The following is a 72,089-nucleotide window of genomic DNA, read 5'->3' as shown; positions in this document are numbered from 1 at the left end:
AATGTTCATTGCAGCACAGTTTACAATAGCAAAGACCTGGAACCAACCCAAATGCCCATTGATGATAGACTGGACAGGGAAAATGTGGCACATATACACCATGGAATATTATGCAGCCATCAAAAACGATGAGTTCGCATCCTTTGTAGGGACATGGATGAACCTGGAAACCATCATTCTCAGCAAACTGACACAAGAACACAAAATCAAACACCACATGTTCTCACTCATAGGCGGGTGTTGAACAATGAGAACACATGGACACAGGGAGGGGAGCACTATACACTGGGGTCTGTTGGGGGGAAATAGCGGAGGGACAGTTGTGGGTGGGAGTTGGGGAGAGATAGCATGGGGAGAAATGCCAGATATAGGTGAAGGGGAGGAAGACAGCAAATCACACTGCCACGTATGCACCTATGTGCCAGTCTTGCATGTTCTTCACATGTACCCCAAAACCGCAATAAAAAATAAAAAAAGAAAATATAGGCAGCTGGGAACATATATTGAGCACAAACCATGTGCCAGGAGCTGTTCCAATCACTCCACATTGATTAATGTACATAATATTCACAACCAGCCTTTGAAGTTGGGGCTATCATTATCCCTATTTTGTAGATGGGGAGATGGAAGCAAAAAAGGAGTAGAACCTCACATAGGTCAGAGTCAGGGCTGAGATGTGCACACAGATTCCACGACTGAGAGCCCAGAGTCTAAACCAGTCTGCTCTATTGCATTGTTTTTTTGAGACATCTTGCTCTGTCGCCCAGGCTGGAGTGCAGTGGCATGATCTCAGCTCACTGCAACCTCCACCTCCTCAGCAATTCTCCGGCCTCAGCCTCTCAAGTAGCTGAGATTACAGGCACCTGCCACCTCGCCTGGCTAATTTATGTATTTGTAGTAGAGACAGGGTTTCACCATGTTGGCCAGGCTGGTCTCAAACTCCTAACCTCAAGTGATTGGCCCGCCTCGACCTCCTTCGAAGTGCTAGGATTACAGGCATCAGCTACACTGTGCCCAGCCTCATTTATTACTTTTTAAATGCATGTTCAGGATGAGCACCAGCAGGCAAGAAAGAAGGGAAGACTTCTGCAGCACACCTTTTCTTGTCTGTGGTAGGTTGAATAGTATATCTGAAAATTTACATCCACACAGAACCTCAGAATGGAAATAAACTCTATTTGGAAATAGGGCCTTGGAATATGTAATTGGTTGAGATGAGGTCATACTTGACCAATCTCACATGTGTCTTTATAAGAAGGAAATTTGAACACAGACACACGGGGAGAAAGGCATGTGAAGACAAGGGCAGAGATTGGAGTGAGGCATCTACAAGCCCAGGAATGCCATGGACAGTAGCAAACCACCAGGCAATGGAGAACGGCAGGGAGCAGATTCTCCTTCAGAGCCCCCAGAAAGAATCAACCTTGCTGACATCTTGGTTTGGGTCTCTGGCCTCTAGCTCTGTAAGAAAATTAATTTCTGGGTTGAGTGTGGTGTCTCATGCCTGTAATCCTAGCGCTTTGGGAGGCCGAGGCTGGCGGATCACGTGGTTGGGAGATAGAGACTATCCTGGTCAACATGGTGAAACCCCCTATCTACTAAAAATACCAACATTAGCTGGGTGTGGTGGTACACACCTGTAATCCCAGCTACTCAGGAGCCTGAGGCAGGATAATCACTTGAACCCGGGAGGCAGAGATTGTAGTGAGCTGAGGTAGCGCCACTGCACTCCAGCCTGGTGACAGAGTGAAACTCCATCTCAAAAAAAAAAGAAATTTCTGTTGTTTCGAGCCACCCAGTCTGCGATGTTTGTAATGGCAGCCCTGGGAAATCAATACACCTTCTCTCTCTCTGTTTTCTGCTTTCCAGTGAAGGGAAGTATTGCACAGATGACTCAAAAACATAAGAATCTGAGTCTTTGGGGGTTTTAGCTTTGCATGAGCTCATTTCCTTTTTCTCTGATTAAACCTCATAGAAAACCAGCCCACCCAGATTAAGAAAGAGTGAGAGGGTCCCGTGGGCCATTATCTCTTGGTAAAGTGAAACCAATCCCAGAAGGCAGACAGCTTCAAAAGCCCATCTTCATTAATCAACCAATAAGGCCGTGAAGTGGAAATGTGCACTTTCTTTTGCCTCTTTTTTTGTGGGCAGAAGAAGGGAGAGCTAAAAAAAAGGCCATCCCAGCCTAGAAATTGGTCTGTGAAGAAGAGAGAACTGTAATTTCAAACGTCTGCTCTGATGCTTTGGGGTGGAGTCCTGGATCAAATGGCCAGTCAGCAAAGTATTTCACTGACAGCACAGTTACGTGCTGAAGTTTCGGTTTAGGAAGAGGCTGGAGGTTGCTGAATTTTTTGGCGTGACTCAGAAGAAATTTTGCTTAGATGTTGCCAAGGAGCAGGGAAAGAGGAGCACAGTGTGAGGGGAGAGGCCCAGACACAGTTCAGAAAGGCTACCCTGAGATGCCCCTTGTTGGTGGGCTTGGCCATGGGTCTTTTAAGAAGAGGCATGGCTGATATTCCGTTTAAAGTTGGCTATGTGATACTATGATGTAACTCCCCACCCTGGTTGCATTAAATCTTCAGAAAAAGTTTTCTGAATATACACCCCTGTATTAATCATCCTATGGGGAGAGGAAGTGTCCTCAGAGACACAGTGGGAGGAACCAGCAACTGTTAGCCTTTTTTACCATCTGCCGCCCTTCCTCTCTTCCCACTTTTTGTGAGCTTGGAATCTAAGTCTATTTTGAATAAATCCTAAAGGGTGCTGAAATCAGCAAGCTATGGGATTTGAAACACCACTACCAGGCTGCTCAGACCTACGTCTTCCTTGTACTGAGGGCCAACTACAGGAAAGGCATCCTGGGCGGCTCATGCCTGTAATGCCAGCACTTTGGGAGGCTGAGGTGGGAGAATTGCTTGAGCTCAGGAGTTCGAGGCCAGCCTGGGTAGCATAGTGAGACACCATCTCTACTATAAATCAAAACATTAGCTGAGTATGGTGTCACTTACTTGTGGTTCCAGCTACTCTGGATGCTGAGGTGAGAAGATCACTTGAAGCAGGGAGGTTGAGTCTGCAGGGAGCCATGATTGTGCCACTGCACTCTAGCCTGGGCGATGGAGCAAGACTTTGTCTCAAAAAAAGGTAAAATAAAATAAAAAAGGAAAAGCATCCTATGAGGTGTACCAGGGACACAAAAGCTTACAGGATCTAACCCTGTTGCTGTGGACTGAATGCTTATGTTCCACCAAAACTCATATCTTGAAGCCTCACGCACAATGTGATAGTAGTTGAAGTCGGGGCTTTTGTGGGAGGTCAGTAGGTCACGAGGGTGGAACCCTCATTAGTGGGATTTATGTCCTTATAAAAAGAGGAAGAAACATGGGAGTTTGCTCTCTGCCCTGTGAGGATACAAAATGAAGACAGATTTCTGCAAACTAAGAAGTGGGCTTTTGCCATACAGGGAATCTGACAGTGCCTTGATCTTGGACTCTTCAGCTTCCAGAGCTGTGAGAGATAATATTTGCTGTTTAAGCCACCCAGACTTAAGTAACAGATAGTCATTTGTTACGGTAACCTGAACTGACCAAGACACCTGGCCTCAAAGAGGTTCCAAAACTGAAAGACAAAGGCAAGAGTAACTGCAATCAGGACTGCCCTGACAAATAGCAGCTTCACAGCTTCAGAGGAAGAAAAAGAGCACTTGTGGCCAGCGTGATCAAGCACCTGAAGTGAAATATATAAGGTAATCTTCCAACAGACGGAGTAGAGGTATACGGCATGTCTCTCTCCTGAGTATACCCACACTTCCTTTTCTTGAGTGTTACTTTTCCCTTTTCAATAAATCTCCATAAACACAAAGAATTGAGGTGTAAGCGTGTGTGTGTGCATGTATGCATGTGTGTGCACATGTGCATGCATGCACACACACACGGACATCCTGTCTTCCAGGCAGACCACAGAAGGCACGATTTACACAGGATATAATGTGAATGGTACAATCTGGAATTGCACTGCAGGTGGTTCTGCTTCCAGACCTAGTTCATGGTACGACCCAACAGGTGAGGATGAAGTGCTCCGGGGGTACCCAGCCTGACAGTTGTACTCCTCTCAGTAAGGCAGTGAAGGATGAGGTGGCAGATCGTTTCGCTAGCAATGGGTCAAATGCAAGAAGATGAAATGTTATAGACATAAATTAAAGGCCCCATACTTGGTCCAAAGAGCCAACTGAACAAACTCTACAAGTAGGAGACGTGGTTGAGTAGCAGTATACATCAATATTTGTCCATGAGAAGCTCATACTGAATCAAGGGAAGTGATGGGGGCAGGCAGAGCTGGGGCTTAAAAAATGTAGTGTATTAAAAGCCAGTGTGGGCTGGGTGTGGTGGCTCACGCCTGTAATCCCAGCACTTTGGGAGGCTGAGGAGGGTGGATCACTTGAGGCCCGGAGTTCAAGACAAGCCTGACCAACATGGTTCAAACCTGTCTCTACTAAAAATACAAAAATTAGCCAGGCATGGTGGTGGGTGCCTGTAATCGCAGCTACTTGGGAGGCTGAGGTGGGAGAATCACTTGAACCCAGGAGGTGGAGGCTGCAGTGAGCTGAGATCATGCTACTGCATGCCAGCCAGGGCAACAGCAAAACTGTCTCAAAAAACAAAGCAAAACAAAACAATAGGCAGTGGGATCTCAGGCTGCATTAATAGAAAAAATACGTATAAAATAGGGAGAGCAATTCCAAAATTACCAAAGAGAGAACAAATTAATTAGGTATGCAAATCCACTACTCTTGGAAAAGGTTTCCAAAAACTGGGTTTAGCACTCTTTCTGGAAACACATACACAGTCTTGCATTGAGTTTAAACAGTGGGTTTCAAGGATATATAACATGGATAGGAAATTGAAAATGAAATAGAAGATATAGTAGGCAGGGTACACTGGCAAAGAAGGTATTTGATGGAGGATAAAATATTGAAAAACTCATTAGAATTTAAAAAATGTTTTTACAGTGAATATATAAAACTTTTGTAATTAAAGTTAGATTAACTTAAGACAAGGGAAGTGACAGGTTCTATGTCACACTGGTCAAACCATACTGGAAAAAGGAATTTGGTTGGCACAATACAGAAAAACTGGACATTTTCAGGAGAATGGCTGATATTTGGGAAGGCCTCAAAACTGTATGATGAAGGCTGGAGAAAGGATTGGGCATGTTTCAACCTGGAGAAAAGGCTTTTCAATGATTGGAACGCCACTAGTTTTGGAAGAGAAAGTCCGCTTACTCTAGATGGCCTAAGAAACATAGAGAAAATATCAGAGTTAAATTATAAAGAACGACTTAAAGAATAAACTGCCTGGCTAGGTGTGTGGCTCATGCCTGTAGTCCCAGCACTTTGAGACTGAGGCAGGAGGATCACTTGAGCCTGGGAGGTTGAGGTTGCAGTGAGCCACGATCACATTACGACACTCCAGTATGTGTGAGGGAGAAAGACCCTGTCTCAAAACAAAAACAAAAAACCAAAAAGCAAACCAAAAGAAAATTCACTTTTTAATAGTCTCTTGGAAAATAGTGCCCTCATTTATTTAAGTGAAACATTGAACCTTGATCATTGGAAAGATGGTTAGTTTACGTAAACTTGAAAGTGACTTTGCATCCTAACGTACTATGGCAGACCCCACAGCCATAGTCCCTTCTTGTTTAGGCAGCATGTTCGGGGAGGAAGGGCCTATCCCCAACTCAGGGGTGGGTGCAGTGAGGGCAGGATACACCCTGAATGGTCTTAGTCAAGTACATGATTTTAATTCTCTTCACCACTGATTGGTTCAGTGGTAGGCAGGTGGCTAGTTATGGCCAATAAGACATGTGGAGAATTCAGCTGGGTTAATTTCTAAGCCTTCTCAGAAATTAGCTTTGCTCCTTGATAAAAGGAGGGAGAGCAAGGAGGCCTCCTTCTTTTGTTGGCTTTAATAGATTATGTAAAAATATGCCACTTAGAAGTCCAGCAGCCATCTTACCACTGTGCAGACCAAAGCCTGTCTCTGTGATGAGCCCCTCATCAAACCTGGATCACCAATCTCTGATTAGACTTTTCATTTTGTGAGATAATTAAAGATCTTTATTTCTGAAGCCACTGTTATCTAGGCATGTTAGTCGTCCCTGCAGCCAGGTGTTTGCTAACTCACTCAAACTTTATGAGTCTGAGAAAATCACTAACTTTGGGTTGGAATATTTAATATAACACATGCCTTCCTGAAAAGATGCATGTAAATAAAATTGCTGTAGGTTGAATATTATTCCAAATGCATGAATGAAATTATTATCCAGAGAACATCTTGAGTATTGGGTTCCATTGTAGGCCCTGCATGTAAAGAGGAAACTGAAAGTTTCCCAGAGGAAAACACTAGGATGATGGGAAATCTGGAACTCGTGTGGAAAGGGACTGAGGGAGGCTACCCTGAGAAGAGAAACCTAGTATTAGGTGGTGGGTGGGGGAATAGATATTTGATAACTTTCCATATAGAACAAAGCTTTAATGTATTTGCTATATAGCTCCAAAGGCAGAACTACGTCCAGTAGTAGGAAGTACAGGGAAGCAAATTCCAGTTTGTTGCAAGAAAGAACTTTCTAAGAACTGGCGCTTCCAACAGTAACTGGGAGGCCTTAGGAGATGCTAAGGTTCAGGAGAGTAGTCAATCAGTAGCAGGCCAGCCACGTTGTTCAAGAGAATGCCAGCCTTCAGTGGCATTGCATTAGTCGATTCTGGAAAGTGCTTGGAAACAGAGTGTTCTTCATTAGCACTATTCTGCAAATAAAGAAACTGAGGCTTAGCGAGGAAGATGACGTGTCCAGGGTCTCACAGCTGGCTGGAAGCTGAGATGGGTCTGGGAAGTGAGTGGGTGTGGAGGCGGAATGGCTGCATATAAACCTTTGAGGATGCAGGACTGGATCTTGGAGCACACTGGGAACTTTGGAATGTGAACTTTGCAGGACTCTGCACTTTATTTCAGACACCACAATAGCCAGACTGAGCTCTCCAGACTTGTGATGGAAATTCAGAAAGCTGCCCCCTACAGGCTTCAATCCGTCATAAAGAATGAGGCTTAAGCATTAAGAAACAGGGATGATGCCAAATCACACCACTGATACAGATCCATCCGAAGGGACTCTGGCCTATACATAGCACCAGGCAGGTGATCCAGCCCCCCGCCACATCAGCCCTGCTGAAGTCTTGTGGGCCCAGAAGTAGAAAAAGATCCTTCTGGTGCAGCTAATAGGACACACTTCATCCTCACTTGAACCAAACCTGGCTGCAGAAAGGGGCTTAATGAGGTTCCAGGTAGCCACACTGGGGCAGGTTGTAGTCTCTAAGAAATAGACCCCAAGACACTCTGGACATGGCACACAGGTTCACTGGGGAGTGCTTTGAGAACAACTCCTGCTGGGGAGTGAGTGGGGCTGAATTGGGCAAAAGGAGAAGCTGAGCTGTGGTTGCAGCAGAGGCCGCAGGTGGTCCTACAGGGAGCTCTAGAGCTGGAATGTCTCCACAGAGGTGTCTCAACTGAGGCAAGGGGGATGGGGCTTTGTACTCCTCATCAAACAGTCTTTGAATACAAGCTGCCCTCAGAAGAGGGCGTAGGCTTGAGCAAGATTATGCCCTTCAGCAGAAGGCAATTCCTGGAGTGAGACTCAGCTCTGAGCTGTCAGTAACCAACACTCCCTGGAGTTGGGGGAATGAGAGAGTAAAGTCCTGAAGGGGCCAGCCTGGCAGCACAACATGGAAGTGCCAAAGAGAATCACTCCCCTCTGCCGGCTGAATGGTATGGCCGTGTGCCATGCAAACCCCTTCTGTTTCCTCTGGGGAGCCCTCCCAGCACATGATGAGGACTCTGTGGCTAAATTAATGCTCCAAAGTGCAAATTCTATGTGGGGCAGGGACCCGGGAGGGCATCTGTAGGACAAGCTTCTTTCCCCTACAACTCTACAAGCAGAGGAGGGGATGTAAACGCTGGGTGCCTGCTTCCCACCCCGGGGTCCCAAAGGAGCACCAGGCAGGCTGGTGTCTGGGAGTGGGGACGCTGTCAGAAGGAAACACCCGCGTGTTAACAAAGCTGGTCAAGGTTGGAGTCATGGATTTTGGAAAGTTGGCGATTCCTGGCCAAAAGAAGTGCGTCAGACACAATGACCCGACACGCCCAGGATCAACATCCTCTGGGAAAGAAGAGAACCAAATCAGGCCTTTTTTTTGTTTCCTTGACTAGGTGGGATGCCTCATGGCAGGATGTGGCCACGTCAGCCGTCAGGGAGCCTCTCTCAGCCTGACACTGTATATAGCACGGAGCTGTGAACGGAAGGCCTGTGTTGTCTCTGCACTGAACTGCCAGGCACACCCCCTCTTATCTGTAAGCTTATGTGAGCCAAGGTCACCCCATGCTCTCTGCTTCTTTATGACACCTCACACAACTCAGAAGGCCTATTTCCAATCCGCCAGCAGACTCTTCCTCCCTCCTTCACAGGGTGGCTATTCTTAGTTGTAAGGAAACAGATTTTATTTTCTCTAAGCAGAGTGATGGGAAGTTAAGCACAAGATCCCCTAACTCTTTTTTTTTTTTTTTTTTTGAGATGGAGTCTCGCCCTGTCACTCAGGCTGGAATGCAATGGCGCAATCTCAGCTCACTGCAACCTCCACTTCTGGGGTTCGAGTGATTCTCCTGCCTCAGCCTCCCAAGTAGCTGGAATTACAGGCGCACACTACCATGTCTGGCTAATTTTTTGTGTCTTTAGTAGAGACGAGGTTTCACCATGTTGGCCAGGCTAGTCTCGAACTCTTGACCTCGTGATCCACCCACCTTAGCCTCCCAAAGTGCTGGGATTACAGGCGTGAGCCACAGTGCCCGGCCAAGATCCCCTAACTCTTGTCTGAGCTGCCTGAACTGAGGGCCGAGGGAAGGCTTCTCTTATGGAGTCTTTGGAGGGGTGGGGGATGGTGGCCTCAGGAGCTTCCGCTGAGGTTCCAAACAGAGGCTGCGCTTCCTCAGCTCTGCACATTTCCCCAGGCCGTGGGGATTAGGGCAGAGACAGAGACTGAGTCCCTGGCCTGGGCTGCATAAACTCACTTTCATGGTGTTCACCTGTGCCTCCCACACACCTCCATGAGGTGAGGACCAGGAGAATTTCCACTTGACAGATGAGGACAGTGAGGCACAGAGAACTCAAGCTCACATAGCTTAATGGGGGAGGGGAGAGCTTAAGCTTCAGCAGTGGGGTGGAGCTGGGGTTGGCACACGGTCATCCCAAACCTGTGCTTAGAGCTGCTGCCTAGCACTGTGGGTCAGGACCACTCATCAGTGACCTGGTGGAGCAATGGCTGTAGTTTCCAGGCTATTGGCCAAACTAGCAGCACAGAGACATGAAGGGCAGTGAGAAGGAACGGTGCTGGGCATCCCGGGACTCATTCCTTGGAGGGAATGAAACCAGTTTATGAAATAAGCACGGCTTGACTGGATATGAGAAAAACCAGCTTGATTCATTCTTGCCCTCCTCAGAAAACTTGAATAGTGCATTTCCTACCTCTAGAGGGAATCTCAGGCAACACTCATTACTTTTCCAGGAAAGTTTAGATACTTGAAGATGAAATCCAACATGCTATCTAAACTCTACATAGTACCTGGTTTAGGGCACCCTCTCCCCAGTGTATTAGTGTCTAATGGCTGCCATCACCAATTACCACAAATGTGCTGGCTTAAAACCGCAGAAATGTATTCTCTCACAGTTCTGGAGGGGAGAAGTCTGAAATCCTTTTTCCAAAAAGGTCATGTAGATAGGTTCTGGAGGACAGGGTGTGAACACGTGTTTTGGGCAGGCGCCATTGAACTCATTACACCCAGCTGGGGCCCACTTTCGTTTGGGAAGCCTGCAGAGTGTGTGGGCGTGTGGGTGGACGGTTCCTCATTCTTTGCCTTGCTCTGGGCCCCTACATGCACTGGCCCAGGAGCAGGGCAGAGAGGAAGGCAGGGGCAGGCTGAGCTGAATCTGACTGCTGCCTTTGCATTCCAAGGCTGGTGCCTTTGTATATGGCAGGTGTTAGAAGTTGATTTTTACTACATGGGGCATGTTTATGTGTTATTAACTCCCACTGCCCTCCGCCCTCTAATTTCACAGCTGGGCTATGGGAAAGACACATGCACCCTTGGCCCATACAATTCTGGAAGTGCTGCTGTTCCCATTGCAACCACCTCCCACCACTGTCCGCCCTGGCAAGAACACCACCCCCAGCAACCTCTAGATTATTCAGTTAGGAATCAGATTTCAGTCCCAGGGTTCCTTAAACACCAAGAGACAGCTATCTAGGCTCTGTGAGAAGTTGTCTGGGAGCTCCCTCCTACCTGGCTCAAAGTATGTGGGAAGAACTCCTCTGCTACTCCATGGAGGAGGAAAATGAGCAGCAGATCAAAGGTTCTCAGCAGAACTGCCCTCCCTACATGCTCTTCGGCCTCCAAGGGATGCTTCGCCTTCTGACTGATAGCGTGGAAATGGCTGTTGGATGTCAAGATGAGGGTGGATGTGAATTTGGCCTCATATCCACTCAGCATGTCCTGCATAGAGGATCCAACAGCTCCCTTTAAGATCCGGGCAGATTTGGCACCTAGTTTATTGTCCTCAGACTTTGGGACCACTGCCCTGAACTCCAAGACATCAGAAAAGGTCTATTTTCACACTATGTTTAGTAAGTTAATGGGACTATTTCCTATTCTCCCAAATTGGATTTATACATAAAAGACAAAGAAAATGAGAAATCACTTAGATACAACAAAGTGGCACATGCATTTCTGCCTTGGTAACTTCTATAAGATAGTTACTGATGAATATGAGAAAACAGCAATACTAGAACAAATTTATTCAGCAAACATCTATTGTCTGCTTACAGGTGCAGAGGCTGGGAGGCTGGCAGTCTGGATTTCAGGAAAAGGAGACAAAGATGAAAGTCATGTTGTACCTGCATCCAAGCCTTATCTGTTGCTGTTTCCATCATTTCTGATAATCCACTCTTAGCAGCAAAACTTTTGTGAGGCCAGGGAGTGGTCCCTTATTAAGGCCTGATTAGCATGGCTTGGTGTCCCAGGTTAGCCAGCCTCTACCAAGGCTCCGAGGAAAGGCAGATTTCATGTTACTTCCAGTCCAGCCCCTCTCGCTCTGCCTTGGTTGAGTTTCATGTCTTCCTCATCTTCAGCAGAGATGATTAAAATAACCACCTCACAGCTCCTACTGGTTGCCATCTGTGATGGTTAATACTGTCAACTTGATTGGATTGAAGGATACAGAGTATTGGTCCCGGGTGTATCTGTGAGGGTGCTGCCAATGATTAACATTTGAGCCAGTGGGCTGGGAAGGGCAGACCCACCCTTAATCTGGTGGGTACAATCTAATCAGCTGCCAGTGTGGCTAGAATATAAGCAGGCAGAAAAATGTGAAAAGAGAGACTGGCCTAGCCTCCCAGCCTACTTCTTTCTCCTGTGAGGGATGCTTCCTGCCCTCGAACGTCGAACTTCAAGTTCTTCGGTTTTGGAAATCAGACTGGCTCTCCTTGCTCCTAGGCCTGCAGACAGCCTATTGTAGGACCTTGTGATCATGTGAATTAATACTTAATAAATTCCCCTTTGTGTATATATCTATTCCGTTAGTTCTGTCCCTCTAGAGAACCCTGACTAATACACCATCTCACACCCCAGCAACCTCCGTTTTGCAGCCAGATCCTTGGTCTATATCTTCCAGGGTCCTGACAGGGAGCAGAATTCCGTTCAGTTGGTTAGTGGAAGAGACTTTAAGGAAGGAAGGAATTGTTTACAGAAGTAGAGTCAGGGTCAAGGCTCTAACAAGGACTGTGGGCACCGAGACTAGCATGGGAGGAAAACATCTTCTAGGCCAAAAGAAAAAAAAGTGACGAGGGGAGGCCCTGAAGCTGTAGAGACAGTGGCCCAGCAGGAATGGTGTTTGGCATCTACAGTGAACACTTCTGAGTCCCTGTCACATCCCCTCAGCCTCCTACTGACTTCAGCTGCAATTGCCGTCTCACCCTGACAGCTTTCTGCTGAAGGAAAGGCAAGTGTCCTTCTGATTTATTTCCAAGGCCTTCTCTAAAGCCGCACCTGCTTGGCTTGCTTGAAAGTGCAGCTGGAAAACCTGGAAGCCGCAAAGCCTCTGCAGCACCCAGCAAACAGTGGGTGGGGCACAGAAGCCTGCAAATCAACCTGCAGCCTCCCGTCCTTTCCACAGAAATCCCAGGGGTGTTCTGTGCATTTCTCAGAGGTCCCCCAGAGGCAAATTCCAGTAGGTTCCTCATATTTGATTTCCTTGCCTCCTGTCTGACCCTCCCTACTCCTCCATTCTTGGAATCACCTTCCAAATAAATCTCTGGAGCCCAAGTCCCTGCCTTGTGCTCTGCTTGCTGGGGAGCCCATCTGCTTGCTGGGGAGAGTCACAACGATGACCAGAGTAGAGCCCTAAAGCAGGTAAAGTGGGGTTGAGGATAGGGTGGAGGAGGGTGGGGAAGAAATATCCGTGGACCTCTCTTTCTCTCAATCTGAAAACTTCTACTTGTGTATCTAATGGGTTCAATGAACAAAAAGCCAGCAGTGAGTCTGGGAGTGCAGTCTTTGGGGGTCAGCTTCCCAGACAGAGTGGAGCAGAGAAAGAAAAGGGATCTGGCAAGACAGTCGGAGAGCAATCAGCAAATTTTCTGAAACACAGACCTTGCCATGCCACATTTAAAATAATCGCAATAATATTGATTATGATGTTATCAATAATGGATGGTATTTCTTAAGACCTTGTGTGCTATTATAGATTTTTCTGAGGGTGAGAGATGATTTTTCCTTTATTTAGCTTATTAGTGTAATTTGAAATCAACCTGAACAACTGCTTCTGTTTCAGCATTCTTGAATTTTGTAGTATTTTCAGCATCCTCCTGAAGACTGACAACCACCAGGCAATTAGTTTTTGATCTTTTTGCTTGAATTGCTGTTGTTTTCTTTTTATTATTATTATACTTTAAGTTCTGGGATACATGTGCAGAAACGTGCAGGTTTGTTACACAGGTATACACGTGCCATGGTGGTTTGCTGCATCCATCACCCTGTCATCTACATTAGGTATTTCTCCTAATGCTATCCCTCCCCTAGTCTCCCACTCCACTGCTATCCCTCCCCTAGCCGCCCATCCCCCGCAAGGCCCCGGCGTGTGAGGTTCCCCTCCTTGTGTTCACGTGTTCTCATTGTTCAACACCCACTTATGAGTGAGAACATGTGGTGTTTGGTTTTCTGTTCTTGTGTCAGTTGCTATTATAGATTTTACATAGATGATCTCATTCAACCTACACAACTCCTCTATGAGATAGATATCTAATTCTCACTTCACAATGAGAAAATTGATGCTTGGTGAGGTTAGTCAACCCGTCTAAGGCCATGTCACTAGTATGAACACACCAGGGTAGTTGGATTTGACTCCATGACCTTTTCAGTTAAGTTTAAATTCCTTAGCGTAGAACTTGGGGCTTTACCTTTAGCCTTATACTTTATCTTCTCCCAGACCAATCCACAGCCACACCAAATGACCTGCTATTTCCTACCTAAAATCCTGTACCCCTTGTTCACCTGTCTCAGTGGGCCTTCATGTCCCACCTCCTTCAAGTGCCAGCTCCTGCAGGATGCCTCCCACTGCAGCACTCCCCAGCCTCTGATTCCTCGGTGTGTATGAGCCTTCTCTGTGCTCCCACAGCTCCGGGTAGCTAAGCCAGGCAGCCCTCACAAGACTGAGTGAAGATTTCATCTTCTGATTTGTCCCTCCCACCATTGTGGGCTCCTTGAAACAATTGCATCTGGGTCTACCCTTCCTATCCACAGTGCCAGCACACTGCCTGGCACAGCACAATTTTTCAGCAAACGTTGGTCAGGGAGGCAAAGAAGAGGGCCAGGTCTGGAACATGGAGCATTGCTAGCATACAGCTGATCAGGAGTCCAAGCTGTGGGTGGTTGGAAGCAGTCTCAGGGAAAGCCTCGGTGACCAGAAGCATGGAAGTCCCATATCACCTCCACAGACTGTCAGATCTTGACTCACACACAGTGTTTATACGCTGGGATCATGTCTTGAAGGATGGTGAGGTTGTAGTGGAAACACAGGGCCTGGGTTCTGTTTCCTGGTCTGTATCGCGATGTTAAGTACTAAAGCCTGCCTTGGGGGTTGATGTGGAGGCCAATGGAGACAGGTAGGTAAAGGCTCTCTGGGAATCCCAAAGCACTTGGTAGCTTTTAAGCAGTAAATACTGCAGGGGGTGTCCAGGGTGTAGACGGGGAGGCCCCTCTGGGAGCTGCACTCACTTCCTCACTCCACAGATCTCTCTCTCTCACACAGTCCTTCAAGACCTGTACTTGAATTCAAAGAAATTCTCTTCAAGATGCCATTCGCCATTCAGTTTTACCATTCCATACTTACTATTTTTTATTTTAAATTAAAGGCAAAGAGGGCGCAAAGTTACAGTTAGATGGGAGAAAGTGAGTTCCGATGTTCTATCACACAGTAACATGACTATAGTTAACTATATTGTATTGTATATTTCAAAACTGCTAGAAGAGAGGATTTTTGAATGTTCCCACCACCAAGAACTGTTTGAGATGATGGATATGCTAAATACCTTCACTTGATCTTGGTACAATATATATATATATCAAAACATCACATCATACTCCATCAATAGGCACAATTAGTACATGTCAAAATGTGTCAGTAAATATAAAATAAAACTTAAAAAGTATGATTTTTAAAAATGCTCAGATTTTCCACACAATTTTTTTTATTTTTTAAAGTAAATAAAAAATAAAATTAAAGATGAAGAAAAATCCATTTTCTTACAAAAAGTCTGCAAAGTGTTTTATGCTCCTTGTCATTCTTGAGATACCCTAGGGTGTGCAAAATCAGATTTACAGACTTTGCTGACTGCAATGGGGCGTGTTTATAAAACGTTGCACTGACTTTCTTTGGGTGCTCATTCGGAAGAAACACAGAACAGTTCCTCATGGTACTTTTGGAAAGCAAACTTCTTTCTCAGGTTGCCAAAAACTCAGTGTGGTATGTTATTGCTTCTGCCTCTCCTTGCATTACTGTCTATCTGAGACAAATGGATAGATTTGCCTAATGCCTCAGGAATTATCTAGTTCATTTTCTCTTTCTTCATTTGACCTTGCAGATCAGATACCCAGAGAAGGTGAGAAAGTCGCCCAAGGTCCCATAACCGGCAAATAACATGCTGAGGCCAAAAGTGTTCTGATTCTTCATCTAGTAACTTCTGCCATTCCTAACTTAACTTATTCCATTTTGCTGTCACCCACGAGGCCTCCTATGATCAATGATTCCTATTATGTATGCCCCCTAAATGCATATGTTGAAGTCCTAACCCCCAGGACCTCAGAAAGTGACTGTATTTGGAGGCTGGGTCTTTATAGAAGTAATTAAGTTAAAATGAGGTTGATAGAATGGATATGCCTGGTGTCTTTATAAGAAGAAGTTGGCGCTTTGGGAGGCCGAGGTGGGTGGAGTTTGAGACCAGCCTGGTCAACATGGCAAAACACTATTTCTACTAAAAATGCAAAAATTAGCCAGGCATGGTGGCAGGTGCCTGTAATCCCAGCTACTCAGGAGGCTGAGGCAGGAGACTCACTTGAACCTGGGAGGCAGAGGTTGCGGTGAGCTGAGATCACGCCAGCCTGGCAACAGAGCAAGACTCTATCTCAAAAAAAAAAAAAAAGGAAGTTGGGACACAGCACAGACATGCTCCCAAGGAAGGCCATCTGAAGACACAGGCAAAAGATGGCCATGTGTGAGCCCAGGAGAGGCCTCAGAAAAACCCAGCCCTGCTGACTCTTTGCTCTTAGGCTTCCAGAATTGTGAAACAATGAATTTCTATAACTTCAGCCAACCAGTCTGTGATACTTTGTTATGGCAGCCCTAGCAAAATTATATAATTCCTTATAAAAATTCTTACAAAGTTGAGGGAAAAACAAAAACAAAGACAAATGACTCTTCGGCTCTTCAGTCATATTCCTTAGGAGACACTGAGCTCACAAATAAATAAAAATGGTATGTTTCTTTGATTTCGTAGCAAATTTTTTCCATGTGTGAAATAGGTATGTTAGAATGTAGAAAGGGAACGGAAATTTGGTACAGTGGATTTTTTAAAAATTGCAGTGGGAAAATGAACAACGAATCATTTTTCCTCATTCCTAAGTTTAGATATATTTTGATTAATGTAGACATCTGACTTATCTCCCTGGTGAGAATACATTTTACTAATTACCATCTAGGAAACTGCCTTGTTATTTCATACAAAGACTCACTCCCTGCTTCCCGAAAATGTGAGCTTCAGCCATGCTAATAATGTTTCTATATCTTCTCTAACTGTCCTAACCCTGACTGCTGTGGAAAGAAACCTAAAGGGTTTTTGCCACAAGAACCAGAACAAAAATGTATGCAGTTGTTAACACAAAAAATAAGATGAAATTCATTGGGAAATCTCTTCTCTCAGGAACTGGAAGTTTCTGGGTGAGCACCCAAGCCCAGCAGAGCCTAGAACCAGGACTCTTTTATTTTCAGAGAGAGCACAAGGCAGAATTTCCATGTTTGTAATGCATTCTTCTCTTCATTACATCAATCACAGTTTATTCTAACAGGTGAGAGTGACCTAGAGACTGCTAAAGCAGGGAGGGCAACTTAAGATTGATGACAAGTAACGGCAGAGCCCTGTTTACATAAAGCATTGGAAGAAGATGGCCGTGAGCGGTAAGCACGAAGAGTTCACAAAATCCTGAAAATACCCTTGAGACCAAAGGAAAAAAATGAGACCCACCCACAGATAATCACTACTTCTCTTTTCCCATCTTCTCTCCTTTCCTTCTTCTCTTCTTCCTCTCTTGGCTTTTAGGATGAGGGCTGATGATCCAGAAGAAGACACTTAACATTTGAATTAGAGAAACTAGGTCTTGAGTATTGGACTCACAGGGTTCTGGCTGACAGGGCAATGGTTTTTGGTGTCCACTGGCCAATGGTAATGGGCGCCAGGGAAAATGCTATAAAGGAAGGGAGGGAGCCGGGATTTGGGAAGGTTTGGAGCTCACTGTCAATTAGAACTGATTTCTCACCTCCAGGGCTCCACCTGCACCTGCAGCTGTGATGGGTACAGAGGAGCCCTTCTTCCTCCAATGTCCTCGGGGCTGCTTGGGGCCTCAGCTGGAGCAGGAACTTGGCAGTTTTTGAGTGCTGTTTTTGCCTTCTGGAGCTACTGGTTTCTTAGAAGAAGAGCCTTGGTGGTGGTGAAAAAGTCAGTGAGGTAGACAGACATGTGGACATGGAGCTCATGACTAGACTGGAAGACACACAGCATTGCTGCTCCTTTCCCTCAACTTCCCCTCTTCTGGTTTTTTGTTGTTGTGTTTTGTTTTCTGTTCTGGCCTCTTTAGAATTAGCCCATGAGTCAAGCCAGAAGTCTGAATTTAGTCTCAGCTCTGTGACTTCCTGACTGAGGGATGTGGGGAATCATTTCATCTCTCTGAGCCCTAATGTCATAACCCACAGAAGGAGATAGCTGTATCTTGACTGCTATCTAAGGGCTCTCTAGGGAAAAACTGAATTAACATATTTGAATGAGATGATGTATTTTTAAATGATTTGCAAACTGAAAAGTACTTTAAATGTTGAGGTTTTAGATTTGAATTCTCCTTAAATCAAACCAATGTCATTTCCAGCCTGTGCCAGCTTTTAGGGTGTTGCTTTTAGATCCAGAGCCAACGGACTCCCCAAGAAGGGAGCCAAGGTGTCTTAGTCTACATGGCAACTGCCCCACGCCTAAGATGTCGTCACTTGGGAATCACAGATTTGGGAGTAAGATAGTGCTTCTTAAAATGGTATTGGGGGAGACTTTTCTTGAGGATGGGGGATGATTACAGTAGTCCCTGCTTATCTGCAGCAGATACATTTCGAGACCCCCAGTGAATGCCTGAAACCTCAGATAGTACCGAACCCTATGTACGCTATGCTGTTCTTATATATACATATCTATGATAAAGTTTATGAACTAGGCACAGAAAGAGATGAATAACAATCATATTGAAATAGAGCAATTATAACAATATATATGAATGCAGTCTCTCTCTAAATGTCTTATTGCACAGTGCTTACTTATTTTTTGATGGAGGTTGACTGCCAGTAACTGAAAGGGAAACCAAGGGTTAGAGGGGAATCACTGTATCAGGAAAAAGTCTTCAACGGTGCACATACATTTACTTAGCTGTTCTATGAAGTTAAACAGATTTTCTTTTCTCTGGGACTTCTCAGAGTCACTAGCAGGCTAACCTGGGCCATCCATAGAGGTTTTCAGTGTTTCTCAGAATTATTTGACCAGGGCATTAAAACCTTTTGTAATTAGAAGCACATTTTAGAGTTCCTACTGGGGTAAAACACAAGCTTTATCAACAGCGCTTTGGATGTGTTGTTTTTATTAGTTTATTAGATAATTTCTAAAGTAATGGCAAGGTAAGCATGCTGACGCATGGTATGAGCATAGATAGATAACACTGGATTGACAAATAGTTTGGGTGATGGGATGAGAATTGTGGAGGAAAGAAAGGTAATGGGCTTTGGTTTATTAACACAGTTTTATTTAATCTTTTCAACAACTTCCTGAAGAAAATGCTATGACCACCATGTTTTTGATAGGGAACCAGAGGCTGAGGTCACATTTGTTGCTAGTGGTTACAGAGTTTGTCAGTGGTGGAGCTGGGATCTGAATTCAGGTCAGCCTGTTCCAAAGTCCAATTTCCTTCCAGAGAAAGATTCAGTGACTCCAAGAAGGGGGAAGTGGGAAGGTGAAGAAGACAAGATTTGCTTACCTTACAATTATGTGGGAATGATTGTGGCGAGGCAGCTGTGTGGTCACTGAAAAACACAGTCACGTTCAGAAAATATGGGTGTCCGTGCTCCTCTTGGGAAAAAAAAAAACTTCCTACTCAGGTGTGCACATTTTAAACCCACAGAAAGCTGAAAGGAATCTAGGAGGAGTTGGGCTCCATAAAAATCACTACCTCTGTGGTTAAAGATTTATTAAGTGACCACAGTGTGCTGGGCATATAAATAAACCTGACCCTTGCCCTTAGGGAACCCAGAGTAAATACACAAGATTTATAGTCAGAGTGTTTGATGTCAGACTAAATGTTTTAGGAGCATACACATTCCAGGATCCTACTCAGCAGGGTTAAAAAACATTGGCTTTGGAGGAAGTTCAGAATGGAGGAAGTCGTCCAAGCTTTGCAGCCTCGCCTACCTGGGCTTCTCTACTGTTGCTAGCTTTGAAAGTTAAGGCAAGTTACTTAACTACTCTAATTCTCAGCTTCCTCTTCCATCAGATGGAGGTGATAATACTTGCCTCACAGGATTAATGTGAAGTGCAAATTGCTATGTGCAAAATGCCAGGCACATAGTTGGTGATAAACAAATGATAACTATGGCTACTAAAATGTCCAAGGATAGGCCAGGCATGGTAGCTCATGCCTGCAATCCCAGCACTTTGGGAGGGCAAGGCAGCCAGATTACTTGTGGTCAGGAGTTCAAGACCAGCCTGGCTAATGTGGTGAAACCCCATCTCTACAAATGATACAAAAACTAGCCGGGCATTGTGGTGCACACCTGTAGTCCCAGCTACTTGGGAGACTGGGGTAGGAGAATCTCTTGAACCCGAGAGGTGGAGGTTGCAGTGAGCTGAGATCATACCACTGCCCTCCAGCCTGGGCAACACAGCAAGACTCCATCTCAAAACAAATAAACAAACAAACAACCAAAAATACCCTCTAAGGACAACATCCAGGCTCTGTTCCCTGGTATGTAAGGCTGTCCATGGTTTAGCATCTACTTGCCTTTCCAGCCTTTGTCCTGCTCCCTCTGCTAACTGACCGATGTGCCATGGGCATTCATTTCCGGATGTCTGTCAAAGTCTTCCCCTTCCTCGAAGGTTTCAAGGTTTAGAGCAGTGGTTCTCAAAGTAGGTCTATTGATCCCTGGGGGACCCCGAGACTCTTTCACGGTATCATGAGGTCAGAATTATTTTCCTAATAATACTAAGATGCTGTCTGCCTTTTTCACTGTGTTAATATTTGCACTGATGGTGCAAATGCAATGGTGGGTAAAAGTCAAACAACCACCACCACTCACTCATAGAAAAAACAAAGCCACTGTCACATACGAATGCTGTTAATTAAATAAAAAATCAGTAACTGTATTAAATCTTGACCTTTAGGCATACATCTTTTTAAATATCGTGTGTGATGAAATGGGAGACATGCATAGAGCACTTTGGTTGCATACTGATCTTCACTGGTTGTCTAGAGGAACAGCATTTGTGCCATTGAACTGTGAGCTGAACTGCTTTCTTTGTTCATAGAGCAGCATTTTTATCTGAAAGAACAACTGATGGACAAACAATAGTTATACAGATTTGTGTACTTGGCTAATACTTTTTTCAAAAATGAACTAAGTCTGTTACTTCAGGAAAAACAGCTGTCAGTATTTGTTGCCAAAAATAAAATCGGGGCTTTCCAGCAAAAATTAGAATTTCGGGAAACTTGTATCCACTACTGTGAGCTTGACAGCTTCCAAATAATTGAAGTCTTTTTGGATGAACTCCGTGGTAATATTAACAAATGTGATTTTTAAAATATTGATTAATAAAATGTGCCAACATTTTGAAGACCAAAATTTTCTAAATGACCAGTGCATCATTTTACAAAATTCTGTATGGGTAAAAGAGCCACTCAAAGTCCAAGTAGAGCAATGGGTTTTATTATAACAGAGGATAAACGTTCATTGATGTGGTTTCAGGTTTCACATTGCCACTTATCTTTAAGAATTACTAATTAAGCTTTGATGTTGCCGTGGTTCGGGTGTTTGTGTTTCCTGAAATTCATGTTTTGAAACCAAATCACCAGTGCGAGGATATTAGGAGGTGAGGGCCTTTGGGAGGTGACTGGATCATGGAAGAAGAGTCCTCATAAATGGGACTGACCCCTTGTAGAGGAGGTCCCAGAGACAGGCCTTGTCTCCTTCTGCCATATGAGGACACAGAGAAGGCACCATCTGTGAGCCAGGAAGCAGGCCTTCACCTGACTCCAAATATATCAGTGCCTTGATCTTGGCTTTCCCAGCCTCCAGACTGTAAAAAATACATTTTGATCGTTGATAAGCTACTGAGTTTATGATGTTTCGTTATAGCAGCCTGGATTGACCAAAACAGGTGTCTTGTCAGAGAAAAAGATTGGCCGGATTTGGTGGCTCGTGCCTGTAATCCTAGTACTTTGGGAGGATAAGGTGGGAGGATTGTTTGAGCCCAGGAGTTCAAGACTAGTCTAGGCAAGATGGAAAGACCTCTATAAATTAATTAAAACAAAAAAGAAAAGAAGAGAAAAATACCCACAATTATCTGAAAAAGGCTTGCTACATCTCCTTTTGCTAGGTATATATCTGTATGAGGCTAGACTTTATTCATATGCTTCAATTTGAGCAAATAATATGTTACAATAGCTTGAGTACAGAAGCAGATATGAGAATCAAGCTGTCTTTTATTAAACCAGTCATTAAAGAGATTTGCAAAATGTAAAACAATACCATTCTACTTACTAATTTTTCTTTTGTTTTAGAAAATATAGTTACATTTATTAAAAATATATGTTAGCATGTAATTAGGTTTATTATTTTTAAATGATTTGATAAATAGCTAAAAGCTCTGTTTTAGATTCTTACTTTTTTGTTTTTTTGAGATTCAGTTTCGCTCTATCACCTAGGCTGGAGTGCAATGGCATTATCTGGGCTCACTGCAACCTCTCTCTCCAGGTTGAAGCAGTTCTCCTGCCTCAGCCTCTTGAGTAGATGGGATTACAGGTGAGTGCCATCACACCCAAATAATTTTTGTATTTTTAGTAGATATGGGGTTTTGCCATGTTGGTCAGGCTGGGTCTTGAATGCCTGACCTTGTGATCCGCCCGCCTTGGCCTCCCAAAGTGCTGGGTGTTTTAGTTTCTAATTGGGTAAACATCTATATACAAGCCCACATAAACAAAAGTTCTTCGGAATCTTCAATAATTCCTGAGTATGAAAAAATTCTGAGACCAAAAAGTGAGAACCACTTGCTTACAGTAAGTCTTATCATCTTCAAGATAACTGTCTGACTATCCAGTTGAGGTGAGCAACCTTTTCTTAAATTTAGCTTTCTTAAATTCCTGTAGCTTTTTAAGTATAGACCACTAATCTGTCACTTGGCATTATTTTATCTTGTCATTCTCTGCTTTAAAGTGCATTTTAAAAAATCCATAATATGACCTGCAAGCTTCTCAAAGGCCAGAGTCCTGTCATTGCATTTTAGAAAGTGTGGGAGAAAAGTCTACAATATATGCCTGTTGTTAATAGAATATAGTGGAGCTTTCTCTTTTACTAGCATTATTGTCTTGACATTCTATTGCAAATATGGGCAGAACTTCACTAACTTACAAATACTGGTGGGGCAGTAGACTGAATTAGGGAAAAATCAGAACTCCACATATATTTATATATTTTAAATTTATTTTTGTATGTTTTCTTCTTTGTTTGTTTCTTGAGACGGGAGGCTCACTCTGTCATCCAGGCTGGAGTGCAGTGGCGCAATCATGACTCCTTGCGGGCCTCAACCTTTCCAGGCCCAGGTGATCCTCCCACCTCAGTTTTTGTATTTTTAGTAGAGATAGGGTTTCGCCATGTTGCCCAGGCTGGTCTTGAACTCCTGGGCTCAAGCAATCCACCCACCTTGGTCTCTCAAAGTGCTAGGATTACAGGCATGAGCCACTGTACCTGGCAGTTTTTATATATTTTCTATTAGTGTATTTGTATTTTGATATTCTTTTCCTTAAAGCAAAAAAAAATACCAAAATACAAATATACTAATAGAAAATACATAAAAATTGACTAATGCATAATTGTTACATTAAAAATGGCAAATTATCAGGAATAAAATAAAATAAATTTGCAAAGTTTAAAGATCTAGTTATTTTTTAGCCTTTAAAAAGTTAAAAATTACTTGTAATCTCACAATGTGGAGATAACAGCTGTCAAAACTGTGGTCCATTGCTTTTATAAACAGATATCATTCATTTAAAGCAGAAGTTTTACCTAAAATTTGGATCCTACTACTTTGTATAAAGTTTTGTATCCTCCTCAAGACATTACGTGCTTTTTAAAAACATTATTTTTTCTCTTTAAAACATTATTTTCCCCCAGGCACAGTGACTTGTGCCTATAATCCCTGCTACCTGGGAGGCTGAAGTGAGAGGATCACTTGAGACCAGCAGTAAGCTGTGATCCCACCACTGCACTCCAGCCTGGGCAACAACACAGCAAGATCCCATTTCTAAATTAATTAATAAAAAATAAAATATTATTTTTATCAGTTTTGCTGTGTTTCAATTATGCATATTTATGCTGTTTCCGATTTATGATTTTTGTTAATGATACTGTGATGAACATTATGAGAGTCAATTAAAATATATATATATATTTTTGGTAGTGACAAGGTCTCACTATATTACCGAGGCTGGTTTTGAACTTCTGGACTCAAGCAATCTTCCTGCCTTGGCCTCCCAGAGTGTTGGGATTATAGGTGTGAGCCACTGTGCCCAGCTTGAGAGTTAATTTTTAGTGTCAGCTTGACTGAACTAAAGGATGCTCAGGTAGCTGGTGAGCATTATTTCTGGGTGTGTCTGTGAGGACATTTCTAGAAAAGATTAGTGTTTGACTCAGTAGACCGAGTAAAGAAGATCTGTCCTTACCAATGTGAGTGGGCACCAGTCAACATGTTGAGGATACAAATAGCACAAAAGGCAGAGAAGGAACACATTTGCTCTCTCTCTTCTTGAGCTGGGACATCCATATTCTCCTGTCCTGGGACATCAGTGCTCCTGTTTCTCCAGTCTTCAAACCCAGATTAGGACTTAACCCATCAGCTTCCTTGATTCTTAGACCTTTGGGCTTGGATAGGAGATAGGAACCATACCACCAGCTTTCCCAAGCCTCCAGCTTGCAGATGACAGATCATGGAATTTATAAGCTCCCATCATTGAATGAGGTAATTCCTCACAATAAATCTCTTTCTACATATCTCTATATATCCTATTGGTTTTGTTTCTCTGGAGAACCTTGACTAATACAAGTATTCTCAAAGGAAAACAATAGCTCATTTATTTGGAGTGGCTTCCTAGAAACAGGATTACTGGATCAACAGGAATTACAAATTGCAGCTTGATTAATTTAAATATATGCAACTCGAAGGATGATGTTTGTATTATGGCCAATGCCATATGTCTGCATTATCACATGGAAAGTCTGAGGCCAAATAGAGCTTTCCATTTTGTAGAGTAAGCTTCTGACACATTTTGCAGAAAGATAAAGGTTTGCTTTCTGCATCGTTCTGCCCAACTTTCTCTGCCACCCACACTCCCACTCCTCTCTCTCTCTCTCTCTCTCTCTGTCTCTTTTTAGGTGGAGTTTCACTCTTGTTGCCCAGGCTGGAGTGCAACGGTGTGATCTTGGCTCACCGCAACCTCCACCTCCTAGGTTCAAGCAATTCTCCTGCCTCAGACTCCTGAGTAGCTGGGATTACAGGCATGTACCATTACACTCGGCTAATTTTTGTATTTTTAGTAGAGATGGTATATCTTCATGTTGGTCAGGCTGGTCTCAAACTCCCAACCTCAGGTGATCTGCCCTCCTCGGCCTCCCAAAGTGCTGGGATTACAGGCATGAGCCACCACCCCTGGCCTCCTATCTCTTATGCTTGGGTGCTGAGAGGTATCTGCTGTAGACGTAGGTCTGAGGGGACGTATCTGTCAGAGATCTTAGCACAAGCCACTGACACCAAGCCTGGCTAATTTAAGCAGTAAGAAGTGTATTAAAATATTAGGTCATTAACTTAATTTCCAGGAGCTCCAGAGAGCTAGGACTGGAGCCCATGTGACCAGGAGAAACCTCCCAAATCACAGAACCGTTCCTAAGAAGACTCACTGTTTGCACCACCTTGCTGTGCCTGTCTCTGGAGTTCACCATCACCTCTGCCTCCACTGCACTGGGGTAGATGCCAGTGGACCCTCCCGTTCCCGAGTCACTCTCTATTACAGATGCTCCTATTAGCCATCTTGTCGGTGTCTTAATTCAAGCTGCAAGGGAAGCTAAAAAAGCAACAGTCTGTCACTGCGAGTGGCTCATGCTTCCCACCAAGACTTCAAAAGGGGCAGCCCATAATAGTTAAGAATGGCTCAGATGCTGAGTTGCCAAAAAAGAATGACAAATGCTCACCATAGACAATGACGATCAAGCCCCTCGGAGCCTAGTGTCTGTCCTAGGAGGTGAGAGACTGATGGGCCCTTCTGTTTACTACAGCGGACGAACCAGGTCTGATTCATCATCATCTTCTAGTGCTGAGGAAAGGGTAGGTGTGCAGTTTCTTGGATGAATGAATGGCTAGACACTGCTGATGAAGAGGGATGCTGTCCTTTATGTTCGTATTATGGCTCAGATTGTGCTGATGCTCTCTATGCCATTCCGTTTCATGGATGCTGTCACTGGGAATGGAATATCAAGTGTCAGGCTGAAGACACCCACTGTCACGTGATCTTCACCGGCCTCCATTTTGGGGAGAGGGGAATTGTCTAAGCCACACTGGCTCTGTTTCCTCAATCCCCAAAATGGGTAATGAAGACTAGTTTTTAAGTACATTCTCTCGTAAGATGAAAGGCAATGATTTCCAGATTAAGAAAAAAATCCAGTGAGACTGAAAAGTCAGGATACCTGTTGGAAACTTGAAGCTTTTTACAAGGGCCAAAAGGGTCACATATGAAAGCATATGCCATTCTGGTTTTTTGTTTCTGGATATTTTATCCTTTTGCCCTCTTATACCACTCCAGCACTGCACACTCTTAAAAATAATATAATTTTTGGCCGGGCGCGGTGGCTCAAGCCTGTAATCCCAGCACTTTGGGAGGCCGAGGCGGGTGGATCACGAGGTCAAGAGATCGAGACCATCCTGGTCAACATTGTGAAACCCCGTCTCTACTAATACAAAAAAAATTAGCTGGGCATGGTGGCGCGTGCCTGTAATCCCAGCTACTCAGGAAGCTGAGGCAGGAGAATTGCCTGAACCCAGGAGGCGGAGGTTGCGGTGAGCCGAGATCGCGCCATTGCACTCCAGCCTGGGTAACGAGAGCGAAACTCCGTCTCAAAAAAAAAAATAATATAATTTTTAAAATTGAAGAGCTGGTTGTGTAAGTTTATAGATAGGAGAGAGAAGTTTGGATAAGTAGCCAATTCTGACAGATTTCGATTTCCCAAGTCCGATTTCCATAATTAGAAAAGGGGAACGCAGTAACAGATGATTTCATCTATTGGAACTACTGAAGAATGAAGACAGTTGAGTTGCTGCCTTGCTTCATTCTGGCTTTTGCCAAGTGTCAAAGTGAAACAGCGGCTTGGGACCATGGTTGGCAAGGAACTCGAATGTCAGAGCTTGTTTTTCAGGACCTTGAAGGCTATTCCTTTTAAAGACACCAGGTCTCTTTCCTATTTTGTGTCAGTTTTTAAATAGATCATTTCTAGCTGTAGATATCACAAATGCAATTTACAGTTCATTCACACGTCTGAGACGCCATATGCTAACTAACAACAGAAGTTGGAGTAAAAAAAGCAGGAAAGTGAAAAACACAAGCCTTCTTTGGCTTACCAGTACACCCACTCAATCTCATCCAGCAAAACTGTTTTGCATTGAGACCAGCTTGCCTGATGCTGATGCATCTTCAATCCTGTGTGGATCTGACGTTTTCTTTCAGTGTGCTGTTCCCTCATTATGCAGATACAAACTGATCTGCCTCCTCCCAGATTTTTTTCAAGTAATTGGTTGCTTGCTGTCAGCACATCCAGACACTTTTGAGGTATAACATGAACCACCCTCTCAACTAGTGTTGTCGTGTTTCAGTTGCCGCCACTGATACTGCTCCTGGGAGCTGGCTGACAGGTCATGTCCCTTTCGGCTGATGTAAGATGTAGATGCTCAGAGCTCAGAGTTGAAATCCAACAAGTGACCGAGCACTGGGGCTCACAACTGTAATCCCAGCACTTTGGGAGGCCGAGGCGGGCAGATCACCTGAGGTCAGGAGTTCGAGACCATCCTGACCAACATGGTGAAACCCCGACTCTAATAAAAAAATACAAAAATTAGCCAGCTGTGGTGGTGTGTACCTCTAGTCCCAGCTACTTCAGAGGCTGAGACAGGAGAATCGCTTGAATCCTGGAGGCAGAAGTTTGCAGTCAGCTGCAATCACGCCACTGCACTCCAGCCTGGGAGACAGAGAGAGACTCCATCTCAAAGATAAAATAAAATAAAATAAAACAAAATCCGACAAATAACAAAGTTGGACAAGTTCTCCTAGGTTCCTTCTAGCTGTAATTTCCTCTGTATTCCCCAACATAGCCCCAGCCACTGAGAGCACATAATAAGTGTTAACAATTGCCTATGTTGACAGGGCTGAATATATTTAAACACAGGATAACAATGGCAAACATTTGCTGAGTGTTCACTATGTGCCAGGCACCATACTACTTACCACCTTACATGCAGGATCTCAGGTCAGTTCTCACAGCAATGCCACAAGGAAAGAACTATTATCACTTCTATTTTAGAGATGGGGAAACTGAGGCAGCAGATGGATTAAGTAACTTGCCAAAGGTTGCATTTAGTAAGAGGTAGAGCTGCCATACAAACAATGGCTGTCCTACTCCAAAGTCCACATTCTTTAAAATTAGAATGACAGCATCAGTAATAAGACAGCAAAAACATTTATACAGTGTGCGAGGCACTTGTTTAAGGGTGTTACGTGGAATCAACCCTATAATTTTTAGAAAAACACATGAGAAAAGTCTACCTTTTACAGATAAGAAAATGGAAACACGGCGATGTTAAGGAATGTGCTCAAGGCCACACAGTGTGTAAGGGCCAGAGATGGGACCTGAACCTAGGCTTCAGAGTATGTTTTCTTAACCACATGCTGTTTGGGGGCACTTCCTAGATTTGGCTACAGAGTTATGATAAAGCTGCACCTCCTCGCCCACGGCAGGGAAAGAGAATGCAGCTTCCAGTCAGGGGTTCTTTTGCTCAAGTTCTGTGCTCTGTGTTTCTGAGCTATGCTATCAGCACCTGTGTGGACATCTCCCTCCTCCCATACACAGATGGCTTTCATGGGTGGTCCAAATGGCCTAAATCATTTCCTACATATTTCTAGGAAAGGAAAAAAGTGTGACCATAGTTACTTCCACAGGGGAGGATCAGTGGTCCCAAGTATGAGTCCAAGGGTGGTGGAGAGCCAAAATATGCTGCCCCTACATATGCATCTTTGGATCTTTGGCAGATAGACTATTTTGCACTAAAGTCCATGGAGAATGAGCACACCTAGGAAAAGCTCTTTTTTTTTGAGATGGAGTTTCACCCTTTCACCCAGGCTGGAGTGCAGTAGTGTGATCTCAGCTCATTACAACCTCTGCCCCCGGGTTCAAGTGACTCTTCTGACCCAGCTTCCCAAGTAGCTGGGATTATAGGTGCCTGCCACCATGCCTGACTAATCTTTTAGCAGGGACAGGGTTTTGCCATATTGGCCAGGCTGGTCTTGAACTCCAGACCTCAGGCGATCCACCCGCCTTGGCCTCTCAAAATGTTAGGATTATAGATGTGAGTCACTGTGCCCAGCAAAAAGCTCTTTAAAGAATGGGGTGCAAGTTTTTCTTTCGTATAAAGAATAATTATGACTGGGCACGGTGGCTCATATCTGTAATCCCAGCACTTTGGGAGGCCAAGACTGGCGGATAACCTAAGGTCAGGAGTTCAAGACCAGTCTGACCAACATGGCAAAACCCCATCTCTATTAAAAATACAAAATTAGCTGGGTGTGGTGGCGCATGCCTGTAATCCCAGCTAGTTGGGAGGCTGAGGCAGGAGAATTGCTTGAACCCAGGAGGCAGAGGTTGCAGTGAGCTGAGATCACACTATTGCACTCCAGCCTGGGCAACAAGAGCAAAACTCCATCTCAAAAAAATAAAAAATAAATAAATGAAAGGAGAGAGATCCAAGATGGCTGATCACTAGCAGCTCAGGATTGTAGCTCCCGGTGAAAGTGCAGAGAACGAGAGGACGCCACACTTTCAGACGAATATTTGTTACTCAAGGACCAGGAGATTCCCAGTGGTGGAGCCCCATGGGTCACCAGCGTGACTCTTGTGGCCGGCGCAGTGGTTTTGCCGGTGCCTTCGCGCGGCGGTTCTCAGTGCAGAGTAAATGGGACTGGGTCCCCTTCTGGTCGACATTTGGAGCTCCAGGAAGGCAGAGTCGCGCATTCAGCTGATTGAAAAAGGGACTCAAGAGGGAAGCCAGACCAGAGATTCCCGGGCAGAAAAGCACCATGAATCTTAACACCGCTGTTTTGGCTGGAGCAGTGGGTTGCTCAGATTTCGGCGCTGGGAATCAACAAGTTGGATGTCCACTCAGAGACCTAATTTGAAAGTCGGTAATTACAAAGATGACAGGTGGATAAATTTACAATGACGGGAAGAAACCAGCATAAAAAGGCTGAGAATACCCAAAATCAGAATGCCTCTGCATCTACAGGGGATCACAGTTCCTCATCAACAGGGGAACAAGGCCTGATGGAGAACGAGTGTGTTCCAGTAACAGAATTAGGCTTCAGAAGGTGGATGATAAGAAACTTCTGTGAGTTAAAAGAACATGTTCTAGCCCAACGTAAAGAAACTAAGAACCTTGAAAAAAGGTTTGACGAAATCCTAATGAGAATAGACAATTTAGAGAGGAATATAAGTGAATTAATGGAACTGAAGAATACAGTAGGAGAACTCCGTGAAATATGCACAGGTTTTAACAGTCAAATTGATCAAGCAGAAGAAAGGATATCAGAGGTCGAAGACCAACTTAATGAAATGAAACGAGAAGACAAGATTAGAGAAGAAAGAGTAAAAAGGAATGAGCAAAGTCTCCAAGAAATATGGGACTATGTGAAAAGACCTAATTTATGTTTGATAGGTGTACCTGAATGTCATGAAGAGAATGAATCCAAGCTGGAAAATATTCTTCAGGATATTATTCAGGAAAAGTTTCCTAACCTAGTAAGGCAGGACAATACTCAACTCCAGGTAATACAGAGAACACCACAAAGATATTCCTCAAGTAGAGCAACCTCAAGACACATAATCATTAGATTCACCAGGGTTGAAATAAAAGAGAAATTTCTAAGGGCAGCTAGAGAGAAAGGTCAGGTTACCCATAAAGGGAAGCCTATCAGACTCACAGCAGATCTCTCAGCAGAAACCCTACAAACTAGAAGAGAGTGGGGGTCAATATTCAATATCCTCAAAGAAAAGAATTTTCAACCCAGAGTCTCATATCCAGCCAAACTAAGCTTCATAAATGAAGGAAAAATAAAAATTTTCACAAACAAGCAAGCACTCAGAGATTTCATCACCACCAGGCCTGCTTTATAAGAGCTTCTGAAAGAAGCATTACACACAGAAAGGAACAACCAGTATCGGTCATCCCAAAAACTTACCAAAAGGTAAATAGTATCTCCATAATGAAGAATCTATATCAACTAATGGGCAAAATAGCCAGGTAGCATTAAACGACAATATTAAACTCACAAATATCAATATTAATCCTAAATTTAAAGGGATTAAATGCCCCAATCAAAGACACAGACAGGCAAATTGAATAAAAAGTCAAAACCCATTGGTACGCTGTATCCAGATCCATCTCATAAGCAAGGACACACAAAGACTCAAATAAAGGATTGGAGGAAGACTCACCAATAAGATGGAGAGAAAAAAACAAACAAACAGGAGTTGTAACTTTCGTCTCTCACAAAATAGACTTTAATAGTAACAAAGACCAAAAGAAACAAAGAAGGATATTACATAATGGTAAAAGGATCAATGCAGCAACAGGAGTCAATGTTCATAAATATATATGCACCCAATATAGGAGCACCCAGATACATAAGACAAGTTCTTAATGACTTATAAAGAGACTTGGACTTCCGCACAATAATAGCAGGAGACTTTGACACCACATTGTTAATAATCGACAGATCAACGAGATAGAAAATTAACAGGGACATCTATGATTAGAATCAGACCTGGAACAAGTAAACTCAGTGACTATTTATAGAATTCTTCACCCCAGGTCCACAGAACATACATTTTTCTGTCTCACATTACACCTATTTTGAAAGTGACCACATAATTGGAAGTAAATCACTCTTCAGCATTTGCATAGCATTTCACAGATTTAAATGAAATATTGGTTGGCTGCTTATTTGTTATTTTCTTCCCTTATTCCTTCCTGTCTCCACTGTTAAGCACAAATATCGGCATAAAAGAGGTTTTTAATACCTATTTTTAGATTGCATTCCAGTCCGGGCAATAGAGCAAGAATCCTGTTCTCTCTCTCCCTTTCTTTCTCTTTCTTTCTTTCAAAAAAAAAAAAAATAATAAAATAAAATAAAAATAAATAAGAATTACATTTATAAAGGAGATTTTTATATAAAAGGTGTCACCTACCAGGAAGAGCAGGACTCTTAACTGTTATCATTGGAGATGGCACTGACTTCAATCTGCACTACCAACCTTACCCTTGTTTGCCGTACTTCTGCTGGTTACCTTCTCATCACTTGCCTCCCGACCTCAAAGTTCCAATTCCTTTTTGCCTTGTTTAGCTTAAGATGATATATTATATAAGCCCAAGTTTTCACCACCCCTTTGGGTTGCTCATCACTGGGTGTGCCCTTGTGGAGACATGATCCACATGTTAGTAAACTTCTGTTCGTTTTTCTCTTGTTTATCTGTCTCTTGTGAATCTAATTTATAGGGCCTCATCCAGAGAACCTGAGATGGGCAGAGGAAAAATATTTTTTCTCCTTCTCTCCAGGGGGGACCGTGTACTGGTCCCTGAAATTTAAAGTGCCCAGAGCATGTAGGAGGTGATATACTTTGGGTTTCTTGGGATGTGCAGTAGCAACGGTGATTGCTTGGTCCAGCAGCCTCCACCCCTTCTCTAGACCACAGGGGTGGGTGTGCGACTTGGCTGGGCCAAGCTGAAGCCTCTCCAAGGATTTTCCTGGCTGGGGCTGATGGAAAAAAAAAAAGCTCATTTTTGTCTCTTGGTGCCTAAGGCTGGTTGCAGTGGCCTGGGGCCATGCTCTGTGTCATGTGGGTAGAAAAGAATGATGCTGGCAGCTGAGAGGAGGTGGAAAAAGTCCTGGAGGCCTTGGGGCCCAGGCTCTAGTCTTCCTCAGTCACCTCCCTGTCCTGCCTGGTTGTGTGAGACAGTAACTTGCTCTTTGAGTTCCACGGAGTTGGGTTTGCCAATTGCAACTGACTAGAAACCATCTAGGAGGGCTTAATTATTCAATTGTTTTAAAGGTTCTGTGTCTCTTCCCACATATATGCCAGCTTGATGGTGTGCACTGACTCTGATTATAGCTTTGTAGTGCCATTTCAGGGGCCTTGTTCTCAAGTAAAGAAACATCTGTGACCAGCCAACCTGTGAGGCTACAGACAAAATGGGGTCAGCTATATCTGATTTCTCTTACTGTTGTAAGTTTGCAAAGGTGGTTTCAACAGGGTTGTTTCCTTCTGAAGACACTGAAGGAGAATCTGCTGTATGTCTCTTCCCTAGCGTCTGTCATCTGTTGGTTTGTGGCCATCTTCGATATTCCTCAGCTTGTAGCTGATCACCTGATCTCAGCTTGTAACTTGCAGCTTGATCACCTGATCTCTACCTTGATATTCACATGACATTCTCCCTCTGTGCATCTGCCCCCCACTTTCACCTTTATGTAAAGACACTTGTCATATTGGATCAGAGCCTGTCCTAATGACCTCATATTAACTACTTATATTTGGAATCTTATGTCTGTGACATAAGATAAGGTCACATTCTGAAGTACAGGGACTTAGGACTTCAACGTATACATTTGTAAACATAATAGGTTCATTGCCTAGTACACACAACAAGTCACTATGCCAAAATACAGGGTTGCAGCAGAGAAAGATGTTCAATCATAAGGCTGTTAAATGAGGAGATGAGACAGGAGGAAGCCTCAAATCCATCTCCCTGGGGAATGTGGGGTTAGAGCTTTTAAGAGTTTTGGAGTGGGTTAAAGTGTGGAGATTGTTGATGGCCTAAGAGTGCAGGGTGAAGTCATGGGACAGGGAGGTAAAAAAAATATATTCTCACACTGATTTGGTTCCTCTGTGGGGGTCTTTAAAGTGGTTGGTGTCAGCTGTTCTGCTGGAACTCAGGATCTGCTTAAGCAAATTCTTAGGCAAAAGCCTTATGATTCTAACATCAGAAGTTCCTATCTGTAGAAACAGTGTGGATGCAAATGGTCAGTGTCTGGTACTACATCGCTTTTGGTTATAAGGAAGTGGGCCACAGTGTTACAGTAGGTAGCTGGTCAGACATGAGCAGAGCAGGAGAGGGCTTCCCCCACCAGACACCCACCAGAAATGTCAGGGGACCATCAGGTGATGGTCAGGCAGTTGTTAAGCTATCTCTCTAAAATAATAATCGGCTGTAGTTGGCCCCAGGAAAAGGCAGTCCCCAGTAGATAGAAAAACCTGAAACTGGTGATCAGCAGCTTCCTAATAAGATCTCAGGGGTTGGGTGAATGGGCTCAAACATGTACATTAAGAGGCAAAATAGTGGAATTTAACTGGCATATGATCTTCTAGGGACATTTCATTGGTAAGGGAAGAATGCCTCAAGTGAGCACGCATACAGCTCCAGTAAACACACTATGCTTACTCACCTCCCAAGTGCTAGCAGGCAACTGCACATGCAAACAGCCCACCCCAAGGGAAGAATCAGGGGACAAGGGATGTGAGACCCTGGAAGCATGCCAATTTATAAAATCCCAAGTCAAAGGTCAAATGGCACACTTGATCTCTCAAGTTGCCTGCTTACAAGTGTACTTTCCTTCCTTTCATTCCTGCTGTAAAGCTTTTTAATAAAGTTTCACTCCTGCTCTAAAACTTGTCTCTTCTTCTGCCTTATGCCCCTCAGTTGAATTCTTTCTTCTGAGGATGCAAGAACTGAGGTTGCTGCAGACCCATATGGATTTACTTCTAGCAACAACAGTGCAGCCTGTTACACTCTTGCCAATGCACCACAATGTAGCAGTCCTTCACTGCTTGAGGTATCACTCAAAGTTCTTTGTCTCACAACAAAGAAAATTAAGGAGTGCAGACACCAAGAGTAAGGTTGTAGCGAAAGTTTAATAAACAAAAGAAGAAAGCTCTCTGCTGTGGAGAGGTGGCTCCAAAGAGGGTTGCCATTTTTACAGTTGAATGAAAAGGCTTTTATAAGGAACTGATGAGGGCTGGGTGTCTCATTTGCATAAGTTGTGAATTTCTGGTAGCTCCACCCAGTACTCCTAATGTGCATGTGGGCCCTTAGCTTGAGTTACTCCATATTGCTTTGTTACCCTTACTGCGCCTGTGTCAAGGGATGGAATTTTCCATTGCAGGGATGCCTGTGTAGGCTTTCTTATCTGTGTGACTGTGGGCATGTCTTAGGCAAGCCCCTCCATATGCAAGTTCCCTTATCTGTGCCCGCAGCTTGATTTTTCAGGCTGTTCTTTTGTTTGAAAGAATTCAATCAAGGACTTACCCTAACTGCCTACATGACTGGTTTCTTCCTTTTTCTTCTCTCAATCTGATTAATGCTTAGTTATAAACTATATTTCTGTCTGGAATTCTTGTTAACCCTGTGACAATGGCTTCATATCTTACGGGACACAACCCAATCCTTAACACTAGGGAATCAAACAGGGAGACTGAGATACAAGGTGGTATCTCATATTCACCCAGGTGGTGGTAAGGGAAACCAAAAATATTTCAACCCAAAATATAGTTTATTGATATCTTTTGAGATGTTTATCCAGAGGTCCTCACAATGGAATAACCCTGAAAATCTGCCTTTTGTGGAGGAGATTTGCATCTGTAGAAAAAAATCTACATTAGCAAAATAAACATCCAAGTTTTCTTGGAGGACCTGTCTGGATCTAGACTTAACCACAGGCTGCATCTCTTCTTTCTGAGAGCTGTTACCTGTGACTTTCATCTGATATCAAGATCATCCTTGCTTACCTTATCTTTTTTTCTCTCCATCCCATAACGTGTCTTGCCATGTTCTGGGCCTCTATTCTTTCTGTAACTTCAAGATGGTATAAGAGCATCAACCATCTGGCCCTTTAAGTTTTAATATTTCTTTTAATGGTTTTTTTCTTTTCAGAGACAGGGTCTTGCTTTCTTGTCTAGGCTGGAGTGCAGGTGTATGACATGACTCACTGCAGCCTCAACCTCCCTGGCTCAAGCGATTCTCCCACCTCAGCCTCCTGAGTAGCTGGGACCACAGGTGTGTGCCCCTTCCCAGCTTATTTATTTATTTTTTAGAGATGGGGTCTCACTATGTTGCCCAGGCTGGTCTGGTCTCAAACGTTTGAGCTTAAGCAATCTTCCCCCTTCAGTCTCCCAAAGTATTGGGATTATAGCTGTGAGCCAACATGCCCAGCTGAGTTTTCATATTTTGTATGACTCCTATGTGTGCACACTGAAGACATTTTGAATGACTCTTTTCTCCTATGAATCTACTTTTTGTCAGATGGTTTTCAGTGAACCTGCAAGAGGGCAAATGGGAAGTTTTCCCTCAGTCCCTACAGTAGCTTTGGTAAGTAGACACACAGAAAGCTCAGAGCCTGGATTATAATTTTACTTTTATGAGTTGCTTTACTGTGGTGACCTTGGAAGTCACTTAACCTTTCTGAGTGTCAAAGGTGAGCAGAGTGGGCTAGATTGGTGGTTTTCAAAACGCATTCCATGGACCCCCTGGGGACCACGGTTGAGGATGAATTGGCAGATCATGAAACACTCAGCTTGAGATATTTTGCAGATCCTGCACTTGATGGATCAGTTGGCACCACCCATATCGATAAACTGGCTCATCTTATTCACTACCATGAAAACAGAATAGGGGAAATCACCTCCGTGACTCGGTCATCTCCCACTGGGTCTCTTCCACAACACACAGGAATTATGGAAGCTACATTTCAAGATGAGATTTGTGCAGGGACACAGTCAAACCATATCAGTTATCTTCCCCTTGTCTAGCAAACAAACCGGGAACCCAGCCCATTTTTGCAGCTGTAAAGGTCTCGTCCTGCACCCTTAGGTCCCTTTCTCACTTCCCTGTCCTTCAAAATGCTTCCCATTCTTTCAAAACTTCTCTCATATGTTACCAATGCAATAAAGCCTCAGCCACTGCCCTAAAATGTAATTAACTTCCTCCTCCCATTTCCTTCCATCTGGCCAGAGCAGCATCCTACATGTCTCCAGGATGTTTTGGAGACCCTATTGAATTCCTCAAGTTTCAATTTCAAGTTCATTCTGTGTATAGTTTTTGAGCACCTGGACCCATGTATATGATGAAAAGAAAATAATCTCCTTCCTTATTACTTTTTTCCTGGTGCTTATTCAGCATTTCCTTTCTGTCCTTTATAGATGCCATTTCAGAAATGTCAAACACTGCCCAGCCACATTCTAGTATGTGTAGCTGGACATGTCACAATATGGTCAGATGTTTGCTGATGATTTTAAGTTCTCTTGAGGCATTTAATTATGACCACATGGATACAAGTTCAAATTGAGGGTAGGCTGATTTTTTCCCCCTGGAACTGAGAGCTAAAATCTAGTGGGTTTTTTGGGTCTGTTTTTGTTTTAGAAAACAATCTCAAAAATGTTACAAATTTATAAAAAAAAAAAACCGAACACAAATGAAAAATCTCAAACAAACAAAAAAACCAAAGCAAAACACTGCAATTACCAAAACCCATTCCCTTTTCCTTAGAGAAGCCAAGACACATAGTTGTAATTGAAGAGGTTTTTTTGTTTTGCTGGGTCTAGTTGGCCAGTCCCTGGAGTTCATCAAAATTTGTTCGGTAATTCCACATCGCCCCTGAAAAACTTTCCTTTGTTTTCAAAAATAGTCATACTTCACATTGGTTTTTTGCAATACTCGCTTTGTGTAATTGCTTTCTTAGGAGGAATGAGGGTAAAAGCTAGTATATATTATTCATAAGAAACGATGGAAGGAAGGAAAATATCTGGTCCAGAAGATTTCTGAATATGTCATCAGGGTGAAAATTAAATGGTATCATTTGAGTGTTTTTACATGAACCATTTATATAACAAATTTAAAAAATATTTTCATTGTATTTTCCAAAACAAAACCAATATAGAGATAAATAGAAGTGACAGGAGTGAAAAAACACTGTTACTGTCCTCTTACCAATGGAAGTAGCAGCACGTCTCCAAGTCTTCATTCTGACATTGATAGAGGCAGACAAATGCCCTGGCGAAATCCCACCTCCAAGCCGAAGACAGTTTAAAGTCTGAAAGCCAAGCTGCAGGTTAAATCCTCTGACTTGATAGGGAACTTGTCTTCCCATTTGGCATGTTTTCTTCTGATTGGTCCCCATGCTTCACCTATTTTGCATATACCTACCCTTTCCTACTTGATTTTTTTACACCTTTGTGTTCATCTTTAAGTGGGCCTTTGCTTTAACCCTTTTTGCATACTCACAAACCAATCAGCATGCACTCCCCATTCTCCATAAAACACTCTGGACCCAATCACATGGGGGAACCATCCCCCCACTCCCTCTCTGCTGAAAGCTGTCTTCGTTGCTCAATAAAATTCTCCTCTCTCCTCACACTCTAATGTTCTGTGTAACTTAATTCTTCTTGGGCTCAGTACAAGAGCTCCAGAAAACCAGAATGCAGGTATAAGCTAACACAGGTGAGCTGGAGCATGTCAGGATGGCTGAGTGAGGTCCCAGTGGGGTGTTGTCAGCCAGGAGTCCCTGGCTTGCAAAGTGACATTGTGGAGACCCCTGGCTGGCAATGCCCCACTGGGGCATAAATGAAAAAAATGGCTTTAATTTAGTCAACCTATTTTAGATGGCATCCTTAAATATCAGCCATCTAAGATAGGCTGAATTTATCTGTATCAGTCTATAGCTGATTACTTCTTTAGTAACTGTTATTTAGCTCAACAAGAATAGAATAGGCTGAACGAGATGTCTTCAGGCTAATTCATAAGCCCTGCTGCAGTTAAATAAAAAACTTGTAGTAAAAAACACATATTATTAAATTTACCATCTTAACCATTTTTAAGTGTATAATTAGTTTGTGTTATATATTCACATTGTTGTGCAAAAGATCTCTAGGAAATGTTTCATATTGCAACACTGAAACTCTGTGCCCACTAAACACTAATTTCCATTTTCTCCTTTCCCCAGCTGTTGGTAATCACTTTTCTATTTTCTGTTTCTGTGATTTAGATTACTTTAGATACTTTATATATGTGGAATCATACAGTATTTGTTTTTTTGTGACTGGCTTATTTTGCTTAGCATAATATCCTCAAGGTTCATCAACGTTGTAGCATGTGACATAATTTATCTCTTTTTAATGACTGCATAATATTCTATCATATGTACATACCACATTTTCTTTATCTATTTATCTGTTGGTGCACATCCAGGTTTCTCCAACCTCTTGGCTGTTATGAATAACACTGTGTTGAACATTGGTGTGCAGATTTTTCTTTGAGACCAATTTTCATTTCTTTTAGACATATACTCAGAAATGGAATTGCTGGATAATAATTTTAAATTTTGAGGAAACGTCTATGCTCATTCCAGAGGTATTTTAGAGGTAGATTCAACATGATAATTTACTATAGGGGGTGAGAAAGATGGGGTCAATGACAAGTAACATTTATATAGCTTGGGCAGTTGGGTAACATTGTTCAATGAATTAGAAAACATATGAAGAACAGGAAAACCAATGGGGTTCTTTGTGGGAAATGTTGAATTTGAGATGCCTATGAAACCTTCTAGTGGAAATGCCTCATAAAAAGTTAAGAATACAGGTGGGTATCTCAGGAGACAGATCAGGGCTTAAGCTACATCTTTGTGACGGAATTAGCCTCTTATATGTATCAGGGTTTTTGTTTGTTGCTGTTTTATAAATATTAGGAAAACAATACTCTGTTTTACTTTATTTACTAATTTATTCAAAAGTATCTTGTGAATGGATAAGCCATGTACCAGCACTACTCTAGATTCTGGGAACAAATGATTAATACAATTCTTCAGAAACTTGTAGTTTTAGCAGAAGATTTGGCCATGTACTGAAAGCAGAGATGCAGGTGTGGGGGCATCCTTAGAACCCCAGAGTTGGTATGAAGATTATTTTAACCTGAAGATATTTCAGATTCAACAGACACAGAAAGAAGGCTTTTTGGAGCTTTACTTATCTGAATATATGTAAAAATGTCTGAGAAATAAAGACTGTTATAAATACTTGAGGCTGGTCTGCCCGCAGAAGATAGACTAAGAGTAAATCTGTCGTAAACCTTCTCTTAGAGGAATTGTTATGTCCCTGAAGATGGAAACAACACTCATACACGTATAAACGTTATGATCAAAGTTTTTTATCTCCTATTTGTTCTTCTAAAGAACCCATTTGTCTTTCCTAAAGAAACCTATTTATTTTTCCCATAGGAGCCATTTCTCTTTCTTACCTTTCCCCTATTAAGTTAGGTGTATAAGCTCCAAACTCTAACCACACCTTTGAGTTACTCGTTACTGAGCACTCCAGTGTGTACATACATTGCATGTGTAAATACATTTTTTCTCCTGTTAGTCCATCTTTTGTCAGTTTAATTCACAGGTCTCAGTCAATGAACACAGTTAATGGAAGAAATGTTTCTTCCCTCCTACACAGTGAAGAGAGAAATTTTTTTCAGAATGGCTAGAATAATGAAAGTGGCATTGAATAAAATCAGCAATATAGAAAAATGACCAGATTTTGAAGACTATGGAGGAAGGAAGTTATTCCATTTTAGACTTCTTAATGTCTATAAGAATAGTGAAGAAGTTGTTATAAAGGGTATGCATCCATCGAGCCTTCTCATACATTGCTTACTTCTCACAACCAGATTTTTTAACCTTCCTCAGCCTAGCTTCTTATACTCTTCCTAACAACATCGCCTCCAAATGCAGGCAGAAAACAAGTAGAAGGTGTCTGAGAAACTGGGTCTGGTGCTCTGCAATGGCCAATCACCCACTCTGGCTTCCCCTCCAGCTTTTCTACGTGATTTAGTCTGCTCCTCTGGAGGCTTTCCAGACCTGGAGCAGCTCTAATCTACCAAGGGGATGGGTTCTGAGTAGCTCTTTCCCATTTGGCCATTTTCTAAACTCTCCCTGGGAAAAGTTGTATTTAGATTTATCCCCTTTCAGAGCAAAGTCACCTACGTGAGCATTAGATCAGAAACCTCCCAGACCTTACCCAGGCATCAAGGACTATTTTGATGACTTTGTCTTGAATTAATACTTTTCTACCTGTTTACCTTCTCTGATCTTTCTATTGTTGACTACCTACCAGGTTTAATAGCAGCAACATGGCTCAGATTATTTTCCCTTGGTTGTTCTCTAATTATCTCACACATTCAATATTTGCCTCTGTTACTCTATGAGAAAAGAAATTATTTAATATAGTTTTATCATATTTCTTAGAACAGCACAGTAGTGGGAGCATAATAGGGTCTCAATTAATAATACTTGTTCAAATCAAATTAGAGAGAGTTATATAGATTTTTACAAATGATCAAATTGTTTTTGTCTTATTTTTAAAACTCAAACTATAAATTTAAGTTGTCATCATCATGACTTTCATGTTGTTGTTGCTGTTGTTTTTATAAACTCTTTTATAGCCATTGCTCAAGGAGAACCCATGAATATTTGAGAAAGAATGGAGGCTCTGATACCACAATGTGATTTTTGTTTTTGGCTATGACTGGAAATAAGGAATGTTCAGTCAATACGCATTCCAGAATTCCAGGCCTACACATTTTGGCTTGGTTTCAGAATGTGGACTCTATTAATGGATACTTGAAATATACACAATTTTCCATTATTTATGTAGTTGACTTAGAATGGAATTTTCTTTTTCTTCATCCTCCAGAAACTCAGTGTTGCTTTAGTTCTAACATGTACTTACGTAATTCTATATAAAACAGAGAGCTCTAGTATTTCCTGAGCTTTGACCACTTGACTCCTGTGAGTTCCTTCTGGGTCTCTCCCTCCTGTGAGAGGGCTGGTGCACATGCTGAGTAGAGGAGAAGCAGGATGGGAGGTTTCAGTGTTTAAGAAACAGAGCAAGATGTGAACCATATAATATACACATATATGAGAACACCTGGGAGAAACTCTGGGTTTTATGTTTCAGTGCAAACTGTGGGACTTACTTCTAGTTTATTCAAAGGATCCTAAGGGTTTAAAGTCTGTCCAGGAAGCTGGGCCTAGCTGATGACTTCATATTGAAATCATGCAAAACCTGTGAGCTCATGAGCTGGGAGATGAAACTGGATGAGACAAAAATGGCTTCAAGTGAAATTGCAGTAAGTCTGTACAGGAGTATTCAAACTTGAAGAAGGGAGAGTGGATAAAAGCAGGCCACTGGAATTTGGAGATTGTCTTGCAGGAACTTGTAGCAAAATGAAACTGCTTGGTTTCACTCAAGCCCTTGAAAGACTCTTATAACCGTATAAGAACGTGAAAGCCAAGGAACACTTTCCGTTTGCTTTTCACTCTCTCTAAATTTTGATGAGTGCCATTCTCAGTACTTACTTAAGGTGGACGATAAGGTCAAGCCTATTTCTGTTGTCCTTCCTGCCCTCTCTTCCTGTACAATCCCAATGCACCATCATCAAATGGCTCTCACCGAACTATGCTGCACAGAGTCTCAACATGTTTGTCAGCTTCTTTGTCTGAGACAGCAGGGCTTGGAGAGCTTCTAGACTTGAGGTTTCTTGAAGCTAGGCGGGGTGGGTGGTGTTGATATTGGGCTTTGATGGTCCAAGGAAGACCTGAGTGACAGTGTTCAAGAACCACATCCATACAAGTCAGGCAGATGGGGAAGAGTGGGGTTGATGATCTGAAGGAGGATCAGAGAGTCTTAGTCAGCTTGGGCTGCTATGACAAAATACCATAAACAACTGGCTTAAACAACTGAAATTTATTTCTTACTGTTTTGGAGACTGGGAAGTCAGGGTGCCAGTATGCTTAGTTCCCTGTGAGGACTCTCTTCCTGACTTGTAGATGGCTGCCTTCTTGCTATGCCCTCACATGGTGGAGACTGAGAAAGCAAGCTCTCTGGCGTCTCTTCTTATTAGGCACTAATACCATTATAAGGGCTCTACACATATGATCTCATGTAGCCTCTCCCAAAAACCCTCTCTAAACACTATCACATCGGAGGGTAGAGCTTCAGCATATGAATTTTAGAAAGTCAGTCCATAGCAGAGAGGTTGAATTCAGGTACAGAACACAAACTGAGAAAACCTTACCAAAGACAGTAAGTTCAATGGGGTGACAAGGCCCCAGAATGCAGTCCAAAGCCCTTTTCCTAGGTCACCAGCATCTCCACTGTTCCTGGAGGGGAGGCTAAGTGCTCTGTGTTGGTCAGTTTCCAGCCTGCTCTAAGCAGTGCCTGTAACTGGCTCAGGTCAGAGACTAAGTGTACAAATCCAGGGTCAAATTTAGCTTTGTGGACCCCTCTGAAGTCCATGCCAGAATGCAGCATTGTGGGAAAAGCTAGTCCCCAGCCCAGTCTCTTCCCACCATTGGTTTGCTGTCCTGCACAGCTATGGGCTTTGTGCCTACACGTGTGAACACTCCAGTTCACGTGTCCAAGCCCTCTTCATATTGTGCAACCCCCATCTGCCACTGCCAGCAGCTGCCCATTGGCCACCCCTCATAGAGCCTGCTTTGTTCGACAATCTTACTGTTGGTATCTACATCCCTTATTGTTTTCTTCCCTATCCAAGCAGTTGATTTCAAGGATTTGGAAAAGTAAGACATGCTTCCCTTCACAAAGAATCAGGAAAGCGTTGGTCTACGGTCTAGGAGACAGTGTAATGAGGCAGTGAAGTTTGTGGAATTTGGCAGTATGAGGTTGCATCTGGCAAGTTTCCTAATTCCTCAAAGCCTCAATTCCTTTATCTCTAAAATGGGAAGAATAGGATCTACTTTTTAGGAAATACAGAAGAAGTATTTGATATAGCACCAGACACAGAGTAAGTATTCATAAAAATGTTAGCTATTTTTATTACTATTTTTTTTTTTTGAGACAGTCTTGCTCTGTTGCCTCGGCTGCAGCGCAGTGGCACAATCTCAGTTCACTGCAACCTCCACCTCCCGGGTTCAAGTGATTCTCCTACCTCAGTCCACTGAATAGCTGGGACTACAGGTGCCCGCTACCATGCCTGGCTAATTTTTGTAGTTTTAGTGAAGACAGGGCTTCACCATGTTGGTCAGGCTGGTCTCAAACTCCTAACCTCAAGTGGTCTGCCCGCCTTGGCCTCCCAAAGTGCTGAGATTACAGACATGAGCCACCGCGCCCAGCCAATGTTAGCTATTATTCTTTTTGTAGTGGTTGTAAATTAACAGGTAGGAGAAAACAAATTTAAGCTCTTCTTGAATCTTGAACCAGATTTCCTTATGTTATATACTTTACAAGTATATGTATTTAACTTTATTGTATAATTAATGAATAAAATGAGTTTTTAAAATATTATTTGATTTATCTTTAGCTGAATCTTCATTTCATTATGAAAATTATTATTACTGTTATTTTAACTTTTATTTTAGGTTTGGGGATACATGTGAAGACGTGTTACATAGGTAAACACAGGTCATGTGGGTCTGTGGTACAGATTATTTCATCATCCAGATATTAAGGCCAGTACCCAATAGTTATCTTTTCTGCTGCTCCCCCTCCTCCCACCCTCCCCTATCAAGCAGACCCCAGTGTCTGTTGTTTCCTTCCTTGTTTTAGCCAGATTTCTAATCAGATGGATTTATACACTTGGTCTCTGTGACCTGAGCCAGTTATTGGCACTGCTTAGGGTAGGCAGGAAAAGGTCTTCATCTTGCTAATCTGTTCTGGCTGACAAGGGCTGCCTGGAGAACTATATTGAGGAGGATCCTAAGGCTAAATCTGGGCAAAATGCTGTGATCAATTAGTAATGTCTGTCCTGGGTGCGGGAAAAGATCCCTGGATTGTACTCTGTTCCTGAGCAGTAGGAAAGAAGATGGACTTTAAGAGAAACACTGGGTTTAAGTCCCACTTCTCCTGGCTTTGTGACTATGGACCAGGAGTTTAACTCGCCTTTACTTAGTTGTTTCATCTGTAAAATAAGAATAACCAAGTTTGTGGGTGCGGTGGCTCACACCTATAAAGCCCAGCACTTTGGGAGATGGTGAGTGGATTGCTTAAGCCCAGGAGTTCAAGACAGTCTCAGCAACATAGCAAAAACCCATCTCCATAAAATATACAAGAATTATCCAGGTGTGGTGGTACACACCTGTACTCCCAGCTATTCAGGGAGGCTGAGGTGGGAGGATTGCCTAAGCCTGGGAGGTCGAGGCTGTAGTGAGCTGTGATAGCGTCACAGCGCTCCAGCCTAGGTGACAGAGTGAGACCCTGTCTCAGAAAAGAATAACTGAGTTTACCCTGCCTACCTCATGGGGTGATTTGGAGGATGGAATGAGATAATGCTTGTAAGAACACTGTTGGTTGTGAGGTGTTATATAAATGCAAGGTGTTTGTTATTCGTGTGTGGTATTTGGCCAGTCGCTACTTGCTGAGGAGGGAGAGCCGAGTCAGTATGTCTGGTCTGGTCTGCCTGCGTCATCTCAGTCCAGGCTCTGCATTCTCCTGTAGCTTCTAAGTGCTGATCTATGTGAGGAGAGCATGGCAGGGCAGAAAGAACTTGTATTTAGAACCAAATGCTGGCTCCCACATGGACTCTGTGATTTTAGTCAAGTTTTGTAACTGGAGTGAGCCTCAGTTCTTTCATTTTTTCACGTGGAGATATAAATAAAATAATAACAACACCGACCTTAACTGTCCCCCAGAGGTTGTATTGTATAGCTTGAAGGTGATACACACCACAGCACTTGGGAAACTCAAAGTATGAGTAGTTTTGATTTTTCTATGATCTGAGCCAGATGTATTCTTGCTCTATAACCCTCCTTCCCTCCATGATCCCTAAGCAGCCTCTGACATTCTTGTCCAATCCCTGGTTCAAATTTCAGCACAGCCTCCATGAGCTCTCTGTGTCTAAGCTAGAGAGCCAGAGGCAAAATCAGGACTGGGCAAATCATTGGGAATCAGAAGAACAAGCAATGAAAAATGAATGTTAGTCCTCAAAACAGAAGCAGAGTAGGGCTGTGGCCTGGGAGATGCTGGAGAGGCCCAAGGACAGGCCCTATATCTATGAGGGCCAGGGGAAGGTGTGAAGAAAGTCAGTGGACCCTGTGGGAAGTCAGAGCCGGCTAGTGTGAAGGAACAGGTTCGCCCCAGAGCTCTAGCCCTAGGCAGTCCCTCAGGCCCTGACTTGCTTTTGGCAACTCTTCAAAAGTTTCAAGGGCCTTGGCCTTAGAGTGTTATGGGCCAGTTGTGTTCTGAGGTTGCTATGGGACACTGCACCCACTTGTAGCCTAAGCAAGGAGAATAGCACAGTCCGACCAAGGCTCTTTGCATTGATTTCTTTTATTATTATTTTTTAACAGGGTCTCTCTCTGTCAAGCAGGCTGGAGTGTAGTGGTGTGATCATGGCTCACTGCAGCCTTGACCTCTTAGGCTCAATGATCCTCTTGTCTCAGCTTCCTGAGTAGCTGGGACTACAGGTGCCACCACACCTGGCTAATTTTTTATTTTTATTTTTAGTAGACAGGGTCTCACTATGTTTCCCAGGCTGATCTCAGGTGATCCTCCTGCCTCAGCCTCCCAAAGTGCTGAGATTACAGGTATGAGCCACCGTACCTGGCCCTGTATTCGTTTCTTAAGGCTACTATAATAAAATGCCACAAACTGCATGGCTTAATCAACAGACATGTATTGTTCTAGAGGCTTGAACAGTCCTGGAAGCTTGAAGTCTAGGATTATCAAGATGGTGGCAGGAGTGCCTCCTTCTGAAGACTGTGAAGGAGATTCTGTTCCATGTCTTCCTTCTAGCTTCTGCTGGTTTCCTGGCAATCTTGGGTGTTTCTTGGCTTGAAAATGTATCCTCCCGATTCTTGCCTTCATCTTCACATGGTGCTCTCCCTGTGTGCATGTCTGTCTCTGCGTCCAAATTTCCTCTTTTCATAAGGACACAATCATATTGGATTAGGACCCATCCCCATCACCTCATCTCAACTTGATCATCCGCAAAGACCCCGTCTGCAAATGAGATACTGGGGATCAGAACTTCAACATATGAATTTTTGGGTAACACAGCTAATAACATCCTAATAATTGTTTGGGTAACAATTCATCTAATAACATCCTCCTTGCTTCTCTGGTGATTATTCAAAATGAGATGGGTCAATGAAGATGGGGAACGAGGTAGAACTAAACCTCAGAGTAACATAGTACCTGCTTTTGTGCAATTAGCAGCTGGAGAAGCACTTACACTTTGCAGATTATTTCCTCATATTCTGCTGGTGGAAGGGGAAAGGCTTCCGGTGCAGCATCTTCAGAGCTTAGAACAGTCCTGATATGGAGTAGATGCTCAATAAATGTTAACTGAATCAGTAATGAATAGAGTCTCGCTCAGTCACCTAGGCTAAAGTGCAGTGGTAAACTCTCAGCTCACTGCAACCTCCACTTCCTGGGTTCAAGTGATTCTCCTGCCTCAGCCTCCTGAGTAGCTGGGATTTCAGGCACCCGCCACCATGCCTGGCTAATTTTTGTATTTTCAGTAGACATGGGGTTTCACCATGTTGGCCAGTCTGGTCTTGAACTCCTGAACTTGCAATCCACCCACTTTGGCCTCCCAAAGTGCTGGGATTATAGGTGTGAGCCACTGCATCCGGCTCGTGGCTCTTCTTTTATCCTTGAGTGTGTCTTCTTTTGGTAACAAATTTATCAGAGAAGGGAGAATACTGTAGTCTAATTGAAATGCTTAGGTGTCCCTAGAGTGAGAGGCCAGTGGTGGAGACTTGGGATATTTGACTGGTTGGGAAGGGGCACTGGCTCAGGCCCTTCAGACTCTCAGCTTGGAAGCTGTGCTGCCTGGCTGGCTGTTTGCTTCAAGGAACACTACCTTTTATAATAATTCCAGACTCCCTTGCCTCAACTCTCCCACCATCCAGAGACAAGACAGACCTTGTGGGAAGCAAGGCTGTGGCCCAATCTTGACCTCCTTGACACCGGGCTGCCTTTTTAGTTTCCCAATTCTTAATTGCCCCTGGCCAATTTCACATCCAAGGATGAACAATGGCTCCAGTCTACTGGTGGGTGAACATGTTGATGGTTGCAGGTGCTTCCTTTGCACAATGGCCAGGTCAATCAAAGGGCAAGATGTGGCCCAGACAGTCACCCTTGATGCTCTCTACAATTTACAATGTTCTGACAGAACGCTGGTGGGTGTCCCAACAGCCACCTGTGTGCTTCCCTAGGACCCTGCCAGCCCTACTGATGCTATTGCAATGGCCTCTTATTGTTTAACGTATGTCAGGTGCACTTACAGTTCGTGCCTTATCTGAAAGGCCCTGAGCATGTACAGTTGGCCCTCAGTTATCTGTGAATTCTATGACTGGATTCAACTAGCCATGGATAAAAAATATTTGAAAATAAATTGTATCTGTACTGAACATGTACAGACTTTTTTCCTTGTCATTATTTTCTAAATAACACAGTATAACAACTATTTACATAGTATTTACATTATATTAGCAATCTGGAGATTCTAAGCAATCGAGAGATGACAAAGCATACGGGAGGATGTGCATAGGTTATATGCAAATACTACATCATTTTGTTATCAGGGACTTGAGCATCTGTGGATTTTCGTGTCTGAGGGAGGTCCTAGAACCGATCTCCTTTGTACACCAAGGGATGACTATATTTATAAAACCTAAACTCTCATTAAGAAGCTGAAGCTAGGCTGGGCGCGGTGGCTCACGCCTGTAATTCCAGCACTTTGGGAGGCCAAGGTGGGTGGATCATGAGATCAAGAGATTGAGACAGTCCTGGCCAACATGGTGAAACCCTGACTCTACTAAAAATACAAAAATTAGCCAGGCGTGGTGGCATGCGCCTCTGGTCCCAGCTACTCGGGAGGCTGAGGTGGAAGAATCACTTGAACCCAGAGGGTGGAGGTTGCAGTGAGCCGAGATTGTGCCACTGCACTCCAGCCTGGCGACAGAGCAAGACTGTCTCTTAAAAAAAAAAAAAAAAAAAAAAAAGAAGCTGAAGCTAATAAGTAAAAACCAACCAACCAACCAAGCAAACTAGTGAGAGAGGGTGAAGGTTTCCATTAGGATAACCAGATTTAACAAACAAAATATAGACAGGAAACTCGCAACAAATGTTTTTTGATGTAAGTGAATTCTGTGCAATATTTGGGATGTACTCACACCAAATTATTTGTTATGTACCTGTCTCTGAAATTCAAGCGTACCTGAGTTTCCTATTGTTGATTCAACAACCCTAGTTCCTGTGGAATTCCATGGTCAGGATATCCGATAAAACAAACCTTGACTCTTGACTGTTGAAACTAAATCTGGGACTCTTCCAGTTCTGATATTGGCAGGTCTTCTTGTTGCTGTTCCCAAGTGTGGGACCAGCGTCTTTGGGGAGTTCCACCGGAAGGCTCATGCATGACCCTGGCTCCTGGGAACTCCCTATAACAGGAGGGGCACAGCCAGCTCATGGAAAATGCAACTGAAACAGTGAAGTCAGCACATTTTTATATATGCAGTCTAATCACAAAGTGCTTTCAGGTAACCTTCTCATTTGATTCCTCAACAGCCCTGAATAGGGTTTGGCAAATATCATCTTCTCTGCTTCAGATGAGAAAACACTGAAGTGATATTGGCCAAGCCAAGCAGTGAATCGAGGGTCACCTGAGCTGTCAGGCTCTAAGACCAATTTTACCTTGACTTTTTATTAGAACATAGTACTTTGTTACTAGAGTCAAATACACGTTTCCAAAAGCAATACATTATGGCTTTTTCTATTTATAAAAGTGATATTTTATTATTGCAGAAAACATGAAAAACACAGACAAAAAAGAATGGAAGAGAAATCAGCAAAAGAAATAATTCTACCCTTGTGAGGTAACTACTGCTAACATGGAGGTGTATGGCCCTCCATTCTATGTTCTTCTTATATATATTATGTATTATTAGTTTTAAATAAGAAATGCCAAGTCCTCTTACACACATGCATGTATATATGACTGATAAAAATATAAATGTATGAGTACTTGTATATGTGAAGATCATCATATACATATGTGTACAAACATGTCTGTATATAATATGAACTTGAGTTATTTTGAAATTAGATGATTTCTTTTTGGCATTAATCAGATATTAAGATTGAGCACAAAAATAGGGTGAAAAGCACCAAATTAACTCTGGATAAAGATTGTAGGCAATGGCTGAGCATGGTTGCTCATGTCTGCACTCCCAGCACTTTGGGAGACTGAGGCAGGCAGATTACTTGAGCCCAGGAGTTTGAGACCAGCCTGAGCAACAAGGCAAAACCATCTCTACATAAAGACAGAAAAATTAGCTGGTTGTGGTAGTATGCACCTGCAGTCCCAGCTACTTTGGAGGCTGAGATGTCAGGATCACCTGAACCCGGGGAGGTCGAAGCTGCAGTGAGCCATGATTGCGCCACTGTCCTCCAGCCCGGGCAACACAGTGAGATCCTGTCTTAAAAAAATAAAAAGAGTGTGGGCAGTGAAGGACATGGGAACAATGTCGCACCACAATGATGAGTGAACCTGTCCTTCACAATGAATCTGTTCCTCATTAAAAATGAGTGTTTAGTGGGTAAGGGGGTAAAGCTAAAAAGATCTATCCCAAATGCTTTCCCACTGAGATATTGACTTACCCTGACTACTACCCTGTCAACAATTGGCCTCCCCTTTGATATAAGCATTGATAATCCAGAATTGATGTTGCTGCGACTCCAGTAGCACTTGGTACTCAACTGTAATATGCCTGCAATCGATGTTTTCATCAATATATAAGGCTTATATGCAACCTCAGAACCACTTCTTGTTTGAAGGTCTTAAGACGATTATTCATTTGAAAAGGCCGATACTTATATGAAAATATCTTATATGACAGCTAAAATGGTTTGTTTTTGCAGTTACCAGATATGACAACTTAAGGCATCATAGTCTGATGGTGGTCTGAGGCCAGATCAGAAACATCTGTTGAGACACACTCCTAGGCTATGGGTGACCCTTAATCACTTTCACTGGCCTTGCTGCAGGCTCAGCCACATCCGACCTGCTATGTCTCAGAAAAACTTCTCTCCTTTCTCTTCAAAAATAAACTTAAAATCACCCAGCATCTTAATGTAAGCAAAGCTATTCAGAACTTTGCAACCCACTCTCTAGCATGGTAGCAGACCCATTAGAAAATCACAGGAGATCACCTGGGGATTGAAGACGCTGCGCCACCTCATTCCAAAAGCTTGAGTGCATCTGACTCTCTGGGTCTCCCTTGCTAGCATAAACCATCCAAGAAATATGTGGCTATGGAAATCTACCATCAATGCTGGCACCATCATATTTGATTATTTCTTGTTGTATGCATGTCTGTAAACACCACATGCAGAGTGTTACCAATTTTAGGCATTTTGTAAAGTGATTATATTTGTATTTATTTTATCTCTCACTGGGCAGACAAATTCAGTTTTAAATGTATATTAAATCAAATGAAGAAGATCTATAAAAGAGGCATCTATCAAAACAGATGAGTGTCTATAACATTGTGGTCTAACATGTTTTTTTCAATGTGAATCTTGCTTTGAAAGTAAAATGTTGGAAGGCTTTGCTTAAATCTACCAAGCAGGAAAACCAAATGAATATAATACAAAACAAAATTCCAGCTGGCCAATTGTTTCAGACCCAAGGCCTGTTTTACTTATTCTTTTTGTAGGAAATATTTTCCTGGAACATCATTTCTATGGCAGAAATAGTGTCGAGTTCCTAAGGAGAAGAACTAGGAGGAAGCTCTAAGTGTAAATGCCCAAACAGTGGAAGGAAAACCACACATCAGTTGTTTTGAAAACAGTAGCTCCTTGGAGCCAGGATTTTGATGAATCATAATGAGCACTCACAAATTGATTTAATATTAAAACGCATTCAAGCAGTCTTTGAAACTAGAATTCTCTAACAGTGGATGGACTAATGAAACTCACCAGGAAGGCCAGTTACTCAGTTCTGCGATGTCTTTGGTTATTCAAGACATGTGATTGCCACCTAGCGGCCAACATTTTCACCTAGAAGGTTGAGCAGTTCTGCAGCCCACCTTGCCCAATGTCTAAGGACAACAGCACCACTTCGTTAGTATTAATTCAAATGCTTTAACATTTCCTCTCTTATTGTATCTCTTTGTTCTGTGTAAGTCACCCATTTACCATCCCCAATACCAAACGTTTTCCTTAACTCCAAGTCATTAGTCCCAGAGAGCCCAAGAACCTATCTGCAAAATTCCCTCCATAGTTCTCATTCTATTTCCTTTTTTTTTTTAAATCACAGTTGTTCAGTCGATAAGAAGAAGGGCTCCTGCCTTCATTTCGTCCACTCAGCTGAAGGGCTCCTGCCTTCATTTCGTCCACTCAGCTGCTTCCACTTTCTCTCGTTCTGTTTTACGTCACAAGATACAAGGGTTCCTTGAGAGAGGAGCCTCTGAAAGAAAGCTTGGTAAGAACAACTGAAAAGCTGAGAACAACAGTGTCAGAGGCTTTTGAACCAGAGCAACTCCATCTTGAAGAGCAGCTGGGTGAAATAAGGCTGAGACCTACTGGGCTACATTCCCAGATGGTTAGGCATCCTAAGTCACAGGATGAGATAAGAGATCGGCATAAGATACAGGTTATAAAGACCTTGCTGATAAAATAGGTTGCAGTAAAGATGCTGGCTAAAACCTACCAAAACCAAGATCGTGACCAGAGTGACCTCTGGTCGTCCTCACTTCTAACACTCCCACCGGCACCATGACAGTTTATAAATGCCATGGCAACGACAGAAAGTCACCCTGTATGGTCTAAAAAGGGGTCACATGTATAATCCGCCCCTTGTTTAGCATATCATCAAGAAATAACCATAAAAACGGGCAACCAGCAGCCCTCGGGGCTGCTCTGCCTGTGGAGTAGCTCTTCTTTTATTCCTTCACTTTCCTAATAAACTTTCACTTTACAGATTCGCCCGGAATTCTTTCTTGAGCAAGATTCAAGAACGCTCTCTTGGGGTCTGGATCCGAATCCCTTTCTGGTAACAGTAACACTCCTGTTACTTCACCAAGGAATTATTCATAAACATTTCTATGCTACCAAGACCAACAAAGTTCAAAAACAGTAATACTGATAATACAGCTGTTTGTGGTGAAAATATGTGGAAAAAACCTCATATATACTATATATATTTTCATTATTCAAGGTAAGGATGGATATATGTAATCCTTATGCTTTGGGGAAAACAAATAAGCCCACAAAGAGTTGAGACATGAAATGACAAGGCAGATGGTGAAAAGAAATGGTGTTTGTCAAATTTAGTGTTTTTTTTTTTTAGACAGAGTCTTGTTCTGTTGCCCAGGTGGAGTGCAGTGGCTCAATCTGGGCTCACTGCCTCCCGCCTCCTGGGTTCAAGCAATTCTCCTGCCTCAGCCTCCTGAATAGCTGGAATTACAGGCATGGCACTGCCATGTCTGGCTAAGTTTTGTATTTTTAGTAGAGATGGAGTTTCGCCATGTTGGCCAGGCTGGTCTGAATTCCTGACCTCAGGTGATCCACCTGCCTCAGCTTCTCAAAGTGCTGAGATTACAGGCATGAGCCACCTTACCCGGCCCTAGTTTAGTCTTTACGTTGACAAAGCACAAAAATTAAACTATTTGCCATGTGCTTCCTCTACCACACCTAGACCTGTTCTAACTTCCTCTATGCCCTGATCCAAGCCTTGGAGCCCATCGCCTTGGCTCCTTGCCTTGGTTTCTTGTTAGGTAGAATCAGTGCTAGGCTCCATCAGGAGAATGGAGGGCAGGAGGAAAGAGAATTGGGGTAGAGGGCAGAGAATGCCAGGGTGTCCTGTCCCCCATGCTCACTTTCAGCTTTCAGCCTTGCTTCTGGCAGTGACTCTGTGTCTCCCGCTTCTGGTAGAGACCTCTCCATGGCTCCAGGCCTCACTAGACTCCATTTCCTCCCCTGTTTTTTCTCATTTAGGGGTAGTAATAGCTTCCTGCCATTGCTCCTCTCTGGGTCTTTATCATCCGGTTACTTTTTCCACCCTCTGCACCTCTGCGATTAAACTCTCTTCATCTAAGCCACTTGAGTTGAATGATTTCTTCTGCTGGGATTCCTCCTAAGCCCTCCCCCATCTGTGCAGGGCCCCCACGGAATGTCAGACTGTCTAACTCACATCACTGCTTCCAGAGCTCCTGGAGCTCTAACCCAAAGCTCGCAGACCGAATCCTTACCAGATCTCCTTGGCTTGGCGGCTGAAGACTGATGCTGCCCAGACATCTCGGAGGCACCCTGGACCATCATGGACACCGAGCTTTGGGTAACTCTTATGGTGGAGGCAAGTCTGCCCTCTTCTTAATCAACACGGAGGCCACCCACCCCATGCTGCCTTCTTTTCAAGGACCTGTCTCCTTGGCCCCCATAACTGTTGTGGGAATTGATGGCAAGGCCTCCAGGCCTCTCAAAGCTCCCCAAGTCTGGTGTCAATCAGGCCAGCACTCCTTTCCACATTCTTTCCTAATCATTCCAACTTGTCCAGTCCCCTGTTAGACTGAGATATCCTAACAAAATTGTCTGCCTCCTTCACTATTCCTGGGCTACAGCCACACCTCATTGTCACCCTCCTTCCCAAACCCGTACTTCCCTCAGTAGCTGCCCTTACGTTCCCCTACCTTAACCCTAGGGTGCAGAACACCACCTCCCCATCCCTTGCTACAAGTCACTCACTCCCATCATCCCCTTAACACCTAATCACTCTTACCCCACCCAGCGCCAGTACCCCATCCCAGCACAAGCCTTAAAAGGCCTAAAGCCTGTTATTACTCACTTACTGCCACATGGCCTTTTAATTCCTACAAACTCTCCTTATAATTTCCCTATCCAAGCTGTCCAAAAACCAGACAAATCCTGCAGACTAGTCCAAGACCTCCGCCTCATCAGTCAGATGTACTTCCCATCCACCTGGTTGTACCAAACCCCTCTACCCTCTTATCTTCCGTACTCCCTTCCACAACTCACTATTCTGTTCTTGACCTCAAAAACACTTTTTTCTAAAGCCCCAAATTTCTTCCCCATCTGTTATAATCCTTCTCCAGCATACATATGCTCTCCCTGCCAACCGCATCCAGTTAATTTCCCAAACCCAGTCCCATCCACTAAATAACAGTTTCTCTTTTTCTTAGGCATTGTAAGATACTTTGGCTTCTGGATACCAGGTTTTGCCCTCCTAACCAAACCACTTTATAAACTGACAAAAGGAAACTTAGCTAACTCCATAAACCCCAAATCCTTCCCCATTCTTCCTTTCATTCTCTAAAGAAGGCCTCAGAAATGGCTCCTACACTAGCACTCCTAACACCTCTCAACCATTCTCTCACTACACAGCAGAAATAAAAGGCTGTGCCATTAGAATTCTTACACAGGAGCCAGGCCCACGGCCTGTAGCCTTTTTATCCAGACAACTTACCTCACAGCTGGGCTGGCCCTCATGCCTGTGCGTGGCCTGAGCTGTCGCCCTGATACTCTTAGAATCCCTTAAAATTACAGGCAATGCTCCACTTACTCTCTATAGCTCTCACAACCTCCAAAGTTTAGTTTCCTCTTCACACCTCACACACTTTCAGCCCCTCGCCTTCTCCAGCTTTATGCACTCTTAATTAAAACCCTGACAGTAACCATTGCTCTTGGACCTGACTTCAACCCAGCCTCTCACTTAATACCCAACACAGACCCAGAACCCCATGACTGTCTCTCTAATCCATACAGCATCCTCCCATTTCCCCATATTTCTCTTTTTCCTACTCCAGACCCAGACCACACGTGGTTAATTGATGGCAGTTCCTCCAAGCCCAGTCGATTGGCATCGGCCAAAGCTGGCTATGCTGTTGTATCCCACTCATCTATTGTCAAGGCTGCTACACTCCCCTCTTTCACCACTTCTCAGCAAGTTAAACTGATTGCCTTAACCCGTGCTCTCACTCTTGCTAAAGGACTACATGTTAACATCTACACTGAATCTAAATACCCTTCCACATCCTACACCACTATGCAGCCATATGGGCAGAAAGAGGTTTTCCGACCACACAGGTATCCTCTATTATCAATGCTCCTTTAATAAGAGCCCTCCTTAAGGCCACTCTCCTCCCAGCCACGGCCTGAGTTATCTACTGCAGAGAACACCAGAAACCATCAGATCCTATTGCCCAAGGAAATGCCTTAGCCGACAAAACAGCCAAAAAACAGTGAACACCTCACAGGGCCAGTATTTTTGCTTCTCATCTATCTCCCCAACTTATTCTCCCTCCGGAAACTCGCTTTACCAGTCGCTTCCTACACAAGGCAGATGGTTCTTAGACCATGGGAAGCTCCTCCTCCCTGCCCCACAAGCTCACTCTATCCTCTCATCCTTTCATGACCGCTTCCATGTAGAATACAAGCCCCTGGCTCGTTTCTTCAACCCCTTATTTCTTTTCCATCATGGAAATCCATCCTCAAAACAATCACATCTCAATGTTCTATTTGCCACTCTGCTAGTTCTCAGGGCTGAGACCCCCCTTTTTCCTACACATCAGGCCCGTAAATTCTCCCCAACACAAGATTGGCAAATAAACTTCAAGTTTTGCCTAGACAGACATTCACCCTGCCTCTCACTGCATCCTTGGCTGCCCTCCCCTTGCTCCTCAGACTCTCCTCCAGACCTCTCTTCCTGTCTGTTCATACCCAATCTTGTTAATGAAAGTGAGTGGTGACTTATAACCACATGCTTTCTCATACTCCATGAAAACAAAAGCTCTCCCTCCACACAGTTATCCAACCAAACCCCGCTACAACCTTTAACCGCCGCAGCCCTTGCTGGTTCCCTTGGCATTTGGGTCCAAAGCCCTCAGAACACTTTCTCATCTTTTCAGTTTACACTTCCAGTTCTGTCTAAGCCAAGGACTTTTTTCGTCTGCCTTCCTACCAACTGGACAGGCACTTGTACCCTAGTTCTCCTAACTCCCAAAATTCAGTTTACCAATGGAGACGAAAGCCTCCTTGTTCCCCTTGTGGTCTCAATACAACACAAGCCGGTCATTCCATTGACCGCTTACTTGTAGGGTTAGGAATTACTACTGCACTCAGCACAGGCGTAGCAGGCCTACCACCTCAATCATCACCTTCCGTGGCCTCTCTAATGATTTCTCTGCTAGCATTGCAGAATTAACTCAATCACTATCCCTTCTTCAAACTCAAGTAGATTCCCTAACTGCAGTTGTCCTCCAAAACCATAGAGGTCTTGATTGATTTAGTGACTGCTGAAAAGGGAGGTCTTTGCCTATTCCTAAATGAAGAATGTTGTTTTTATGTAAACCAGTCTGGCCTCGTATATGATGCCATCAATAGATTAAAAGATGGAGCCCAAAAGCTCGCTAATTAGGCAAATGGTTATTCTGGACCTGGCTGGAATGGCTGGACACTCTCTAACTGGGAGTCATGGCTTCTTTCAATCCTTAGTCCTCTGACACCTATATTTCTCCTCTTATTTGGACCTTGTGTTTTCCAATTAATCTCTCAATTCCTACAAAATCGTATACAAGTGATAACCAATCAGTCAATACAACAAATGCTCCTTCTAACAACCCCATAATATCACCCCTTGCCCTGAGATCTCCCAGCAGTCTAAATTCTTTCCCATTTTTAGGTTTCCATGCCACCCCCCAATTCCACTTGAAGAAGCCCCGAGAAACATCGCCCCATGACTCATCTGTGCTGGCCTTCCTAATATTCCACTGCCCCCCACTCTTCATTTCTTTTTCCTTTATATTTCTAATATAAAAAGACAGGAATGTAAAGTCTTTTAGGCTGACTGACTGTGCTATGGATGCCATGTTAACCTCTGTGACCTGCATGAATACTCCAGATGAGTTCCTGGAAAATCTCAAGTAACTGGAAGACCATGAAAAGAGGAAGAAATGAAGAAATGATCAACCCCTGTGACGCCTACTTAACTTGAGACATTCTCTATTGCTCCTTATTCTCACCCCAATTGACAAGGCCATTGGACTTTGTAACTGACCTTGGTCAACCTCATGACTCCACACCCTACGATCCCCTCCCAGCTTGCAAACCTACAACCCCCTCCCAGCTTACAAAATACCACCCTAAACTGTAACTTCTGTAACTTTCCATTGCCCACCCCAAACTTATAAAACCAACTCCTATCCCACTGCCCTTCGCTGACTCTCTTCAGACTCAACCTGCCCACACCCAGGTGAATAAACAGTCGTGTTGCTCAAACAAAGCCTGTTTTGGGGTGCTGGGAGTCTCTTCATCAAGAGCACACAGTTTAACAGTAACAATGTCTCAGTCAACGAGGGACAGCATACATGACAGCGGCCCCGTAGGAGTATAATGGAGCAGAAAATTTTCTAATACCTCATAGCCATCTTAACATTATAGCAACACATTACTCATGTGTTTATAGTGATGCTGGTGTGATGTGTTTATAGTGATGCATACACACACACACACACACACACACACACACACACACACGTATTACTCTGTCCTCAAACTGCTATAAAGAAATACTTGAGACTGGGTAATTTATCTTTTTTGTTTTTTAAGACAGAATCTCACTCTGTTGCCCAGGCTGGAGTACAGTGGCATGATCTCAGCTCAATGCAAACTCCATCTCCTGGGTTCAAGTAATTCTCCTGTCTCAGCCTCCTGAGAAGCTGGGATTACAGGTACCCAAACCATGCCCTTCTAATTTTTGTATTTTTAGTAGAGATGGAGTTTCACTGTATTGGTCAGGCTGGTCTCAAACTCCTGACCTCAGGCAATCCACCTATCCACCTTCCTCAGCATCCCAAAGTGTTAGGACTATAGGTGTAAGCCACTGTGTCCAGCTGACACTGGGTATTCTATAAAGAAAAGAGGTATAATTGACTCACAGTTCATCATGACTGGGGAGGCCTCAGGAAACTTACAATTGTGGTGGGAAGGCATCTCTTCACAGCACAGCAGGAGAGAGAATGAGTGTCAACAGGAGAAATGCCAGAGGCTTATAAAACCCTCAGATCTCCTGAGACTCACTCATTATCAGGAGAACAGCATGGAGGAAACTGTCTCCATGATTCAATTACCTCCACCTGGTCCTGTCCATCATACATGGGGATTATTACAATTCAGGGTGATATTTGGGTGGGGATACAGCCAAACCATATCTATCTATCTATCTATCTATCCACATATTTTTTGGGACAGGGTCTCACCCGGGATGGAGTGCAGTGCAGTGGTGTGGTCACAACTCACTGCCGTATCAGCCTCCTGGGCTCAAGTGATCCTCCCACCTCAATCTCCCAAGTTTCTGGGACTACAGGCTTGAGCCACTGTGTCTGCCTGTAACCTTTTTGCTTTATAAGCTTTTAAATTTTTTTCAACTTTTGACTCTTTTTAAATAAGATTTACTTTAAAACACAATTACATTGTACTATTATACAGAAATATTTTCTTTAGATCCTTATTTTATAAGCTTTTTCTATGTTTAGTTTTTTTTTTTTTTTAAACTTTCAGGCTTTTTTTTTTTGGTTAAAAACCAAGATACAAACACACATGGGCCTAGGCCTACACAGGCTCATCAGTCTTATCGTATCAGTGTCAGGATCAGTATCAGGACCATTAGTAGTATTGTCTTCCACCTCCACATCTTATTCCACTGGAAGGTCTTCAGAGGTCATACAATGCATGGAGCTGTCATCTTCTGTGACAGCAATGCCTTCTTCTAAAATATGTCCTGAAGGACCACGTAGGGCTGCTTTACAATTCACTTTTTTTCACTAAGTTGGAGTATACTCTAAAACAGCGGTCCCCAACCTTTTTTGGCACCAGGGAACAGTTTCATGGAAAACAAATTTTCCACAGATGAGGGTAGGGTGGGTGGAAGTGGGGATATGAAACTGTTCCACCCGAGATAATCAGGCATTACATTCTCATAAGGAGCCCATATCCCTAGAACCCTCACATGTGCAGTTCACAGTAGGGTTTTCATTCCTATGAGAATCTAATGCCACTGATCTGACAGGAGGTGGAGCTCAGGCAGTAATGCTCATTGGCTGCTCACCTCCTGTTGTGCAGCCTGGTTCCTAATATGCCAGAGACTGGTAATGGACTGTGGCCTGGGGGTTAAGGACTCCTACTCTAAAACAACAATACAAAGTATGGTAGCATAGTATATGCTATAGTATAGTAATTAGTATAGTATAGTGTAGTACAGTATAGTATAGTATAATATAGATATAGTATTAGTTTAATGTAGATATAGTATAGTATTAGTATAGTACAGTATAGTATAGTATAGTGTAGTTACAGTATATTACAGTATAGTATAGGTATAGTAGTGTAGGTATAGTATAGTATTAGTATTAGTATAGTATAGTATAGTCCAGTCCAGTACAGTAAAGTATAGGTACAGTATAGTATTAGTATAGTATAGTATTAGTATTAGTATAGTGTATCATATAGTATAGTATAGCAAATATATAAACTGGTAACATAGTCGTTTTGTTACCATTATCAAGCACTATGTACTGCACATAACCGAATGTGCTAGACTTTGATACCTGGAAGAGCAGTAGGTTTGTGTACACCAGCATCACTACAAACACATGAGTAATGTGTTGTTACAATGTTGAGACTGCTATGAGGTATTAGAAAATTTTCTGCTCTATTATAATCTTATGGAGCCACTGTCATGTATACTGTCCCCTGTTGACTGAGACATTGTTAGCAGTACATGACTGTACAGATTGAAGAGAAGTGATTACCACAGTTAAGCAGATTGACATACCTATCATCTTGTCCATTTTTGGGGGGTAAGAGTACCTAAAATCTACTCTTTTAGCAAATTGCCAGTATATAATATTATTAACTATAGTCTTCATGCTATGTATTAGATCTCTAGACTTACTCATTTTGCCTAACTGCAACTTTGTACTCTTTGACCTCTGTTTTCCTATTCCCCTCAACCCGTTACTACTGATAACCACCCTTCTGCTCTGTTTCTACGTATTTGATTTTAAAAAAAAATTCCACATCCAAGTGAGATTGTGCAGTTTTTTCTTTCCCTGTTTGCCTTATTTCACTCAGTGTAATGTCCTTCAGTTTCATCCATGTTGTTGCAAATGGCAAGATCTATTTCTTTTTAATGGCTAAATAATATTTGATTGATTGATTGTGTGTGTGTGTGTGTGTGTGTGTGTGTATGCAGGTGCATAGCTCACAATTTCTTTTTCCATTCATCTATCAATGGACACTTGTTGTTTCCATATCTTGGCTATTGTGAATAATGCTGCAAATGCTGAGAGTGCACATATCTTTATGAGTTGGTGATTTCATTTCCTGTGGGTATGTGCCCAGAAGAGGGATAGCTAAGTCATATATGGTGGTTCTATTTTTAACTTCTTTAGGAACCTTCATAATATTTTCCATCTTTACTTCGCCATTCTACATTCCCACCAACAGTGTACAAATGTTCTCTTTTCTCTGCACCCTCGCCAACACTTGTTCAGAACAAGGGATTTATGAAACAACTGTGGAAGTTGGTGGAGGTGAGCAAGGAACAATGAGAACTCCAAGGACAAACTAGGGCCAATGAGGTCAACTGGGACACATGAGGCTGTTCTGTCTTCATTAAATCTTGTGAGAGTTTTTCCAGTGGTTAATGTTAAACTTAAAACCGTACATAGAAGAGAAACCTGGTAAATAGTTCCAGCTTAGCTAAGTAGATGCAGTATAACACCACTACGCTGCTATTTTGAGCAATGTAAGCCTGTTTGAGGAGATGACAAATAGAACCAACAGGCAGTGTTAATGAGTAAGACACTTTTCAGATAGTGTGTTAGGAAACTGAGAACAATATCTAAGACATATGTCTGTCAAGAGTGCAGATGTGGCTGGAGGATGGTGGGACCCATTACGGCCAAAGTGCCTCCTGGAGGGACAAGTGACAGGTCTCCTTGAGGCTATCACCTGCATCCTTCCTACCATAAAGATACCATTTGTTAGCAAAAAAGAGCCCCTTCTTTACTGCCAGGTGGAAAATCTGGAGGAATTTACCTTGAGGGGAGACCATTGCTATGCAGGTGCATTGAAAGTGGTGAATTGGGTCACTGGGTACGAATTAAAATAATAATGATGATGATGATGATAAAAATACCATCTATAAATGCTTAGAGACAGAAAGTGAGTATAATAATGCTCTTGAAGATCAGTTCCGGGCTAGATGTTGAAGAAAGAAGTGAAAACAAGAAAAGTGGGCAATTCTCAAGTGCGCAATAGTCTAGAGGCCACAAATAGCTAATACCTGCACAAGGTACGAAATTCTTATATATTGATATGCATTAATATCATTCATTTAAAAAGATAGTAAATGCCTGTACAAGGTACAAAATCCACAAAGTATTAAAGGGGTACAGTGAAAACTAAGATTTTCTTTATTCTTTCCCTTCCTGCTACCTAGTTGCTTTGCCTAGAAGGTATCCACTATTTTCACTGTTTTCGGAGGCAGTTTATGTGTAATTTTTTTATAATAGCTTTATTGAAATATAATTTATGTACCATAAAATTAACCATTTTAAGTGTATAAATTCATTGGATTTTAGGATGGTCACAGACATGTGCAATCATCACCACTATCTTGAATTTGGAATGTTGAAATTTTCATTACTCCAGAAGAAAACCTGTACCCATTAGCAGTCATTTCCCATTAATGATTCCCTCCAATCCCTGGAAGTCAACCTCTTCGCTATGAATTGCCTCTTCTGGACATTTCATATAAATGAAATGATATGATATGTGTTCTCTTGTGACTGATTTCTTTCATTTAACATAATGTTTTCAAGGTTCATCAGCGATGTAGCATGTATCAGTATTATGGCCAAATAATAGAGCATTGTATGAATATTACAGATTTTGTTTGTCTGTTATAAGCTGATAAACATTTGGGTTGCTTTTACTTTTTGGCTATTACGAATAATTCTGCATGCATTTTTATAAACAAGTTTTTGTAAATACAAAAGTTTTGGCTGGGCGCAATGGCTCATGCTACAATCTTAGAGGCCAAAGCAGGTGGACTGCTTGGGGCCATGAGTTTGAGCTCAGCCTGGGCAAATAGCGAGACCCCTATCTCTACAAAAGAATCCAAAAATTAACTGGGTGTGGTGGTGCATGCCTGTGGTCCCAGCTACTTGGGAAATTGAGTTGGAAGGATCGCTTGAGTCTGGGAGGTGGAGGCTGCAGTGAGCCATGATAGCACCACTGCACTCAAGCCTGGACAACAGAGTGAGACTCTGTCTCAGAATAAATAAATAAATAAATAAATAAATAAATAAATAGAAAGAAATTAAAAACACAAATGTTTCAATTTTCTTGGGTATATTTCTAGGAGTAATATTGCTGGGTCACATGGTAAGCTTATATTTAACCCTTTGAAAAACTTCCAAACTGTTTTTCAAAATGTCTGCACCATTTTGAAAATCTCATCAGCAATGAATGAGGGCTCTAATTTCTCTAATTCTTGCCCTCACTTCTTAGTTATTGTCTGTCATTTTTGATTTTTTCATCTTAGTGGGTGTGATTTTGATTTGCATTTGCCCAGTGACTAATGACGTTAAGCATGCTTTTGTATGCTTATTGCTCATTTGCATATTTTCTTTGGAGAAATGTTTATTCAAATCCCTTGCCCAGTTTGAAAAATCGAATTGTCTTTTTTGTTATTAGGTAATAAGAGTTGCTTATATGTTCTGGATACAGGTATCTTATCAGATAGATGATTTGCAAATGTTTTCACCCATTCTGTGTGCTGCCTTTTCACTTTCTTGATAACGTCCTTTGAAGCATGAAAGTTTTAAATTTTAATGAAGTCCCATTTATCTAGTTCTTTTGTCCTCATGCTTTTGGTGTTCTATCAAAGAAACCTTTGCCTAGCCCAAGATTGCAAATATTTTCTCCTATATTTTCTTCTAAGAGTTTAACAGTTGGTCCTATAGTCTATTTTGATTTTATTTTTGTTTATGATGTGAGTTAGGTGTCCAACTGCCTTCTTTTGTGTGTGGATATCCAAAAACATTTTATTCGTAAATTGTAGCATCCCTTTCCACTAGTTTGCCCTTTATTTATTTATTATTTTTTTTTACTTAATATGTCCTTATATATTTGCGCTGGCTCATTTTTAATGGCTGCATGCAACTCCATTTTATGGATGTACCAAATTTATTTGACCTGACCTTTATCAAGAAACTTTTAGATTGTTGCTAATATTTTACTACTATTAAATATGCTACAATAGTTATGTATATATGCTGTTTCCCACTTATCTGTAGATGAATTTCTAGAAATGGATCAAATGGGTCAAATGGTAGAGACGTATCATTTTGAAAGATAATGACAAGTTGCCCTCCACAGAGTTAGTATCAATTTACACTCACAGAGTAGCTTCCTGATCAGTAAGGGGACTTGACAAAGAGTGTATGGAGATAAACGATTTTAGACTGCAGGACTATAGGTGAGGCTCTTAAGAAGTCTGCTGGCTGAGCGCAGTGGCTCACGTCTGTAAATCCCTGCAGTTTGGGAGGCCAAGGTGCGTGGATCACCTGAGGTCAGGAGTTTGAGACAAGCCTGGCCAACGTGATAAAATCCCATCTCTACTAAAAATATAAAAAATAATTAGCTGGACGTGGTGGTGGGTGCCTGTAATTCCAGCTACTCAAGAGGCTGAGGCAGGACAATCGCTTGAACCCAGGAGGCAGAGGTTGCAGTAAGTCAAGATTGCACCACTACCCTCCAGCCTAGGTGACAAGAGCAAACCTCCATCTCAGAAAAAAAAAGGAAGAAGTCAGAAGTCTGCTGCAGTAATGCAGGCAAGGTGATCACCTGCGCTGATGTGTGGCCTTGGAAACAGAAAAAGAGGGTAGGATGATGATGACACTCAAGAGGAAGAACAGAATCAGTAATCAAATATAAATAAATAAGTTGGGTACGGTGGCTCATGCTTGTAATTTCAGCTATTCAGGAGGCTAAGAAGGGAGGATCACTATATATATGTGTGTATACATAATATATGTATGTATATATGTGTGTGTGCATGTGTGTGTGTGTGTGTGTGTGTGTGTGTGTGTGTAACCTAGTGACTGGTTAAAACTGAATGAGAGTTTCAACCCACCTGGAGCTTACATTTCAGCAGAGACAGACAGACAATAGCAAGTAAACAGATATATGCCAGGCTGTGGTAAGGACTATGAAGAAATCATGTAGTGTAAAAAGGAGGCAGAATGAGCATGAGACCTAATGTTGCCTAGAGCGTGATCAGAGAAGGCCTTTTTGATAAGCGTTATCTGAAGGATATGAGGCAGCAAAGCATGTGGGTGGAGCACAAGGGCCCTGAGCAGTGGAGCAGGCCTGGCTTGTTCAAAGGCCAGCCTAGGAGGCCACATGGCTGGAAAAGGGTGACCAAGGAGGAGGGAAGCCGGTGGTATGTGACCCTAGAGGCCACTGTGGTCAGATCCTCTAAGGCTTTGTAGGGCCTTTGAGGAGCTTTGGTTTATAATCTGGATGAGATGGAGGGTTTTGAGTAGAAGAGTGATTTGTGTTCTACAGAAATGATTCTGGCTGCTAAGTCGAGAATGGATGTACGAGTCTAGAGTCAAAGAAGGGGACCAAGTAGACAGGCCACTGCAAGAATCCAGGCAAGATATGGTGGGGGCTTGGACAGAGGGAGAATGGCTGAGGTGGCGACTTGGTCAGTTTCCAGATATATTCAGAAGCTAATCTCTAGGTAAGTTTGGAGGTTTAGCTTCTATTTTCAGCTCATCCAAATGATTTGCCTGATGATGGGCAGACCACTCCATTGTTCTGTGCTTATGTTCCTGACCAGTCAAATAAGACCAAGAATTGGTCAAATAAGACCAAGAATTGTTGGATGATGCTTAAATGAAGTGCCCACACACATGCTGTCACTCTATATTCACTGTCATGAAAAAGGCAGTCCTTCTAACAGCAACACTGACATTATGGCAAAACACTCCTTCCTCTGGCAATGCTTTCCATCTTGAACTTGACTTCAAATATGTGCTCTGGGATGGCAGTGGTGTGTGCATGCATCCAACAAATTTTTTCTTGAGATTTTGAATTACAAGCCAACCTGTAAGTTTCAAAGCATGATTAAAGAGTGAATTGAAATTGGTATTGATGTTTATCCAGGAGGTCTTTTATTTTCATTCATTCATTCATTCATTCATTCATTTTGAGGCAGAGTCTCACTCTGTTGCCCAGTCTTGGGTGCAGTGGCCATGATCTTGGCTCACTGCAATATCCACCTCTCAGGTTCAAGCAATCCTTATGCCTCAGCCTCCTGAGTAGCTGGGATTACAGGCACACACCACCATGCCTGGCTAATTTTTGTATTTTTACTAGAGGTGGTGTTTCACCGTCTTGGCCAGGCTGGTCACAAACTCACAACCTCAGGTGATCTGCCCACCTCGGCCTCCCAAAGTGCTGGAATTACACGTGTGAGCCACCATGCCCAGCCTGAGGTCCTTACTTATTTACTCCATATCTGTCAAATTTAAATTCTGTTCTGATGAACATTGCTTGAGCACCTAGTATTTGCAAACTTTTTTTTTCTTGAGATGGAGTTTTGCTCTTGTTGCCCAGGCTGTAGTGCAATGGTGCAATCTTGGCTCACTGCAACCTCTGCCTCCTGGGTTCAAGCTGCCTCAGCCCCGTGAGTAGCTGGGATTACAGGTGTGCGCCACCATGCCCATCTAATTTTTTTTTTTTGTATTTTTGGTAGAGATGGGGGTTCACCATATTGGTCAGGCTGATCTGAAACTCCTGACCTCAGGTAATCCCTGAGTGCTGGGATTACAGGTATGAGGCACTATGCCCGGCCTGCAGACCTTGTGTGATTTAAAAAATGAGTAAGGTAAGGTCCCTGCCTTCAAAGAAGCTGGCCATCTATTTGGGGACATAGATGAAAACAAAAATGACATGCCTTGGTTTTGTGCTACAGGACAATCCTTGGGTGTGTTTTAGGAAGAAAGAAACAAAAAGAGAATCATTCTGAGCCTCAGTCAGTTATGTTTCCTATTTTATCTTGACCATCAAAATAAGATATAGTCAACTTAGAAGATTTTGAAAGATTATATCTACGTCCACTCCTTATAGCAAGTTATGTGACTGTATCTCATAACATACGTTCATTAACATTGATAATTAATGGAATATTTTTAGCCTTAATGTGTGAGAAATGGTGACTCTGATTAGCCAGCATTTATTCCATTACTACTGAAATTAAACATTTTTTATTTTGTTAATGTTCCACATGTAATTTATCTTTTGAAATTAAGCCTTGTCCTTCTTTCACACATCAGTTGTGTGCAGACGTGTGCAGACATCTTTTTTTTAGATAGATGTGTGCAGACAGCAGGTAGAGGAAGAATATTAATCCAAGTGTTCCATACTTGAGCAAATATTATTCTAGGAATCATATTTATTCTTTAATTCTGTCTGTGATATTTTTGATACATAGAAGTCCTACATTTTCACATGGTCTGGAAGATTTGCCCATTGAGATTTTTCCATTATTAGGTAATTTAGACAAAGGCAAGCATTCACTCATATCTTATTTGTGTGTATGTGGCTTGACTTTTTAAAAATATAACTCTTTAATCTATCTCTGGTTTATTATGACATATGGCAATGAGTAAGGATCTAATTAAAATATTTTCTTTTAAAATAGCTGCCTAGAAAAAAGAGAGAGAGGAGGTTGCGGGGTGGGAGAAGAGGCTTGGTTCTCCCCAGCAATGTTCTGTGAGGAAGGCACCGAAGCAGCAGTGGTCATAATGATACTGATACTTCTGTCTAAGTGTTATGCTAAGCATGTTACTTGTATGCTATCTCTATAAGCTTTACAATATCCATGTTCAATAGATTTTTTTTAAAACTACATTTTACAGAAGAACAAACTGAGGTTTATACAGGTGTGTAACTTACTCAAAGCTACACAGGAAACAAATATCTAAAAATGGGTTGACCCTGAGGCTGTGCTTTCCAACAGATGCTATCCTAGGAAGATGTCCAGGCAGCCCCGCATCCTCTAGAGATTAATCCCAGCCCCACAAACAGCTGGCAGAAAGCAGTGCTGGTTTCCAAACCTAGTTCTTCTGGTGCCTAATCTTGTTCCTGTTCTACAAAATGCAATTATCTTAATTGTGAAGTGGAATAAACAATTTTGCTTCTCTCTAACCTGGCCATTTCATAATATAAGATGTTATTAATGCCAGGATGTCATTTCTTGACTTCCTTAGTTTTAATTGATTTGTTTAGCTTTATTTTAATGTATATCTGATAGTTTAATCCTTTATAATAGAAAAGTTTATTGTAAGCTAATGTTTTTAAAAAAATAGCAGTCTAGTTGTCACACTAACATTATCAAAATATCTATTTAGGTGTCTGTGCACACCAAGGTTTGTTTTCTGGGCTATTTTGCGTTGTTGATCCATCTGCCGATTCTTTGTCCCAATATCATATATCTATTGTGCACCTGCTATGCTTTAGGTGCTCTGTGAGGCACTGGGAAATAAAATGATCAGCAAAACAGATAGTGCCACACTCAGGAGGTTATAGTGTAGGAGATACAACAGATATTCATCTAGTAATAATTTAAATGTATCATTTAAGATTTTGATGTGAAAGGAACTGTAAGAACATAGTATTTGGACCTAATCTGTTCAGGAGGGTTGGGTAAGGGAAAGGATGATTCCTAAGAAAAGAAACATAAAGAAAGAAAACAAAAATGCGTGTGTGTGTTTTTTTTTTGCATGCGATGTTCATGAAAAGAGTATCCATAATAGAAAAAATTACAATAGAATTGCAATATCTAAATATATTAAAATTATCAAAATCTAAATATTGAGTATGTTATAAAAGGCAAATGTTGAATGAAGTGGGAAATGTTGGAAACAGGGCAGCATATGCAGTTTATAGTGTGTATGTGAAACACACACAACTATAGTTAGAAAAATCTCAATACAACATAGCAAAATAGTAGAGTGATTTTACTGGGGCAGGGAGACTTTGGGGGCATTTCCCCGGCTTTGGTCGATTTACTAAATGTTCTTTACTATTTCTTTTAAGTAAGTATGTTCTTTTCCTCCTTCCTCCTTCTAGAACAGCTCATGAGAATAATAAACAAATAAATACACTGCTATCATAGATTAGTTTCTTAAATAAAGACAATTTGCAAACTAGGAGAGCTTTTAAAAAGCCTATCATTGTATACAAATATTAATAAATCTGTAGATCTGAATGGAGCCTCAATAGTATGCAACAATAATTACCCAGTTCAAGTATGAATTTACGTGTCAAAACCCCTGAAATGCTGACACAATTCGGTTGGCCAATGATACTTTGGAATAATTTCTAAGAAAGATTTAGTGATAAAAAAGAATATTCTGGGATTTATTTATTTATTTATTTGTTTATTTATTTTTGAGACAGAGTTTCACTCTGTCACTCAAAGCTGGAGTGCAGTGGCGTGATCTCAGCTCACTGCAACTTCCACTTCCCGGGATCAAGCGATTCTCGTGCCTCAGCCTCCTGAGTAGTTGGGATTACAGGTGTGTGCCACCATGCCAGTCTAATTTTGGCATTTTCAGTAGAGACAGGGTTTTACCATATTGAACAAGCTGGTCTTGAACTCCTGACTCAAGTGATCTGCCCACCTCAGCCTGCCAAAGTGCTGCGATTATAGGTATGAGCCACCGCACCCAGCCAGAATAATCCAGAAATCTACTAATCCCAGTAGATTTATATCATAGTCCTTTATGATATTAACTGAGATCCCCGAGTTCTAGGACTTACAACCTCTCATTGTCTACTTGCTAGCCGAAAATTCCTGTAGTTTAGGGTCGCAGTTTTCTGGGCTGGTAACACTGTTGCTAAGCCCCTCTTCATGGTGGTGTCATGCATGTGACCCTGAAAGAGGAGCCCACAGCACACATGAGAGGGAGCTACGCTAACATGGCTAGGCCAGAACATCAGGAAAGTGGCCACTGCAGAGACTACAAGATGTAAAAAATTCAAGCCCTAAAGCATTAGTAAGTTTTAATAGTTAACAGTGATCCATCAGGCTCCTGTCTGCTTTCTCTGTATTTTTTTTTTAAGTTTCAAAATTTCATAAAATTTCATGAAAGCTAGTTTTGGCGTATGGATTCCTTCTTAAAGGTGAAACATAATTTACCCCATCCATGAAAAAATAAATTCAGCAAAATGGAGAAGAAAGATATCATCATTTACCTGGACTCTAATGAGGACCAAAAAGCCCCCAAAATAATTCCTAAAGAAACTTGATACTGTCATTATAAACAAGACTGGGAAAAAGGGACCAGCCATAAATGCGAATGGTGATGTTCCAGGGCCATGTTTTGCATCCAGGCTGGATATACTATCAGTCCTAGATTTGACTGCTGTATCAGTTAGCATCCTAGCTGGAAATAGCTGGCATATTCAGAGTGGGTAATTGAAGGAAAGTTTTATAGAGGGACAACAGAGTAGTGTGATGGGTCACCTTACCATCTCTAAGCCTGAAGGGAAGAGAGAAAAGAGCAGTTAACAAACTGAGACATGAGAGAGAAGGAGAACTTGAGCTGTCCCCTGGAGAGATCAGCTTGACAGGAGCCAGGGCTGTGGGTGGTGCAGGGAGGGAGCTGGGAGCCAAGGAACAGATACCTCCTCCTTCTCTCCTCCCTGTCTCTGATCTCCAGGCACTGCTTCCCATGGTCTGAAGCCAACTGCAAAGCCAGAAAGCAAGAGGGCCTGTTGATGGAGCTGACCTCTTGGGACACATAGAAGGGTGGAACAGGGTGGAGAGTGGGTTTGGTGAACAACCAGATCAACAGGTCAACTGCTTTTCAGAACAAAGAACAGAAATAATGTGGGCTCTGTCTTCTGGGAAGTAATGGCTCCTGAAGCAGGACTTTTAAAAACTGAAAACAGAGGAAAAGACTCTTCTTAAATATGAAAATTAAAGTGAAAAGTGTGTATTTGTCTATAAAGTCTCCATTTTTCTACAGACACACCCATACAAACCCAGACACACATATCACACACATATGGCTAGTCCATATAAATTCCCTTACCTATAGAATTAATGCGACAGTGATATACTCAGGAAACTCACTATCAGACAATGGGTGGCTATGTCTAGGCCCAGTTCCTGCTCCTAAATCTTTTCATGATAAACCAAGGACTTTTGGAAAACACAAAGGACAATTTTTACAATAACAGTTTATCAACTGTCTTGAAAAATATGTCCAATAAAGTTATAATACCAACTACCTCTGAACCTTTCTCTAATCCAGTGTCACCCAGGTGATCTGGGGATCCATGTAAAACCATTCAGCCCAGACACCTTAAGATGCTAATAGTACCTTATTAGGCAGCTGCGATATCAGCCAGATAAAATCCATAAGGACACCTTGCTTTTATTTAGCACCTTACAATTTCCAAAAGAGTTTAACAGGGCATGGGTGCCCAGTTGTATTCCCTTGCCATTTTAGGAGGTAAAGGCAAGATGGCCTAATTTGTTTATCTAACCCATTTTTCAACATTAAGTGTCCAGCTTATAGTTGAAAAAATATTTGTTAAGTTGAATTGACCTAAAAAGCTCCTGAAGAAAGAGGAAAACTGGAAAGTTGAGCATGTGAGGCTCTGGCTTCTTCTCTCTGGTGAAACAGTTGTAAAAAAAAAAAGTGAGAATGACTGTTTTCATGAGCTAGATCCATAAATGAAAAGTCAGCAAGAATTGGCCTCTGATTCTGTGGTGTACAGAATAGTGGGGTCTGGCATAATAATTACCCTCAGGGTGCGAATAAGGACTAGGGGATGACACTGGGGGACTTCTGGGGTTCTGGTCATGTTCTTTCTTGTTTGCAGTGCTGATTATATGAGTATGTTCAGTTTTTGAAAATTTGTGGAGGTGTAAACTCATGTGTACTTTTCTGTGTGTATATTAGACATTAAAAGTGTTTACACACTAGCGATCCTTGAGAGTAATCCAGCTTCAAATTATAACCTCTGGAACAAATAACCTCTAGTTGTGTTTACTCCTGAAAATTAATTAACTAAGAGGGTGCGTTATGAAGTGAATGGCTTGGGTTGGAATCTTGGCCTCGCCACTTGCTGAGAGATCACGCCTCTAAGGTTTTGTTTTCTCATCCATAAAATGGGCAGATAATAATAGCAACAGAACTGAAGTGTTGAAAGGACCAAGCAAAGCAGCCCTTGTGAGGTGCTTAGCACAGGGTCTGGCACATAATCAGCTCTCAATAAATGATGGCTGGGACTCTCATAATTATTGGTCGATACAAATCTCAGTTGTCAACTTCTGGTGTACAAGAAATTCAACTTTCTTTACGTTTCTATACCTGATCTTATTTTTTTAAGTCCTTATTTTTGGGGGTAACAGAAACTTGACGTCTGTCATTTCAGATTTCCTACCCTGAAATGAATTCTAA

The 72,089-nt window shown here is 42.6% G+C and overlaps 2 long non-coding RNA genes across 3 annotated transcripts; both read left to right on the top strand.

Annotated features, from left to right (window-relative positions):
• The first annotated feature begins 11,971 nt into the window (after nucleotides 1-11,971).
• LOC105722470 (uncharacterized) lies at nucleotides 11,972-53,676 on the top strand. Of its 2 annotated transcripts, XR_010342574.1 has the most exons (4): nucleotides 11,972-12,503; nucleotides 49,321-49,391; nucleotides 51,836-52,000; nucleotides 52,499-53,676. It is a non-coding gene; the product is annotated as an uncharacterized LOC105722470 (long non-coding RNA). The 2 variants fall into 2 exon arrangements; XR_002478755.2 differs by lacking the exon at nucleotides 11,972-12,503 and having other exon boundaries at nucleotides 48,481-49,391.
• A 113-nt stretch (nucleotides 53,677-53,789) lies between these two features.
• Nucleotides 53,790-60,615, top strand: LOC135274857 (uncharacterized). The gene is made up of 2 exons (XR_010342575.1): nucleotides 53,790-53,854; nucleotides 57,215-60,615. It is a non-coding gene; the product is annotated as an uncharacterized LOC135274857 (long non-coding RNA).
• Nucleotides 60,616-72,089: the final 11,474 nt, after the last annotated feature.

Source organism: Aotus nancymaae, unplaced genomic scaffold (genome assembly GCF_030222135.1).
Source record: "Aotus nancymaae isolate 86718 unplaced genomic scaffold, 86718_ANA_hifiasm-v0.15.2.pri h1tg000014l, whole genome shotgun sequence".
Classification (NCBI taxonomy): domain Eukaryota; kingdom Metazoa; phylum Chordata; class Mammalia; order Primates; family Aotidae; genus Aotus; species Aotus nancymaae.
The sequence above is the reverse complement of the archived record's forward strand: the minus strand, read 5'-3'. Positions and strand labels throughout refer to the sequence as shown.